This window comes from Heloderma suspectum, chromosome 1 (assembly GCF_057233095.1).
Source record: "Heloderma suspectum isolate Gila_16-S chromosome 1, 16-S_ref, whole genome shotgun sequence".
In the NCBI taxonomy this organism is placed as follows: Eukaryota; Metazoa; Chordata; class Lepidosauria; order Squamata; family Helodermatidae; genus Heloderma; species Heloderma suspectum.
The window spans coordinates 242,970,352-243,042,141 of record NC_139458.1 but is presented as its reverse complement, the minus strand read 5'-3'; the positions used below and the strand labels follow the sequence as shown (position 1 = coordinate 243,042,141).

The following is a 71,790-nucleotide window of genomic DNA, read 5'->3' as shown; positions in this document are numbered from 1 at the left end:
CTTCCTGGGCTAAAGTTCCTGACCTTTATACCCTTCCTGGCCTTTTAACCTCTAAATCATTAGGCTTTTGGCTGAAACTGACTAACACACAAACAAAATTATTCCATTTTACAATTCCATAAAATCAAATCTAATGGCAAAAGAGAGGACAGGTCCAACAGAGGACAACACTGTTGTCTCACCTCTTTATTTTCATTACCTCCACATATTGGCCCTCCACCAGCTCATTACTGCCCTAAAGTGCTGATTTAGAACATCCACAACCTCCCTAGAATTTGATGACAAGAACAGACAAAGTTGGAAGCGATCTGCATATTGATGACAGCACACTCCAAACACCCAGGAGATCTTTCCCAGTGGTTTCATGTAGATGATGACCAGCATGGGAGACAGTGTGGGATAACATAGGCCCAAAGACAAGGCATCAAGCAGAAGTCCACCTTCCAAAATGACCCTGCAGGAAGGACCAGAGGCGCTGTAAAGCAGTGTTTTCAAAAGGCATCATTGTTAGGCAGTCCAAAAGGATGCCATGGCCAATGGTATTAAAAGCTGCTAAGGCGTCCACTGCAACCAACAGGGATACATTCCTCCATCCAGTTCCTGATGTGGGTTGCCCATTAGGGTCCAAAGTGGTCTCGTTCCCAAAGCAGGCCTGAGGCTGGGTTGAAATGGGTCTAGAGATAACCCATTTCATCCAAGAAGCCTGGGCGCTGAGCTGCCAGCCCAGAGTGCTCTGAACATTCAGGGAGGGCCATGGCAGTAGAAGTGGTATAAAGCCAATATGTTACTAGAGTAGCTATTTCCTGTGTTTTATTTTGTTTGTTTTGACTTGTAAGCTGCCCACAGAATATTTGTTCATGGGCTGCCATATAAATTCTATCAATCAATCAAATCAACCCTAAAAGACAAGGTAATCCAGCCTCTGCTCTAAACTAAGACCATTCACCTACTGCCACCTTGCCTTTCTGTGATTGCATACAGATAACCTATATAATGCAGAATTCAATATGTCACAAGCAAAGAGGAAATACATAATGTTCCAATTTTGGTTGGTGCGCCAGCTACAGCCATTCCTGGACAGAAGTAGTCTCGCCACAGTGATTCATGTACTGGTAACCTCAATATTGGACTACTGCAACACACTTTACATGGGATTGCCTGTGTTACTTGCCCCCAAACCAGGGATGTCATTAGGAGGGGACCCACCTGGGCACAGGCCCCAGATCTTTTTCTTTCTTTTTTTTGCTGTGCCCCAGATCTTTTGAGCTATCCTAATTGTTTTTTGTTTTTTTTTACATTTTCCCATTGACTTGCATTGGAAAACAGAAATGGCCATAACATTTTTAGTTTGTATTTATTTATTTATTTATTTATTTATTTATTGCATTTATATCCCGCCTTTTTTCCTCTTGCAAGGAACCCAAGGCGGCTTACATTATCATCCTCCTCTCCATTTTATCCTCACAACAACAACCCTGTGAAGTAGGTTGGGCTGAGAGTGTGTGACTGGCCCAAAGTCACCCAGTGAGCTTCCATGGCCGAGTGGGGACTAGAACCCGGATCTCCCGGCTCCCAGTCCAACACTCTCGCCACTACACCACACTGGCTCTCTATGATAAATGCATGACATTTGGATAACTGGTAGCCTCCATGGAGCTGATTGTACCCAATTTCAGGCAGTTAGATCAGTTAGTTAGGCTTTTGTGCTATTCACAGGTAAAATCCGCTATTTTCAAGAAAACTGTCAAAGGGAAGAGCTATAATTTTTTTGTGCTTCCACATAAGTGCATAGAGTTTGGGGACCTGACAGCCCCCATGGAGCTGATTGAACCTGCCCAATTTCATGCAGTTAGGTCCAGTGGCTTTTGAGCTATTCACAGGTAAAATCTGCTATTTTCAAGAAAACCATCAAAGTGAAGAGCTATAACTTTTTTGTGCTTTGACATAAGTGCATAGAGTTTGGGGAGCTGACAGCCCCCATGGAGCTGACTGAACCTGCCAAATTTCAGACAGTTAGGTCTGTGGCTTTTGTCCTAGCCATGCATAAAGTTTCCTTTTCTCAAAGACTAAAACAAAAAGTAAAAACCATCAAGCCACAGAGGGGATTAGAGATCCTGATCAGACAGTGTCTAAGGTGACCATTAGGAGGTCACTATCCCTAATCTCTGGTGTAGGGTTTTTCTGAAGTGCAAAAACCACTCTCCCCCTACTTTTCTGCTCTTACATGCCCACTGTTGGGAGCTTGCCTGCAATGAAATTTTGAATAAGGAGAAGGAAGGGAAGAAAGAGCTCCATGTGAAATACTGGTATTTCACACAGCATCTGATTTTACTGCCCCAACCTAGAACCTTTGGGTTCTGCAGAAGTTTAGTAGCTTCAGTACAGCAAAGATCCAATCAGCCTCCACAAACTTCTTTCTCCCCCTCCACTTTAGTTTCTCCTAAATAGCTGTAGGATTCAAATTATTCCAAAGGAAGGGTTAGGACTATGTGGCATCATGATTGAGGAACTGCTGGGGCTTTTAAATAGGTTCTAGCTTTAAAAAAGCTAGAAAAAGCCCTCAGCCACCTCACTTCATAAAGTTAATTTAAGTACATGCAATCCTTACAAACCCTCCACAGCCTCCTAAATTCCTCTAAACTACTACCTCTTTGAAAGGAGCCACTTGGCTTAGGAAATTCTCTCTACCCCCCCCCCCCACAAATTTCCAATCACCATTCTTCTTTTCTTCTTCTATCTCCTATCTTGTTCTTTCTTTCTCTTCTTTATTCCACCCAGAGCATATTGTGGGGAATTCTTAAAGAGAATTCTCTTTGGTGGGCAAGAGAAGTTCTGAACTGTATTTTACTTTATACAAACAGACAAGAGGGTTGGTTTTTCTCCTTCTCGGTCAAGCCTTTGAGAAAAGTGGGTTCACACGGTTGCAGAGAAACAAATCTGGGGCTGTTTTGTTTGTCGGTTACCATTATCCAGCAATAGGAAGGGCTGTGGTAGAGCACATGCTTGGCATGCAGGAGGTCCCAGGTTCAATCCCCAGCATGTCTAGGTAGGGCTAGGAAGGAATCCTGCCTGAAACTCTGGAGAGCCGCTGCTGCCAGTCAGTGTCAACAGTACTGTGCTAGATGGACCCAGGGCCTGACTCAGTATAAGGCAGCTTCCTATGTTCCTCTGAACAGAAAGCTTTAATAAAAATAGGAGGTTTTGATTTGTTTTTTAAGTGGAGGGGACATAAATACTGCTAATTTATACAATCCTATATATGCCTACTCAGAAGCCCCGTTATGTTTAATGAGGCTTACTCCAAGGAAACTGTGCATAGTATTCCAGCACAAGTTACTTTTGCAGGAAGGTTTGCACCTTGATGTTCTGTGTGCTTAATCAGAAATAAGTCCTGAGTTGTGAACATGGTACTGCAAGCTTAATACAGTGCCTACCCAATTCCGTCTAATGAATTGACTACCCTTTCAGCTCAGTCCTATGCATGTTTCATCATTTGTTGGTTTGGGGTTTTTTTTTGCATGAACTCTAGCTTCAGTGGTGAGGGAAAGGCACTTAGTACAAGAGTTTCTCCATAACTTAGCCCTAGTTTTGAAAACAGACTCATTGGCTGAATCCTGGGGAAGCCTTGGCACAAATGAAGTTATGGGGAGGAAGATACCATGAGAGCTTGTGCATAACAAGGAGGAGGTAGAACAGTGTTGCACAAACCAAGACATCTGTTTTTATGAAGAGTTGCTGGAGGATGGTAGGATGAGGAGGGATGGTTGCATGGAGGGGAATAGAATTGGTAGGGGGAGAATGTAAGTGCTCAGTGGTGAAAGAAAAGCATTCTACACATGCTCAGAGGCACTCTATATTTAAGAACATAAGAAGAGCTGTGCTGCATCAGACCAAGGTCCATCTAGTCCAGCAATCTGTTCACACAGTGGCCAACCAGATGCCCACAGGAAACCCACAAGCAGGACATGAGTGTAATAGCACCTTCCCACCCATGTTCCTCTGCTGCTAATATTAGTGAAATGTAAGTAAATTCTAGTAATTCTAAATTTGCATGTCTGTATATCCTTCAGAAACTTTGCAGGTTTCTTGCCTGGGGGACACCTCTAATGACCTGTGCATTTTCATACAAATTTACCCAAAGACTATTGGGGAAGGGGTGAAGGGAAGGGAAAGCAAATCACTCCCTTCCCCCAAATTGGAGAACTCCCCTTCCACATGAACTGCTGCACCTATCCTTCTGAAACTTTGCTGGTTTCTTACTTAAGGATGACTCCAGGCTGTCTGTAATTTTCAGAACCATGGTCCACAAGGAAAATAGGGAGATAAGTATGACCTCTTTTGGGGACCTCAAAATGTCAAGGCCACCCTTGCACAAAAATCCTTGTGGCTATAATTCTGAAATTTGGCAGACATGATCTCCTCTGATGGGGCAATGAATCCTGAATTTTTTATCCAATTCTTCCAAGTAATAAAAAGATGATTGGCAGTTTCCTTTAAAAGGAAATAAAAATATAAACCCTGCACCTATTTTTCTGGCATTGGGCAGGTGTAATTCCCTTCTAGGGGGCTACTATGCCTGAAATTATCATCCAGTTCTGACCAAGAGAAAAAGTTAGAGTTTTTTTCTAATTTCCCATAGTAGTCCAAGTCCACAGGAAGCATAAAGACTCATTTTTCCAAACCTTGACTCAGGTTTGGTGCTGAGCTGAAGTGGTCCAACTACAAATTGGCCAGAACAGAAGCAGGATGTTTTCCAAAATGCTGAATCAGGGTGTGAGTTGAAGTGGGGTGGGGGGGTAGGTGCACACTTCTTATGTATGTAATCTATACACTCACGCAAGCACACACCACACTCTCTCTCACACACACATTTATATTAGACGTGTGCTTAGACTTGGATATATATGCAAATTTGAGTTATGGGCCTGTGCCCGGGATCTTTTAAAAACCTAGCAATGCCACTGCCTGAAACCACCTGTGGCTGTAAGCTACCAGGACATATTATAGGTGCTTGTGAAAACCCTACACTACTTAGGACCAGGATACCTCATGGAGCACCTTTTCCCTTATGTGCCTGCCCAGAAATTAAGATTTAGTAGGGATGTCCTCTTGACAGTGCTACATTAGCCTGAAGTATGATATGCAGCAACATGAGGGAGGGCATTTTTGATACAGGCACCCTGATAGTGGAACTCCCGCCCCACTCAGATATAGTCAATGCCACTGAATTTTTGTTGCTGCATCTTGTAAACTCTATTTATCTGGGTTACTGTTCTCCCTGTTGGTGTTTGTATGATTTTACTGTGTTTTATTGGTTTTATTCCCCACTTTGGGATTATTTTATAATGAAAACTGAGTAATAAATTTCATTAATAATAATAAATCACAGAAACCTGTCTGGCTCCCACTTCCTACCCTGATCATAAGAAAGATATGAGTGTCAAAATATTGGCTCAATACTTACTCAGTAAGATATATCTGTGCTGCTCTTTGGACCTAGTACACCAATGAGCAAAACTAGCTCCAGGTCCTGGATTCCTTAAATGAATACCAAAATACTTTAAGGAGGTTCAACAGGAGAACTCAGAGAGTTCTGAAACTGTTTCAAAAATCTCTCACTAGTTGCAGTTCAATAATTACCCAGGAGGATTTTTCAGTACCGCTTTTTATACCCAGTATAATTAAGTATAATTGAATCTTGGAGGTAATCCTGAGTATTGGGCCTCCCTAGGATTCAAGAGACTTTAAACCTGGTTTGCAAACTTTTCATTGGAGAAAGAAGGCACCACCCACCCAAGTTTCCAAGGTAAGGGTAAACTATCAAGTCTAGACATGAATATCTTAGGAGGAGACATAACACTGGGGGGAAAGTGGGACACATTCTGTTAAACTGGATAGTTTAATTATTCACTAGAGCCAATACCTAGGCCATCTCTAATATAACTGTATGAAATATGTGCGCAGCTCATTTCCAAAGGCAGACACAGTCTTTGGTCAAATGGTATTGCAAGTTTCATTGTCATCGCTACAGAAAATTGCTTACTGAAAGGAAATGGAGTGGACTGATTCTATTGCAATTCTTATCCTATTTACACTTACTATTATATTGATTTTGAAAATGGCTGGTTTTTGGAATAAGGGCTCCCAGGATCTTCCACCTGGACCCAGGCCTTTACCTCTTATTGGAAATCTCCACATAATGGATCTGAAGAGGCCCCACAGAACAATGGTCAAGGTAATGTTTTCTGTTCTTTCCATGGCAGGGCAAGGATCACAGTCTTAATTAATCTATGAGGCCGGTTGATGTCAGCTTTCCCTAACCCAAATGCAGGTAAAAGTACGCATAATAATAACAAACCTGTCACATATTGTTTCATTGATGCTTATTTAATTCTTTGCAGTTGCTATGTTTTTGTGTGGAATGGCCATTAGTAAATGCAGTGGGGGCAGAGTGGCTGAAGGAGAAGGGGCAGAATAGGCAGTGGGCTAAGCTGCTGGAAAGAGGCCCATGTATGACTGCTAATGAGGTGTGAGTTTTGTTTTTTACATTTTGATGCTTCATTTGTTTTTGTTAGTCAAGTAGTCATTCATTTTTTTATTAATTTGGAAACATCACATTTGTTTGTTCACTCATTTGTTAATCTCACATTTGTTTGTTTACTCGAGTCTGGTCCATCATTGTGCGGTATTGCGGCGGGTGTTGGGGGTGGTTCACAGCTCGGGCATTCTTGCTCAATCAAATGGCAGTCAAGTGGAGTTACCTCAAAAATCAGCTCTGGCTCTGACACCAGAGAAAGGCAAGCATCATCACCTCCAAATGGGCACAAAAAAGAAATGGGTAACAAAAAGCACGCATCATTCAGAGTATTCATTTTGGAATAAATGAAGACTGAACTGAATGGGCCCCAGTTGATTCACCTTTTCATTCATTCCTAAATGAATGACCATATTACCTGCCAGCTCCACAGCTTTCCCAATTAGCTGTAATGGTTAATCTCAGAAAATGCAAATGAATAATGGATAAATCTAGTTTGTTGCATCTTGGTTCTCAGTCTGGTGAACTTAACTCAGAGCTGAAATCACACCAATCAGGTTTATTGATAATATATTCTGTTTCTTGTAGGTCAACACCACTAGTTTAGTGAAAACATTTTGGTAGCTGTTGCAGATGCCTGAGACTGAGAAAAGTAGAGGATGCACAAAACTGATGAAAGGCAGACCAAGGAAAAAGATGGGTTGTGAGAATACCTCACTTACACCCAAGCAACATACAGAAATTGTGACTGGTGGAGAAGCATGGGAGAATTGCAGGCTATATGGGTTAAGATTGGGCACATTTTTACAGAGATCTCTGTTCTGTTTGGGAATGAAAGGAGGTGATCTGTGTGTGTTGGGAACTAGATGGTTCCATCATCATGAGCAGATCACCATCTGGTCTTACTTAGATTGGGAGTAACTTTCAACCTCTGCAGTATGGAGGACATATTAAGATGGTCCACCCTGAAGACTGATGGATCCAGGTGGCTTCCTGATGTTTATAAATGAGTTTCCAGCTTACCTGACCAGCACCCTGGTTGGCTTCTGGAATTTGGAGGTGTCCCAGACAACAGACTCAGTCACTCCTAAACATCCTTTTCTTCCTTGTGGAAAATGTCCTTCTCCTTGGTTTTATGTAGGGATGTACGAAAGCCACTTACCTTTTCGCAGCTTGGATTCGCGGTGGTGGGGAGGCGCTCCGTCCCTCCCCCCGTAATCCTCCCTGGGCTGGCTCCGCTCCACGGCAGCTCCGCGGAGCCGCCAGCCAGGACCGTCCGCAGCCAGAGTTCCGGCCACGGACGGGCTGCTGTGGACGCAAATGGTGGCTGCCGTAGCAGCCACCATTTGCATCCTGCGAAGCTGCCGTGATAGGCTACGTAAGTATTTATGTAGCCTATCATGGCAAGCCAAAAAAAACAACAACAGTGTACGCAAATGGCGGCGGCTACGGCAGCTGCCATTTGCGTTCCCTATTTTTAGCTGTTTTAGCCTATGTAAATATTTACGTAGGCTATTACAGCGAAAAAAAGGGGAACACAAATAGCGCCCACTACGCTATTTGCGTTCCCTTTTTTCGCCCTAATAGCCTACGTAAGCATTTACGTAGGCTAAAACAGCTAAAAATAGGGAATGCACATGGTGGCCGCCGTAGCTGCCGCCATTTGCGTACGCTGTTGTGTGTTTTTTGGCTTACCGTGATAGGCTACGTAAATACTTACGTAGCCTATCACGGCCTCCGCAGGGACGCAAAAGGCGTCCCTGCGTTAGCCGTGATAGGCTACGTAAGCATTTACGTAGCCTATTACGGCTATGATGAAGCGAATGGCGGCTGCAGGGCGGCCGCCATTCGCAAGTCAGCGCAGACGCCAGATGGCAGCAGGTAAGTGCTCCGTTTCGTGTGCCTTTCATGGGTTGGGGGGGGCTTCGTTCCTCCACGAATTTCGGGGGGCCGAATGCACTGGCATTCAGCCTCACCAAGATCCGTGGTGGAATTCTCTGACATCCCTAGTTTAATGAGGAGTTGAATTCAATGAACAAAACAGATCAGGAGCAGAGCACAAAGAGTGGAAGACATGGGTCAGTGTGGAGTGGATCTGGTTGAACAAATCTATATTGCTGTCCACAAGCTCTTAAAAAGAAAACAAGAAGAACATTGAAATGAAAAGTTGTATTGGTTATGTCAGGGCTTTCAAACATTCTATGCCAAGGGTCCACTTAAGAGAGCTGAAAATTGCTGAGGCCCACCTGTCACAAAATGGTGAGAGATGGAGGCAGAGTTTGGCATCAACTGCTGGCAGTTGCTGATATTCTTTTATATTGATATCTAATCCTTCTTTGAAAATTGCTAAAGTCTTTGCCACAGCTATGTCCTTGTTGCAGAGGGTTCCATAATTCAGTTTTCGTCAAGTTAAGTACAGACATTGCCTCTGCAGGTATCATTACTCAGCCTCCCCATTTTGGCAAGAATTTTCTGATCCAGAGGCTCTAAGTCTATGTTTCCAATTTGGTGCCCATGGGCACCAGTGTGCCCACAGACATCTCTCTTGGTACCCACCAGGCTCCCTGTCTCACCTGATTTTAAGTTATATCTTAAGATCATTTTCAATGTTTTTTGTAAACTGGGAGATTGCCTTGCTGCAAAGCAAACTGCTGTCCTTTATTTAAAACAACTTTTTTTGGGTTCAGAAGAGTGGTTTTGTATTTTGGAGCTTGGGCCCCCACCTCCGCCTTTTACTTAGTTTCTTGTGCTACTTGCTTTTCTATTAGTCTCACCAGTTTGCCTTCTAGGAAATGAGTGATTTGTGACTGGCCATGCCAACCATGGCAGCCATTTTATGAATGAGAAAGCCATAGGGATGGCAGAGAATTCCGCCACGGACTCCAATGAGGCTGGATTCTTTAGAATATGACCCCCTGGAGTCCGTGGAGGAACAGACCACTCAGCTCCACCACCCCGCAAAGTTCACGCTGGCCAGATCCTACCTGCCACTGGCCGGGTCCAGGTCCATCTGCTCACTCCACTGCCATCCGCTGCCGGTCTGTGGATGCAAATGGCGTCCAGCATAGTGGACGCCATTTCTGTCCCTGCTCTTTGCCGTGATAGGCTACGTAAATCTTTACATAGCCTATCATGGCAAAGAGCAGGGGCGCAAATGGCAGCCGCTACGCCATTTGCGTCCCTGCTCTTTGCCGTGATAGGCTACATAAATCTTTACATAGCCTATCACGGCAAAGAGCAGGGACACAAATGGCGTCCGCCATGCCGGACGCCATTTGCATCTGCAGACCGGCAGCAGACAGAAGTCCGGCAGCAGACGGACCTGGATGGCAGCTCTGCGGACTCGCTGCGGAGTGGAGCTGGCCAAGGAGGATTCCGGGGGGAGGAACGGATCGCCTCCCCCCCCGCGGATCCCCCAGTGGACTCGGGTGAGTGGGGTTCATACACCCCTAGCAAGTCATTCCATGGCACCCATTTTGTGAGAATGTCATGACACTCTGCCAAAGTTCCAAATGTGCCCACTGACCCAAAAAGGTTAGAGAATCCTGCTTTAAGTAGAGAAAACTGTTCATTTCATATTGTTTTTCTCCTCCTGCCATATGCGTCTCCAAGTCTTCTTACCCATCTCCTGCCATTTCTTCATGCTTAACTGAAGAACATAAGAAGAGCCATGCTGGATCAGAACAAGGGTCCATCTAGTCCAGCATTCTGTTCACATAGTGGCCAACCAGCTGTCAACCAGGAACCCACAAGCAGCAGGGCATGAGAGCAATAGCACCTGCCTACCCATGTTCCCCAGCAACTGGTGTACATAGGCATACTGCCTCTGATACTGGAAGTAGCATTTAGCCATCAGGACTAGTAGCCACCACTAGCCTTATCCGCGAAGAATCTGTCCAATCCCCATTTAAAGCCATCCAAATTGGTGGCCATCACTACATCTTGTGGAAGTGAATACCATAGTTTGACTATGCAGTGTGTGAAGAAGTACTTCCTTTTCTCTATCCTGAATCTCCCACCAATCAGCTTCATGGGATGACCCCGGTAAATATCTAGTATTTTGAGAGAGGGAGAAAAAAGTCTCCCTCTCCACACCATGCATAATTTTGTAGACTTGGATTCCTGCATCTGACTTGGATTCCTGCATTGAGCAGGGGGTTGGACTCGATGGCCTTGTAGGCTCCTTCCAACCCTACTATTCTATGATTCTATCATGTCTCCCCTTACTCACCCTTTTTCTAAGCTAAGCAAGCCCGCTGCTGTTACTTTCCCTCATAGGGGAGTTGCTCCAGCCCGTTGATCATTTTAGCTGCCCTTTTCTGCACTTTTTCCAGCTCTACAACATCCTTTTTTAGGTGTGGTGACGAGAACCGGACACAGTATTCCAAGTATGGTCACACCATAGATTTGTATAAGGGAAGTATGATTTTGGCAGTTTTATTCTCAGTTCCTTTTGTAATTATGGAACATGGAATTTGCCTCTTTCACAGCAGCTGCGCACTGGGAGCATCTGTACACCAGCCTAAAATCCTGTATTTAAACCAGGGCTTTCTGCTTTCATTTTAAATGCAGGATCACAACTGATTCCCTTTAGACATGCTTCCTTCTCCCCTCTCTCTGCGTCTTCCATCGATCTCGCTCCTCTTCTTGCGGCTTTTACTTTTTCACGGAGGGAATTCAAGTGGAACCCAAGCGGGGTAATTTGATACCCCGTTATCTCCAATCTATTTAAAAATGGAATTGTTGCTCTGTTCAGTCGTTCAGTCGTGTCCGACTCTTCATGACCCCGTGGACCATAGCACGCCAGGCCTTCCTGTCCTACGCTCTCTCCTGGAGCGTGCTCAAGTTCATATTCATTGCATCGGTGATGCTATCTAGCCAACTCATCCTCTGCCGTCCCCTTCTCCTTTTGCCTTCAACCTTTCCCCGCATCAGGGTCTTTTCCAGGGAGTTGTCTCTTCGCATTAGGTGGCCAAAATATTTGAGCTTCAGCTTCAGTATCTGTCCTTCCAATGAGCAGTCAGGGTTGATTTCCTTTAGGACTGACTGACTGGACCTCCTTGCAGTCCAGGGGACTCGTAAGAGTCTTCTCCAGCACCACAGTTCGGAAAAAAAAAATGGAATAAAGGTCATTTAATGCGGGAGACCCCCTGGAGGTTAACGACATCATCTAAGGGGCTCACAAACTTCCGTGAGTGAGCAATCTGAATAGCAGGATAAAAGCTTTGTGGGAAGAAGTCCTGGGTTGACATTTTCATCAAGCTGTCCACCACAACCCCAAGATCTCTTTCTTGGTCAGTCACCACTATCTCAGATCCCATCAGCTTAAACATGAACTTGGGATTTTTTGCCCCAATGTGCATCACTTTGCACTTGCTTATATTGAACCACATTTGCCATTTTGATGCCCATTTTTCCAGCTTGGAGAGAACCTTTTGGAGCTCCTTGGAATACCATTTTGTTTTAACCACCCTAAATAATTTGGTGGTGTCAGCAAACTTGGCCACCTCACTGCTCACTTCTAATTAGGGATGGCAGAGAATTCCGCCATGGACTCCAATGAGGCTGGATTCTTTCGAATCCAGCCCCCTGGAGTCCGTGGCGGAACAGCCTCCCTCCACCCGGCACCCTGCGGAATCCCCCCAGGACGGACCTACCTGGTGGCAGATGCGGTGGCGGATGCAGTGGCGGCTCTGGTGGCGAATGAAGCGGCGGCGGCGGCTGCAGCTAGGCTGCTGTGGCCGCAAATGGCAGCCATCGTAGCAGCCACCATTTGCATCCCTACGCTAGCCCGTGATAGGCTACGTATATATTTACGTAGCCTATCATGGCTAAAGCAGGGATGCAAATGGCATCCCCTACGCCATTTGCGTCCCTACGCTAGCCTGTGATAGGCTACATAAATATTTACATAGCCTATCATGGCTAAAGCAGGGACACAAATGGCGTAGGGGACACCATTTGCGTCCCTGCCTTAGCTGTGATAGGCTATGTAAATATTTACGTAGCCTATCACGGGCTAGCTTAGGGACGCAAATGGCATCCCCTACACAGGATGCCATTTGTGTCCACAGCAGCCCGGCAGCAGGTGGACGCCCCACTGCGGGTTGGCCCGGCTGGCAGCTCGGCAGACTGGCCATGGAACAGAGCTAGCTGGGCAAGATTCCGGGGGGGGGGGAGAACGGATCGCCTCCCCCCCGTCGAGGATTCTGGGGGGAGGAACGGATCTCCTCCCCCCACCTGTGGACCCCAGCAGAGCCAGGTAAGTGTGGTTTTGTACAGCCCTACTCCTAATTCCAGATCATTTATGAATAAGTTGAAAAGCCATGGTCCTAAGATGGACCCCGCTGTTTACATCCCTCCATTGGGAAAATTTACCATTTCTTCCTACTTTCCACTTTCTGTTCTACAACCAGTTATTGATCCATAAGAGGACCAGTCCTCTTATTCCATGACTGCTAAGTTTGCTCAGGAATCTTTGGTGAGGGCCTTTGTCAAAAGCGTTTTGGAACTTGTACCCTATCCCCAACTACCAGTATTTTTATCCCTCCCTCCTGCTGCTTTTACATTAACTTCCTTCTGTAAGAGCTTCCCTCTCTTATCCCCTTCCTCTTTATACCCAGTGCGAAACAAAAAAGACAGAATCCCCAATAACAGGTCAACACAAACATACAAGGTGCAAGGGGCCTAACAGAACAACACTCAGTCAATGAAATAAATTTATAGAAATTTGTAAACATATATGATACATAAAGCACAATTGATGGTACACATCAAATTATAAAGGAAGTGAATATTTCCAATGCACATATACCATTTACAACAATCGTATCAATGTCATAACCACCATATCAACCATAATCATAGTAGTCTCATATCAGTCTATAGAACCCCAGCGTATTCTCATTTTGACTAAACATTAGTCTTCATCAGGAACTCCTACAGGCAATTCTTTTAAATGCATAGCATATTCTGAAAACTGGTATCATATTAAAAGATGTTCACAGTGCGGCCATGGCATAGGGTGGTCAGGCAAAGAGTCACTGGGCAGTCTGAAGAACTGAGACTCGCCTGACGGTTGGCCAAAACCCACTTGGAGCAGTGAGTTATGTAATCTAACTGCTAAGTGAGGCCAGATAGGGTTAGAGGCGGGGCTATTACTTTTTATCCTTGAGAGGGTGGCCACTGGTTTGACGCCATCTCAGTCAGCTGCAGGGACTGAGGAAATTAGTGCATACTGAAGTGTCTACGTATCTGGTCTTCTGGGAACAGATGTCTTGAAACGAGGCATCCCCTCCTTGAAATTAGGAATCCCTTTGGGCATGTTGTAATGCAGAATATTTATATCTTCACAATACCTCAGTTCCCAGTGTTCCTTGGACAAAGGCATGACAAACACTTCTTATAAAGCATACTTACATTTGCAGTGTAGAATTAACTAAAGGAAATATTTATTGGTTTATTGCAAGAGGATCCTAAATATGGGTGACTTCCTTTTTTTATTATAAAGAAACAATGCACATCAGTCTTAAATTTATTCTTTAATTACAGCTTATCCCACAATAAAAAAGTCATTCATAAATCTCCATCCTACTTGAGATGTGGTAGTCCTGCGGAAAAAGTGTTACAGTTTTTTCTCCCTATATGACACATCTGAATTTTTAGCTATAAAAAAGTAAAGAAGGAAAGTGTGGAATTGCTTTTATTGCTGATGGGAAGGATCTCTACAAACTGCATATTTTAGGTTAGAAAAGCATGGTGAGTAAGTGGTGAAGGGAGACCCACATCTCAAAGATTTTTCTAGAAAAGATATAATCAACAACAAAACAACGGGGATAGTAAACAGAATAACTTTGTTGCTAAAATGGGAAATGAAGCCAGGAAATCTCTCAGTCCTTCCATATAATATTTGCTAGAACTTCTTCAGCTGAAGGCAGGGGGATTTAATGGGCTCCTGCAGTGACTATGGTGACAATGACTGCTTCACCTACTATTTGGCATATCACCTGTATTGTTGCGGTGGTGGTGGTGGTGGTTATTATTATTGTTGTTGTTGTTGTTATATTTTAGTAGTCTGGTCTCCCCCCCAAAAAAGACATGGCATTTTTAAAAGACATTTTTAGTTCAGTCCTATGTATTTTACTCAGGGGACTCAGGGCATTATATACATTGAGTCGACTCAAGGGGTGAAGTTGTTCCTGGATGGTAACTCTACATAATTTCTACCCACATAGAGTATTTCACAGTGCACTGAAATGTGCAACCATCTATCCTGTCAGCTGTCAAAAATGATAGAGTCCCAGAACAACTTTAATTGGATGTTGCCTCCAGCATTTAAAATGAATTTTGCACCTTTTTACATCTCTAAAACTAATAATATAGTTCAGGAAATGCTAAAGTAAAATCACTAGAACTTATACTGTAACAAAAAAGAATACCAACATCACGCATATGCCATAAAACTATAAGAGAACCAATAGGACTTCAGTCTTGGAATTGTGAAAGAGGATTTACATCTGATTAGACTTTGCTCATTGTAAATCAATGTACTTGATGACTAGAACTGTGTTTCTATTTTTCTTCTTGTATTCAATTCCAGTTGTCGAAACAGTATGGCTCCATCTTCAGTATCCAAATGGGATTCCAGAAGATGGTGGTGCTGACAGGGTATGAGATGGTAAAGGAGGCTCTAGTGAACCAGGCTGATGCATTTGCAGAGAGGCCCATCATCCCAATGTTTGAAGAGCTCTCAAAGGGCTTTGGTGAGGTCCTTTGTTCTGTATAGTAGTTGGTATTGCTTCCAACTCTGTAATCTTAGCCATGGAGATTCTATGCCAAAAGTTAACACGTGTGAATTGAGAAATAGATTTTCCAGTCCATAGAAGTGGGATGGATATGCCAAATCAAGACATTTTTTCTCCCTGCCAGACAACTAGTAAGACTGAGGGAGCTGGGGAAGAGAAAGATAATGATAGTAAGGGTCAGATGTCAAGAAGACTCTGAACGGGAGCAGAAGAGACCAATAGGAGACTATATATTACAAGTAGAAGCAATAACAAGCTTCAGTTTCACAGGGTATCAATATCAAAGTGGAGATGATGGAGAAGGCAGGAATAAGCAAATCAGCTAGCTGAGAGACTGGGTGACAGATGGACAACTTTTTGGGAGGCGGATGTTGAGGACCATAAATATAACGTGTCTGTGCATGGATCACACAGAGACACATTGCTTCCCCCAATCCCACCCTCAGATTCTCAGCAATAAAGACATCACCATCCACACACATTCTGTTCATTATGTTGGAAATCTCATTAACACAATCTAATATCAGGCTAACTTGAAATGTTGCCCTTTTACTTCAGGTATGATTTATTCTCATGGTGAAAACCGGAAAGTGATGCGACGATTTACACTGACCACATTACGGGACTACGGAATGGGCAGGAGTTCCATAGAGGACAAAATTGTTCAAGAGTGTAATATCCTGATAAAAACATTTGAATCTTATGAAGGTGAGTTGCCGTTTCTTTCTGGTACTCCAGAGCATATCCACAATATTAGTTGTTTAAAGGTACTAAGAATGCTTGTTCCATTTCCCAAGCCACCAGAACTACAGTTCTGGGGATTCCTGTGATTGTGAAGAGGTAACCAGACATACACTAAATGGCCCTGTGACGCTTAGACACTTCTTAGCATTTCTTCACCTGAATAACCCCAAATACACCTGCACTTAGTGTCAGATTCTCAGAGCAATGTAGTCTACACATGGGTAGGCAGACACTGGTAGTGAAGAACAAATTTAATACTGATGCTCATTCCATAATCTGTGTTTTACTAAAACGTTTTTGTTTAATTTTAATGTGTGTCGTATAGGAAAACCATTTGAAAACACCATCATTATGAATGCGGCTGTTGCCAATATTATAGTGTCCATACTACTTGGCAAGCGATATGAATATGAAGATCCCAAATATGTACGCCTACTATTGTTGTTCAATGAAAATATTCGACTTATAGGAAGCCCTTCAGTCATGGTAATCTAACAATTTTCTTTTGAAAAAATAGTTGATTGTATTACAGTCCATGTGGCTTGAGCAGGGTGGTGTGTAGTCCATGTCATTCAGGATTCACAAAATCTGATAGCTGGTGCAGAAGAACCTGTTACCTTAAGAAACATGGGGCTGGTTCAAAATGTTTAGAAAAAGCACATGGCACAATCTGTACCACTTCAGAAGACTGGGTGGGAGCAGGGGTCCTTGCATCTTCAATGCTCTCCTCTACCAAATACTCTCTGAGATAGGAATTGGGCACATACGGAAAGTACTCGTTATTGCAGTTTCATACAGCCAGCCAGATGTCTCACACAGACTGGACTGGATCTGAGAGTGGCCTTCGCCTGGTTTCAGAAATGACATATTCATTTTTGTTTCTTTGCATTTCCAAACTTTGCATAATCACTCTAAATTGCTTGAATAGGATATACATTTACTTTTAAAAGGTATTATTCCCATTGCTAGCTGTGGAAGCAAAAATTTTTGAGTCCAAGGAGATCATTCATGAATATAACTGAAAATGAAAGCCTTCCCTGCTGTGTGCACCTGCACTCTACCGGATTGTGGCCTTAGTCTGTAAGGAATGCTTACTACACATAGCTCCAATGTCATTCTTCTGGGTCATTGGTCATTCATCTGTAGAGTGATTATTCTTCTGTGGAATATGGGCAAAAATATTTTGAGAAAAGTACTTTGAGATGTCCTCCTGAGAATATCATCTAGGTACTGGATTTCTTAATATCTCTATTTCTTTATAATATTATATATTTTCAGCTATATAACATGTTTCCTGCACTTGGCTTCCTTTTTGGTGGTCCTAAGACTGTCCGTAAGAACAGAGATGAGCTATATGCTTTCATGAATGCCATCTTCATAAAACACCTCAGAGAACTGGATGAAAATGACCAGCGGAGCTTCATTGATTCATTTTTTATCCAACAGCAAGAGGTAATGGAGTCTTTGAAGTGTGCCAGGAATTACAGGTGAAATTTTTCACATCATGTTTTAAAAGTATGCGTGCATATGACTGTGTTGCCTAGGGATGTCAGAGAATTCCGCCACGGATCTCGGGGAGGTCTCGGGCAGAATGGTCTGCCACCTCCCCCGCCACCCCCCGGGACGGGACTTACCTTGGGCGGATCTTCCTGGCGGCGGCGGCTCCGGCTCTGGCAGCGGTTTGGCGGCGGCCGGTCTTCCGACCGACTGCCACTGCCGCCATTTCCAGTTAAAACAAAAACAAAAACGTGATAGGCTACGTAAAGATTTACGTAGCCTATCACAGCTAGATTTTTAAAAAACACCATGATAGGCTACGTAAATGTTTACGTAGCCTACCACGGCTGATTTTTTTTAAAAAAACGCTACGCTATTTGCGTTCCCCTTATTTTCGCCGTCTTAGTCTATGTAAATGTTTACGTAGACTAAGATGTGCCAAAATAAGGAATGCAAATGGCAGCCCCCATTGGCGCCGCCATTTGCATACGTGCGTTTTTTTTCTTTTAAATCAGCCGTGATAGGCTACGTAAACATTTACATAGCCTATCACGGCTGACAGCAGGGACGCAAACGGCGGCAGCTATGGCCACCGCCATTTGCGTCCCTGCTAGTCAGCGGCCGGATGTCTGGCCACTGGCGGAGCTGGCCGGCGGCTCCGCAGAATCCCTGCGGAGCGGAGCTGGCCGGCCAAGATTCCGGGGGGGGGAGGAACGGAGCGCCTCCCCCCCTGGCAAGGATTCCGGGGGGAGGGACGGAACGCCGCCCACCCAACCATTAGCGTAATCCCCGAAAGGTAAGTGATTTTCGTACATCCCTAGTGTTGCCCCGGCCATGGGCGTTGAACTCCTAGGTTAGAGTAGGGGTGAACGAAAGTCACTTACCTTTTCTCGCAGCTTTTTCGCGGTGGGGGGGAGTGCTTCGCTGCTCCCCCCACGAAGTTCAGGCCGGGGGGGGAGGCTTCCCGCCTTGCCCGGCCGAAATTCAGGCCGGGGGGGGAGGCTTCCCGCCTCGCCCGGCCGAAATTCAGGCCGGGGAGGAGGCTTCCCGCCTCGCCCGGCCGCGAACACAAAAGTAAAAAAAAAAAAAAGTCCCCTGATAGGCTACGTGACGATTCACGTAGCCTATCACGGCTAGATCTGGAAAGTCAGCCGTGATAGGCTACGTGAATCGTCACGTAGCCTATCACGGGTGACTTTAAAAAAAAAAAGCGCGTACGCGAATGGCGGCCCCCATAGGGAGCCGCCATTCGCGTTCCTTATTTAGTTGCTGTAGTCTACGTCAATGTTTACGTAGACTACGGCGAAAATAAGGGCAACGCAAATAGCGTTGCCCTTATTTTCGCCGTAGTCTATGTAAACATTGACGTAGACTACAGCGACCAAATAAGGAACGGGAATGGCGGCTCCCTATGGGGGCCGCCATTATCCGTACACACTTTTTTTTTTTTTTTTTAAGTCACCCGTGATAGGCTACGTGACGATTCACGTAGCCTATCACGGCTGACTTTGCAAATCTTGCCGTGATAGGCTACGTGAATCGTCACGTAGCCTATCAGGGGGAGTTTTTTTTTTTTTCTTTCATTGCAATGGCGGGGGCGGCAGCCGGTCGAAAGACCGGCTGCCGCTCCCACCCTGCTCGAACACCGGACGAACCGCCAGCTGGACCCGCCGCCGGGAGGGACATTCAGGGAAGGTAAGTCCCATCCCGGGGGGGGCGGGGGGCGGAGGATTTCTCCCCGAAACTTGTTCGGGGGGCCGAACACGTTGGCGCTCGGCCCCCCGAAGTTTCGGGGAGAAATTCTCCGCCATCCCTAGGTTAGAGGTGCCAAGATAGTGATAAATTAGATTCAAAGGTTTACTTACAAGGAGACTTTATTGGGTAACTTACAGCACACAGGTGTACCCAGTGGTTGGATCAGGCGGCTTCTCTGAACCCTGAGCCACTGGGTCCAATGGGTTTTATACCATACATATCAGCCATGAGGCAGCACAACACTAGCAAGCGCCCCCAGCGTTCATTCCCAGCATTGGCTAGATGTGTTTGGTTCTCAAGCACAGCCACCTAAGATAAACAAACTTTGCTTCCCAGGCAGATCTTGATATCGGCCTTTTGACTCATCTCAACATGCTCAGAGACCTACGAGCAAGGGAATTGCCACAATAATGAACTTAAGCAAGCATTATGGATCTCTAGTCCCCTATAACACTACAAATGACTTGGCTATGCACCTGGGGCCAGTACAATGAAATGCATGCAGCTGGCAAGAAACCTTACTTTAGAAAACAGCAACTGAACAAATGTTCAGTGATTCAGCAATCATTAACATATTACAGACCCTCCCTCTAGAGCACACATAGACATTTCGTGGCCCTCCAGATGTTTTGGCCTACAATTCCTCCATCTTTCATCACCAGCTATACTGGCAAGGAATGATGGGAGTTGTAGGCAAAAACAGAACCACAAGTTTCCTATCCCTGCTCTACAGGAACAAACATTGCTTGTGTTTCAAAAATCTGCAACTGTACCTTGATCAAGAAAATATGCAAATAACATCTATAGTGCAAATTGGCTCCACCAATCAGATTTCTTTTCTAAATGCAACACCTTTTGGCTAAAAGGTGGGGTAAAAATCTTTAAATAAATAAATAAATAGGGATCCTGTGGAAAGCATTCTGTAAATTTTTGTCTACATTTAGTTGCTAGTCGTGAGTTAAAGAAGAGGACTTTCCTAGACAATGGCTCTATACTTTTCATCCCTGTGAGTGTTGCAAAGGGTCCCTGCAGCCCTCTGCTATTTGTTTTGATGTGTGTGCATGGAATTTTCTTACTCCATTTGTTTTAACAATTTTTTCACCCTAGGAGAAGAATAACAAGACTAATGGATATTTCCATAATGAAAACCTACTAGTTCTTTTGGGTAATTTATTTTCTGCTGGCATGGAGACCACTTCAACGACTCTGCGCTGGGGCCTATTGTTAATGATGAAGTACCCTGAAATTCAGAGTAAGCCCTTTTAATTTAGTTGGCCTCCATTATTCTAATATATCTTGATTTCATGTATACATAAGTATTAGAGCAAATGAAATAAAACTTCTGAGTTATCTGAATGAGGGGGGAACAGGAAGCTTGTGTGAGTTGCACTTCCTTTTCTTGCTGAGCTGGTCCCAAGGAATTCCAGAGGGTTAAGGTGGGGCATTGTGCAAGCTATTTAAACATTTGGAGTTTGCACCATCCACACAGCCAAGTTCATTTTCTAATGTTATACCAGCCACAGTGTGTGTACCTTGGGCCCCTCACCTTCCATAATTGCCCTCAACAGAACTGGAGAGAGTACCTCTTCATGGTCCACGACTGAAGTGTCTTGGATGATGAAAGATAGTGTATTTTGACTATGTTCAGAGCTTAACTCTTTCCTCTGCCTCACACTACACATATAATTATTTCTATGTCTTGAAAATGTAAACTCAAAGGTGAATCTGTCCCTAAGTCATCTCCTCTCTAGATGGAAATGTTGGTGCATATCAGTAATGAAAAAAAGAGCTTCGTGTGGTGTAGAGTGGTAGGCGGCAGTAATGCAACCAAAACTTTCCCCACAACCTGAGTTCGATCCCAGCGGAAGCTGGTTTTCAGGTAGACGGCTCAGGTCGGCTCAGCCCTCCATCCTTCCAAGGTCGGTAAAATGAGTACCCAGCTTGCTGGGGGGAAGGTAGTTAGGACCAGGGAAGGTAATGGCAAACCACCCCACTATACAGTCTGCCAGGAAAACACCAAGGAAAAATGGCGTCCCTCTAGGAGTCAGTAATGACTCAGTGCTTGCACAAGAGGAACCTTTCCTTTTCTATCAGTAATGAAGGACAAGAACTAAAAATGGGAAATGCTTGCATGGAAGACCATGGGTATGCACTGCCCAAATCTCTACTACAAGCAGGGCCAGCCCTACCATTAGGCAGAGTGAAGCAGTCGCCTCAGGCAGCAGATACTGGGAGATGGCAGCAAGGTGCTGGGAGGATCGATCTGGGAGCCATGGGATCTGCTCTGCACCTCCTAAGTTAGCCTGCTGCCTTCAGGGACAGTGGAGGATGCCATCTTATCATCAGTGTTAAGACAGAATCATCTGCCAGTCCAGTGTCTCAAGCCACCCTGACTACAAACATAGCTGGGTTGTATCTTCTGGTGCTGTGCACAGGCCCTCCACTTCACTTTGGATGCCTATTCGGACCATCTGAAGCAGCCTCCCTTCACTTTGGACTGATTTCAACCCAAGCCACTTCAGATTCCGCTCCAAAGTGAGATTTGGATATCCAAATTATTTGATTTTGATGTTTCCCCATTGACTTGCATTGGAAAACAGAAATAGCCATAACTTTTTCAGTTTTCATGATAAATACATGAAATGTGGGGACCTGTCAGCCCCCGTGGAGCTGATTCCACCTGCCAAATTTCAGACAGTTTGGCCAGTAGGTTTTGTGCTGATTTTTTTCAACAAAAACTCTCAAAGCAAAGAGCTATAACTTTTCACTGGTTGCACAGAAGTGCATGAAATCTGGCCAACAGGCAGCCCCAATGCCAACACCCCGCAGATGCCTCATATCGGGCTTGCTTTGCCACACAGTGTAATTTTAAATTTAAATAATATATGTTAATGTGTGTAGTGCTTTGCCCACTGTATTTTGAAATGTGGACTTTTGTGTAGTGCTTGCCACACACAGTTTGCTTGACCACAACACACACACACACACACACGAGCAAAAGAAAAGCAAATGCAGAACTACCTACAAACAAAGAAAAGTGTTTTTATTTTTTATTATTTAGGGAAAATATATAGAGTTCAAAAATGGGAAGGGATAGAATGCAAGAAATGAGAAGGGGGGAGCCAAGAACAAGGAAAGGAATCTATCTATCTATCTATCTATCTATCTATCTATCTATCTATCTATCTGTGTGTGTGTGTGCATGCATGCGTGTATGCGTGCGTGTGTGTAAAAGATCTAGCAAAAAAGACAGGGAAAACTGCAAAGAAAGAATTAAATTGATAATGGGGGGGAACCAAAGAACAAGGAAACTAAACTACTTTTTAATTTTCTTAAAAAAAAAAAAAAGGAATCACGAAAGAAAGAAAGAAAGAAAGAAAGAAAGAAAGAACTAATAAGCATGGTTGAATAATTCAGAAGTGGGGGGGAGAGCCAAAGAATGAAACAAGGAAAGGAGGAAACTAAACTACTTTTTTTAAAATGTTTTTGGTTTTTAAAATAAATAATCTAGAAAAGAAAGGGTATAGTTGACTTGAAAGGGTTGAGTGGGAAAGAATAAGGACAAAGCTGCAGTACAACACGCAGACACACACCACACATATCTAGCTAACTAACTAACTAAACAGCTCTCTCTAACCACCACCACCAAACACTCTCTCTTGCAATGAAACAAACACAGGCTGATCTCTCCAATGTATACAGCATCCCCACCCCCTTTCCACCAGTGTCACTGATTGGAGACTGCTGGGTTAAGTTCAGCCCTAAACTGGCAACTAGAGTTGCCATTCTCCAAAGCTCCCTCCCTCCTCCTCCTCTCCCCTCCCCCCTCCCTCCTCCTTCTCTCCCCCCACCCTCAATCTTTTACAGTTTGATATATTTAGAGATAGGCTGTCTGGGCTTCAGAAGGCATCAAAATAGCTTTGAATCTCCGAGGCGGACCAAGGTGCTTCATTGGTGACCCGCTTCACATTGGACTGCCTCAGTGCTGGACTGATCTGCTTCAGATCTCACCGAGGCATCCCTGAAGCACCCCAATTCACTTCAGTATTCGGATTCAGCACCCAAGCAATGCACAGCCCTAGTATCTTCCCACATTCCAGACTATGATATGTTCTAATAATTCTTAGGCAAGTTAGCAACATCTCTGCTGGATCCTTACCATGCTTACAAACTGACATAACAATAGCATCTTTCCTACCTTTATAGTGTGTTGAGAGTTTGAGCTACTAGGCACTGTTCATAAAACAGTGAAGGATATTTTTGCATTCGTGCTCGGATCCAGAGCCCTCTTCGAAGCACACCTGGAGCTCCTCCTTTTCTGCAGTGGGAGTTCCATGCACAAATCCCTTTGTGAACAGATATCTATCCTCTCAAACAACAGGTGAAAGTATGGGGAGTCTAATCCCACATTCCAGCCCCAGTTTCCTGAGGAAATCTGGGGATGTGAGTTCATGGCAGTTATATTCTTCAGAGTTTGATATTTTCAGAGACTAATGCAAAATCCCAAACCTTGGAGTTTATCTTCGTAAAAGGGTTGTTTTTACCCCCTTCCCTCCAGAAAAGGTCCAGGAAGAAATTAGCAAAGTTGTAGGTTCTGCTCAGCCAAGGATGGAAGATAGAACAAAGATGCCATACACAGATGCAGTAATCCATGAAATCCAACGATTTGCTGACATTGTCCCAACAAATTTGCCGCATGCAACCACAACGGATGTTACTCTCAAAGGCTACTTCATTCCAAAGGTGATGTCAGCTTGATTTAATTGCACTGGTTGTTTTCCAGTCATAGCTCAGGTGCCTATGATAGATTGGTCTATTCCTTACAATAGGACACTTGGAGGGAGCCATCCTATGTCCCCTTGGCAGATTGCTCCATTTCCTGGCTCCAGGCTTGTAGACAGGGCTCCAGGCTTGGAGCCAGGAAACGGCGCTCCCTGCCCCCTTGTCGCTGGCATGGAGAGAACCCCTTCAGCTACTCCTCCACGCTCGCAAAATGGGGTGTGGAGATGGGGAAAGGAGGCGTTTCCGTGGGCAGGGCGGAGAATGGGGCAGCAGTCCTATGACAAACCCTATGGCGCCCTGCTCCTCCCCGAGGCCTCCCCAGATGGGCAACATCACCCACTTGCCTGCAGTGCAGAGCAGGAGGTGCCTCCTGCTCCACACAGGGTGCGCACGAGCCTTGGCGTTCAGAGGGTAGAGAGCACCGGGGGCTCTGGCGGGGGGTGCCCGAAGCGACTCACGTCTGAGGAGATGTCAGTCATTAGATTCAATCAGTGAAGCATGTCTCAATCTTATTGATCTGCTTCACATCTTAGCCTGAAAGATTTTAAAACTTCAACTTTTTTTTTGCCTGGGAAACGAAAATTTCATTTTCTCTGCATGGGAATTCCCATATCAGGACTTAGGGTGGCATTTTTACATATATTTCTAAGGACTGCACCATTGCCATGGGCTTAGTGGGCCATATTCATTTTTAAACCACTCTTTGCTTTGGCTTGGCAGGGAACTTACATCATTCCATTGCTGTCCTCTGTGCTGCATGATGAATCTCAATGGGAGAAGCCACATCAATTCTATCCGGAGCATTTTCTTGACTCTGAAGGGAAGTTTGTAAAGAGAGATGCGTTCATGCCTTTCTCTGCAGGTAACATACTGTTTGATTTGTTTTAAAATATCCATATCCCATCCTTTAGCCTGAAAACAGGCCTCCAAGGTGGCTGACAATGTGAGCATCAGTACACAACAACATGCCATAAATTTTAAAACAGACAACGGCGACTTATGAGTGTTCAGGGGGCGGGGGGATGACAATGGAAGATGTCCACTTCTCAGACCTGAGATGTTGCTCCTGCTGCTGGAGGCAGGGTTTGGGGACCCTCCAGAGCAGATTTGGGAATGTGTGGCGGGCTGCAGGGGGAATGATAGGATACGGAAGTCCTGTCACACGAACAGAAGTCCTGTTGTGCAAACAGAGTTCCATTCGCATGATGGTTAATAAACCTAGCTTCCCTGCTGTTGTTGCAGGTCGGAGAATATGTGCAGGTGAGTCCCTTGCCAAAATGGAGCTCTTCCTGTTCTTTACAAGTCTCCTGCAGAGATTCACCTTCCAGCCAGCCCCCGGAACAGCCAAAGAAGACCTGGACCTTACCCCTGCAATAGGGTTTACAGCACCTCCCATGCCCCACAACATCTGTGCTGTCCCATGTTCATAAGCCTGCTCCTGCTTTGCTTAGCTGCTGTGGGTACATATGTGAGATTTTTCTGCACACTTTTACCCAGCCAAGGATGTGTTAGTGTAGCAGTGTCTTAGTGGAATTGGCGCATGCTTTGCCACAAACCTTAAATATCCATATGTCATTATGTTAGATCTTAAAAGCTAGTATTGAGAAATAGGTCTGCTTAAAAACTGGACCTCAGTTCCTGCACCATTTGCTGCATAACCTGCCCCCCTCCACAACAAAGCTGGTTTCTAGTGTTCACATATTGTAGATGTCCTTCAGCCATGAAAAGTACCAGGTTCAGTCAAACTTCTAAGTATGTCCAAAGGAAATCCAGTGATAGACGGTTTGAGGTGGAGAACAGCAAAGTTTACCAGATAAACAACCAAGCAAATAAAACAAAAAAGATATATAATTCCCACTAGTTATTATTTTGTATACCACTCTTTCTCAAAGGGCTTTTTTGCAAGTAAGTTTCACAAAGGGAGTGATTTACAAATAAGTACGGCAATGAAATCTTCTCAGCATTTTGACTATTTCTGTAATCTGTTTAAATAGCAATAGTGGTTTAACTTGTATATTACCTAAGAAATACAAGTAAGACTGAAGGCTGTAATCTATCAAATAGTTCAGAAGACCATTCACTGGTATGGGAGAAAATACAGTGCTGTACTTTCTGACAGCTTTAAAATGGAAGTCAAATCAAATTTTGATTTAGTATTGATTTCTATTATGTTTGTAAACTATAATATTATTGATTGGAAGTTTTGATTTTTTTGTAATTGTAGGCCATCCTGAGAATTTTATTAAGGGCAATGAATAAATGCCATAAATAAATAAATAGGCTTATGACCTTTTCAGAAATGGAAGTATGTAGTGCGAATGAATTGAATTAAATAAACTACTACATAAATGGAAAAGTACATGAAAGAAACATGCATGTGCTGTTTCAAGGAAGGGATGTATAAAGCTGAACAGGTGTTAATTTAAAATAAACCTAGTGAAAATTGTTTGCATTAATTTGTGTTGGGTTCCACTCATTTGTTGAACAGACCAATGGCAATCTATATAATGGCAGTCATTAAACATATATTTTATTTTCAGCCTTTTTGCACACAAAATTGAATAGTAAGGCAAGCAGTTAAACAAATTCAGGTTGTGCTCAGCTTATATAGATATACAGCTCAAACAAGTGTTGGCACTAAATATCTGTTAGAGAGGTGCATTTGCCATTCACCTATGACCAATGCATTCAGCTACATTCTTAAGATGGTTTGGGCCCTGTTTCCACAACAATGGAAGGAGAAGGGAGGAATGGCTCACCCATATTTTTGTAGGAGCCGCTTCTGGTCCAGGCAGGGCTCCACGAGGGTGTACATTACACCAATCTAAGTGGCTTCACATAACTTACTTCCAGGTGGTGTGTGTGTGTGTGGGGGGGGTTGCAGTGAATGTCATCTGAATGGCAGGGGCTGTTGAACCAATAAGACAGGCTTCCTCACTCCTCCAGGCTCCATAAGGAAGGTATGAAGAAGTTACTTCCCCTTGTGTGCATTTGTAAGACAAGCCTCCCAACAAGTCCCAAACCTCATTGAACACAATGGGTGTTACTTCTGAGTAGACACACATATGCTTGTGCTGGGAAACAGGGGTGGGGGGAGAACACAGGGATGGGAAACCAGCCCCCTTTCTAACCAAACCGATACTGTGCAGGATCTCTATAATGAAGCTGTGAATTAGTTACTTCCTACCTAAGGCAATAAAGCAAACAATGGAGAATCAGAACCTCGAGATCGCATTAAACTGCACTTAGGGAATTGGGCCTTAAACTGTGCCATGTCAATTGAGGGGGGTCTCTATAAGTACTGATGTGGGCATTCAGAGGGCAAGCCTCATTCAGCACAATGGGAGTTACTTCTGAGAAAACACTAATGGGTTTGTGCAGGGATGGGAAATGCACAGGAAACACCCCTCGACCGGGGTCACGGTGAAAGGCACACCCCTGGGAAGGCCTAGCATACCCGAGGTCAATGAGGGGGTTGGGGCACACAGCAACTATACTGCTAAGAACCCGACTTGAGGAAAAGAATCGGACTTTAAGCAGTCTCAGGAAATCCGCTTTTTTCCCTGATAAGCTCCAGGGTGGCTGCTGGAGGGCCACAACACCAACGACCTCATCATGCAGCCAGCTGGGAGTAAATCACTGGTGGAAACACACCCCTGGTGCAAGTCTCCCTTTTCCTTATCCCTATGGATACTTCCAGTAGAGGGCAAATGTGTGTAAGGTAGTCAAATGTGCTCTGTAACCAATGCTAACAGGTATTATAATCTCACCAGGCTGTATGGGCCAGAGCAGACAGTTAACTGTTAGAATTATAGGCCTTATTCCAATTGTGGCTACAATCAAGGAGTCATATGTAACAACAAATGTAACAATTGGTAGCCTCTGATGTGGATGCATTTAATCAGTTCAACCAAAAGATGCATTTAGCCAGTTTAATTAGACTCAGATAAGTGTATGTTGAGGAGAGGGATCGATTTGTTGCCCCGCCTTTTGTTTTATTCAATAAACAAAAAAACCTACAAACAAAAGTTAAAGCTATACAGTTTTCAACCAAGCACCCCAAAGCAGGGAAACTGTGAGCTAAAGCTCACAAGCCTTACCACATCATCCCTAAGGAGGCAGAAAGTGCAAGGGAAATTCTCATTCTCCCAAAGCAGTTAAACCATGTGGACAGGATCGTGGATATGATATGCAGAGGTGACTGTGGGGTTGTAGAAATCCAATGACAAATGGCTTAGGGCCATCAACTTCTCCTTATTCTAGAGCAGCCTCCCCTGACCTGGTGCCCTCCTGCAACTCCCAGCATTGCCAGCCAGCAAGGCCCTGCTGGCTGGCAATGATCACAATTGCAGTCCAATGCATCTGGAGGGCACCAGGTTGGGGGAGGCTGTTTTTAGAATGGGGGGAGCAGAAGGTGTATCTCCAGATGTTTTGGAGTTCAGCCCAGAAGTCCCTGCCAGCATGGCCCATGACCAGGAATGCTGGGAGTTGAAGTCCAAAACTGAAGATTTCCTTTCTTGCCCACACCTGTTCTAGAGCCTCCTCTTTTCCAGAATTAGGATAGATCATATGTGATCCACCAAGGAATTCCCAAACAGATGTAGCACTTTAAATAGATTATCTTAAACCAAATGAGGAGATAACCAATGAACCTTGAATACCTAATCAAGAAAGTTCTGCAGACTCCAAAATTAGTTCTCAATACATGGCATAGGTTTTCCATTTATAGAATGGTGTTGGGGCTTAACATGGAGGATTCTTCTTTATGTGTTCAACCCTGTGTGATCAAAGGCAGAGCCAGCATTTAATACTCTCATGAGTAAAGATTATTTAAAAAATAATGATGAAAATGAATGGGTGCCAAAGGGAGAGAGAGAAGGGCTGAATCGACCCACTTTTGACCCTGGCCATGCTCACCGCTGGCCTTGGCCCCGCCCAGAAACAGCAGGTGGTCTCCAACAGATTACCCTGAAGGAATGCAGCCCTCTACCGATAAAAGGTTGCCCACTCCCTTTGTGGGGTGAAATGGTGGCCAGCAGGTTGATGGCTGCGCTGCAGACACACTTGCACTGGCAGCAAAACGACACGGAAAGTGAGGACACGAGCAAGAACGCTGATGCTACCATGGATGACACTGTCGCGGCCCGGGCCTCGAACTCAAGCATCAGAACTAGCTGAGTCCAGGCTGCTGTGCCACTTGCTGAGAAACTGGGCTGGGTTCCTGTAGACCCTGAGGCAGGACCCTTGCGGACACCTTCCCCGAGCCCTTGAGGAGGCAAGCACCTCCTGCTCCCCGCAGCGCAGGGCATGCATGAGGGGAGGGGCCACAGAAAGATGGAGAAAGGCTTGCTCAAGACCAGGGCTTTTCTACAGAACTCTCTCAACCTGTGGCCGCTCTCTCCTCAGACCAGAAGTAGTGGGTGTTGCTTTTAACTAGTTTCTGGTTCCTTTCAGGGAGCACAACCCATTCAGGCTGTATCTAGTAACCCTTTCATATTGTTACATCTCCCCATCACACCTGTAATCATGTTGTTGTCATCATAAGTGCTGTGTTGATAGTGATCATGGAAGTGTCAGAGATGAAACAGTCAAATATACCCTCTTGTGTACTTTTAAAATGTTTGCAATACCATTACTCTTTTGACAACCTATATTTCTGAATGTTACTACCAATCTGGAAGTAGTGCAAGATGCATCGAAATTGCAGTCTACACTAAACTGTTAGTCCACCTCCTCGGGGAAGTCCGGGATCTATTGTTCTGTGAGTGGATGTAGAGGTACAGATTTGCAACAAAAATATTGGTGCCCTCACCAAACCATCTACTTATGTATCTGTCTTTTTTTCAGAACATTTATATACACTATTCCACTGTATACCAGCACTTAGGACACCTGATCATTTTAAAACAAAAAATCCCCAAAGTAATAAACAAATAACCACAATACAATAAAAAGGAGGGACAGATGCAGCATATAAAACAATCTAAAAACCAGAGGTTCAGCTACTAAAGCACTTTAATCCAGCAAGTGAAATGCCTGCCAAAATAAAAAAAAGTCTTGGGTAGACAACAGAAAGAAGGAAGAGAAGGGGTCAAATAGACCTCCTCAGGTAGGGAGCTCCATCATTTAGGCATATCCACAGAGAATTCCCTCTTATGTACCTCTACTAGTTTTGCCTCAGCCACCACTCAGGTATGAAGAAGAGCTTTTCCTGAAGCTCAAGAATATGGTCCTTTAGGTATTGTGCACCCAAGCGACATATGGCTGTAAAGATAATCACCCATACTTTGAATTGTGCCTGTAAACTAACAGGTAACTAATGCAGATGTTGTAACATGGGTGCAATATGCTTCCATTAGCCATCACACGCTAATACACTTGCTGAGACATTCTTGGACTTAGTCCTAGGGTGGCCATTTGTGAAAGCTTCATAGGCCACCCAGAAACACAACTGGGTCCAGGGGGACATCTACAGTATTAATCTGATTTTGAAGCAGAGTGTAACCCCATCCAGACTTGGATGAATTTCCTGTCCTGGAATTTCTGTTTTCCTAACCAGAAGCACCTCTGTCTTATCTGAATTAATCTTTAGGTTATTAGCCCTAAGGCATTACTGCCTTCAAGCACAAAAATGAAACCTCAACAAGAGCCTTAGAATGTGATGGCCAGGAGAGATCAAGCTTGATGCCACCTGCATATTGATAATAGCACACTCAAAACCCTCAGGGGATCTCTCCCAGTGGTTTCATGTAGATGTTGAACAGCATGGGAGACAATGTGGGATAACACACTGGCCAAACGACAAGACATTAAGCAGAGGTCAACCAGCACCTCCTTCTGGAAATGACTCCAGGAAGGACAAAAGCCACTGTGAAATAGAACTTCCAAAACCCATTGTGGTTGGGCAGTCCAAAATGATATCATGGCCAATGGTATTAAAAGCTGCTAAGAGGTCCACCTGAACCAACAAGGATGCACTCTTCAGTCTACTTCATGGTATAGGTTGTCCATTACAGAGACCAAAGCCGTCCTAGGCCTGAGGCTGGGTTGAAATGGGTCTAGAGATCATCCATTCCATTCAAGAAGCCCTGATGCTGAGCTACCACCACAGTGTGATCCCAACAATATCAGGGGGAAACCATGACAGTAAAACTGGTATAAAATTAATATGTTACTAGAATAGGTATTTCCTACATTTTATTTTGTTGTCTTGATCTGAAAACCACCTATAGAATATTTGTTGATGGGCAGCCATATAAATTTAATCTATCAATCCTAAAAAAACAAGAAAATCCAGCCTCACTTCTATGGAAGGACCATTCTCACAGCAGCCCCTTACCTCCTGCCACCACGTGCAGAATAACCTCTGTAATCCAAACTGCAAAGTGCCACAAGCAAAGCAGAAATACACCACAGAAACCTCAAAGAAGTGGGCTAAGCTACACCACACAGGAAGTGACAGATTTATGCCCCCCGCTTCCTACACTGATCATTAGAAAGCTATGAGGATCAAATACTGGTTCAATACTAACTTGAGAAGATACATCTGTGCTGCTCTTTGGAGCTAATATGCTAATTTACTAAATTATTCACCAAGTCCTGGGCCGGATCTACATGACAACAGAAGGAGAAGCTCATTGGGGCATTATCCGGATTTTCATGAAATCAGCTTTGGTCCATCAAAGCAAGAAAAGCAGAGTACACAGCGCCCAAAAAATGCTTTTCCAGTCACACGGGGCTTGAAACTTCAGGTTTGGGTGGGTGGAGTCTAGGAGGAGAGCTGAATGTCATCAACCCGGAAAGTGCCGCTCAGCGAATGAGAGAGGCTTGTTTCCCACCCCTAGCTCCCCCAACTCTTATGAATCAGAGAGCAAGTAATACCAATTCTGTAAGTAGCCTGCCTTGCCCATTCATCAAACTGCTATACCTCCCCGTCAGAACGGCAATTTACCTCAATGGGACTAGCTAGCCTGCCTTGCTCCGGCATAAAACCGCCACAGTGCTATTCCTCCCTGTCAGAACGGCGATTCACTTCAGTGGGATTAACTAGCCTGCCCTCCTGTAGGAGGAGGGGGGATGGCAGCTTCCTCTTCCCCTTCCCCTGCCCCATTTATAGGTGAGAAACAGCAGAGAGTGGAGCTGCTCTCTTTGCTCCCGGACCCCACCATCCCCGCTGCCTCTCGCTTGCTTGCTCCCTTCCTGGCTCGCAGATTGCTCCAGAAAGGCAGGCTGCTTGCTGTGGATGGGCAAAGAGGCTACAGCGGGAAGTGGGAAAGGAAGCCTCCAAAAGCCCCTACTGCGAATGGGGGAAAAGGGGGAAGGGCAGGCCCACTCCTTGACCACGTCATTGCCAGGTCACAGCCACATCACAGAGGCATGCCCAGGATTTAATGCGGGGGGGGGGTGATGGGGCACACAGCAGCAGGATCGCTTGGGAGCCCCTTTGACTTTAAAAAACTGGAGTAAATAAGTTTCTGAAAATGCAGCTTTTCAGGACAGAAGCGGCTGGATGGCTGCGGTTTGGAGATGATGTCACGTGATGTGAACAACCTCGAAGTTCTCCCACTCCACACTAAATCAACCATGAAGATTCCTTACATAAATAGCTAAGCATTGTTAGGGGGCTTAACAGGAGAAGAATGCAGCAAGTTTTGATACATTTCCAAAACTCTCTTGCTAGTCGCAGTTCAATAATTACCAAGGAAGATTTCACAAAACTGCTTTTTATATCCAGTATAATTAATTAAATCCTGCAGCTGAGTACTAGACCTCTCTAGGATTCAATTGTTTAAAACCAGTTCGCAAAGTTTTCATTTGACGAAGACGGCCAGCCAATGGTGAGGGATGATGTGAGAGACAATCCGACAACATCAGGCGGGCCTCACATTCCCCATCTCTGTCTTAAATGAACAGAACTTTCAAAAATCTCTCTGTACTCACAGTTCAATAATTACCCAGGAGGATTTAGCAATGCTGGCCTTTATACACAGTAGTAGGAACTTGCAGCTAATCCTGAGTGTTGAATAGCCCGTGCATTGAGGCTTCAGACCTGTTTTGCAAAGTTTTCAATACAGGAAGAAGGCACCACCCACACAAGCATCCAGGTGAAGGGTAAACTCTCAGATGTAAACCTAACAAATGTAGCTGGGGAAGAGAAAGAAAACTGAGGGGAAACCCTCCATTAAACTAGGTAGATCATTAATGATTCACTGAGGCGATACCTAGGCAATGTCTAATGCAACTGTATGAAACATTTGTGCAGATCATCGGAACTGGCAGACACTGTCCTTGATCAAATGGTATTCCGAACTTCGCTGTAATCATTACAGAAAACTGCTTACTGAAAGGAAATGGATTGGATTGATCTCATTTCAATATTGTTCCTATTTACCCTTACGATTATGTTCACTTTGAAAATGGGCAGTTTCTGGAATAAGAGCTCCCAGGATCTTCCACCAGGACCCAGGCCTTTACCACTTATTGGAAATCTCCTCATAATGGATCTGAAGAGGCCCCACAGAACAATGGTCAAGGTAATGCTTTCTGTTCTTGCCTTGGCAGGACAAGGATCACTGTATTAATTTGATCTTCAGGGCCCCTTGATGCCACGTTGCCCTAACCCAAATGCAGGTAGCAATGTGAAAAATAGCAAACCTATGTCACATACCGTTTCATTGATGCTTATTTAATCCATTGCAATTGCTAGGTTTCTGTGTGGAATTTGTAATTCAGTGGGGAGAGGGCCTGGATGGCTGGAGGATAAGGGACAGAACAGGCAGTGGGCAGAGATAGGGGGGACAAAGGGAAGAACTGCTGAAAAGAAATCATATGTGTCAGGGATGTGCAAGTTTTTTTTCATCTTGTTACTCCATTTGCTTTTATGATCTAGAGCCATTTCTGTCTGGCTTTAGGTGTGGACATGGCACTGAAAGAACCTTATTCAGTCTGGTTCATGACTTCATTATATTTCCATAAAGAAATATAATAAATAAATAAATTACCCACGATGCAGCGCTGGTTGCTGTGTCATCTGAACCCAGCGTATTGCATGGCAGGGGTAGCTCCTTACCCACACCACAACCCGTGGCTTGTTCTGGGATTGTGGCATTGGTAAGAACCCACCCCCGCCGTGCTCCACACTGGATTTGGACAACATGGAGGCCCATGCTGCATTGTAGGTGATTATGTAAATTGTGGTCACATGCACAGCATGCGCAGGTTAGGGGTAAGAAGCCATGATGGCTTTTTTTGCCCCCGCAATCATCCAAACAGAGCCACTGTAATACAGTGGTTCCCCTACTACCTACCAGGGCCCAATCTACATGGCCTATTTAGTGCAGAGCAAGAGCACATCAGGGTTGTTCATGACAGATGACGTTGTCACAAATCCGCAGCAACCCCACAGCTTCCCTCTGGAAACTGTGCATTTTTGCAAAGTTGTTTAATGTGTTGTTTTCCTTTAACGAGGTTCCTGCGGGATTCCACTGCAGTGTACCCCATCCCCCCGCACTAAATCCTGGGTTTGCCTATGGGTGTTTCTGCGACCTGGTAGTGATGGTCAAGGGGTGGGGCTGCCCCTTCTCCCCTTTCATTCCCTCTTTTCCCTCATTCACAGTAGGTGTCAGGGTGGAAACTGAGCCGATAGAACCCCAGAGCAGTTCTGATTCTGAGGAGGATCAGCAATCCGTGGGAGAGGAGCCAGCTCATCCCTCACAGGCACAGCAGCTGAAAGAGATTCCTCCTGCAGGCATTCCTGAGATAGATAGTGACCCGGGCAGTGAGAGAGTGCAGGAGGGGGGCTTGCTAGATGCTCGACGCAGACGCAGGGAGCAACGAGTGATGGAGGGCGCGGAAAGGAGGCGTAGCACCCGTTTGGCGCGCAAGCAACGGCCGCATCCCGTGGACCCAAGGGAAAGAAGGAGGATCTCTCCCTAGCCCATAAGTTCAGGGTCTTCAAGTGATTCTCCTTCAAACAGGGACCAACTGCGTACCCAATGCATAGGCTACTCCGCTGTTCATTGCTTAGTCGCTGGTGATTAGCATCTGAAAGAGTCATTAAGTTGTAAAAGGATTAAAGCCTTAAAAAAGAATCCTTTCGTCTGTGTCTTGAGTTGGCTATTGGAGTGTACTGAAAGAGGCCGCTAGGGCGCTCCTGACAGTAGGACACTTTTGGATACAGCCTTCCTTTCTGTACTACTCACAGTAGTTCTATTTTAACCATTCACAATATCGCAGTAGTGCTGTTTTCCTATACACAATATCACAGTAGCGCTGTTTTAACCACTCACAATATCGCAGTAGTGCTGTTTTCCCATTCACAGTATCGCAGTAGCCTGCTTTACCCATTCATAATCTGTAGCCATACTGTTTTAACCATTCACAATATCACAGTAGCGCTCTTCTAACCTTTCAGAATATCCCAATGGTAGATGAGAGGGGAGAGGTGTAGGGTAAACTACAGGGGCTTAATTCAGCACTTCCATTAAACTTCCCTGAGCAGGGGAGCATGAACAGAGGTGGGGAACAAGCCTCTCTCATTGGCTGAGCAGCACCTACATGGTTGATGATGTTCAGTTCTATTCACTGGACACCGCTCACCCAGCTCTGAAGTATGGCAGTCTCAAGTGTCATGTGACCCATGAAAGCGGGGGTTTAGGTATTGTATATCCCACTTTTTCATGAAAATCCCGATACAACTACAAAACGCTTCAGAAATCGTTGCCCTGAGGCTGCTACCAGAGAGTAGCTTGGGGAGATTTCTGCTTACTTCCATAGCAGTTATGCATCTTGTCATAGCACTGACAAGATGGAACTTTTTTTTTAATGGATTATGATTATGATTATTTTGCTATTACAGGGGGAACTCCCAGTAGATATCTAAAGATAAACACACCATAGGAACCTAGAATGTAAGATCTATGAGCCAGGGCAAATTGGATGTGGTTATTGGGGAGATGTCGAGATTAAATATAGACATTTTGGGTGTCAGTGAACTGAAATGGACTGGAATGGGCCACTTCACATCAGATGACCACCAGATCTACTACTGTGGACAAGAGGACCACAGAAGAAATGGAGTAGCCTTCATAATTAATAAAGTGGCTAACACAGTGCTTGCATACAATCAAAAAAATGATAGAATGATCTCAATTCGAATTCAGGGTAAGCCATTTAACATCACAGTGATCCAAATATACACCCCAACCACAGATGCTGAAGAAGCAGAAGTAGATCAGTTCTATGAGGATCTGCAGCACCTACTGGACAATACGCCAAAAAGAGATGTTATTTTCATTACAGGAGACTGGAATGCTAAGGTGGGTACTCAAACGACACCTGGAATTACAGGCAAGCATGGTCTGGGAGAACAAATTGAAGCGGGACATAGGCTGATAGAATTTTGTCAAGACAACTCACTGTGCATAACAAACATTCTCTTCCAACAACCCAAAAGATGACTTTATACATGGACTTCACCAGATGGTCAACACTGAAATCAGATTGACTACATCCTTTGTAGCCAAAGGTGGCAGGCATCTATACAGTCGGTAAAAACAAGACCTGGAGCTGACTGTAGTTCAGATGATCAGATCACGAACTTCTTATTGCACAATTGAGAATCAGACTAAAGAGAATAGGGAAGACCCACAGATCAATTAGATATGAGCTCACTAATATTCCTAATGAATATGCAGTGGAGGAACATCTGTATAAGAAGAATAATAATATTGGGGATAGATTTGATGGTGTGGTCAGTGAGTTGCAGCCAGACATCCTGAAGAGTGAGGTTGAACGGGCCTTAAGAAGCATTGCTAGTAACAAGGCAGCAGGAGACGATGGTATCCCAGCTGAACTGTTTAAAATCTTGCAAGATGATGCTGTCAAGGTGATGCATGCCATATGCCAGCAAATTTGGAAAACACAAGAATGGCCACCAGATTGGAAAAAAAGCAACTTATATACTGGTATATACTTACATACCAAAAAAGGGAAGCACCAAAGAATGTTCCAACTATCGAACAGTGGCACTTATTTCACATGCCAGTAAGGTAATGCTCAAGATCTTGCAAGGTAGACTCCAGCAGTTCATGGAACGAGAACTGCCAGATGTACAAGCTGGGTTTACAAAAGGCAGAGGAACTAGAGACCAAATTGCCAATATCCGCTGGATAATGGAGAAAGCCAGGGAGTTTCAGAAAAACAACTATTTCTGTTTTATTGACTATTCTAAAGCCTTTGTGTGGATCATAACAAATTGTGGCAAGTTCTTGGTGGTATGGGGATACCAAATCATCTTGTCTGCCTCCTGAGGAATCTGTATAACAACCAAGTAGCAACGTTAGGAACAGACCATGGAATAACGGACTGGTTTAAGATTCGGAAAGGAGTATGGCAGGGTTGTATACTCTCACCCTCCCTATTCAACTTGTATGCAGAACACATCATGTGACATGCTGGGCTTGATGAAGCCAAGGCTGGAGTTAAAATTGCTGGAAGAAACATTAACAATCTCAGATATGCAGATGATACCACTTTGATGGCTGAAAGCAAGGAGGAGCTGAGGAACCTTATGACAAAGGTAAAAGAAGAAAGTACAAAAGCTGGGTTGCAGTTAAACCTCAAAAAACCCAAGATTATGGCAACCAGCTTGATTGATCACTGGCAAATAGAGAGAGAAAACATGGAGGCAGTGACAGACTCTGTCTTTCTAGGCGCAAAGATTACTGAAGGCGCTGACTGCAGCCAGGAAATCAGAAGACGTTTACTTCTTGGGAGGAGAGCAATGACAAATCTTGATAAAATAGTGAAGAGCAGAGACATCACACTGACAACAAAGGTCCGCATAGTTAAAGCAATCGTATTCCCCGTAGTAACCTGTGGCTGCGAGAGCTGGACCATAAGGAAGGCTGAGCGAAGGAAGATAGATGCTTTTGAACTGTGGTGTTGGAGGAAATTCTGAGAGTGACTTGGACTGCAAGAAGATCAGACCAGTCCATACTCCAGGAAATACAGCCAGACTGCTCACTTGAGGGAATGATCTTAAAGGCAAAACTGAAGTACTTTGGCCACATAATGAGAAGACAGGATACCCTGGAGAAGGTGCTGATGCTAGGGAAAGTGGAAGGCAAAAGGAAGAGGGGCCGACCAAGGGCAAGATGGATGGATGATATTCTGGAGGTGACGGACTCGACCTTGGGGGAGCTGGGGGTGTTGATGGCCGACAGGAAGCTCTGGCGTGGGCTGGTCCATGAAGTCATGAAGAGTTGGAAGCAACTGAACAAATAAACAACAACAACAAAGAAGAGTTATAAATTTAATCAAACTCATACCAGTTAAATTGCCCCTAACAGTAAATATGGTTGTATTGAATCCTGTAATTTATCATTCCAATATGAAATAAAGAGACTCCATTTTTCCATCAAAAAGTTATTTGCTGATCATCCCTCTCTGACTCTGACCATATTAGTTTATTTCATAATTGAGGCCATATCCCAAAGCCTCATGCACCATTAATCAATTGTTGGAGGATTAACTCTCTTCCACCTATAGCTTACTGTCATCCTTGAACAGGTCTGTTATTGCAACTGGGAACTGAAATTGTTTTTAGCTATTTAATTGTTTTAAATTTTGTATCTTAAAAAAGGTTAGATCATGCTTTATTTTAATATTGTATTATGATGTTTATAATATTGTAGTTTTTGTGTTTATTTTTATGAATTGTTGTGAACCACCCAGAGAGCTTCAGCTATTGGGCGGTATAGACATGAAATAACAACATCATCATCAACAACAACAACAACAACGGCCACTATCAGTAACTGAGTTATCATTTCCACATAATCAATTGGACCTATATTTTTAACATATCCAAATAAAAATACCAATGGGTCCAAAGAGAGCTCAACCCCTACAATTTTCATGATTGCATCTTTTACCATCTTCCAGAAAATTACTATTTGGGGGCAGGACCAAAAAACACAGCCTATATTTCCTCCACTGGAGCCACCTCTCCAACACTTCTTCTCTACCTGCCTATTAAGCCTGAATTGTGTTAAGTACCATCTAAAGAGTAATTTATAAAAGTTCTCTTTAAAATTCATGCAAAGTGTATTCTTTGTGTTATGTTCCCCAATCCAGTCCCAAACATCTTGAGTAATTTGCCTTTTAAGATCCCATCTTGTCTTCTATTCAATTTAACATCTATATGAATCTGCTGCTTTGCTCCAATTCCATCTGGGAAACTGGAGCACAGTTACACAAATATGTGTAACTCCCAGCTCTATGCTGTGCAAGTGCTGGACTGTGCAAGTGACTGGAGGCTGTGGTGGGCTGGATAAGGGCCAATAAACTGAAGTTAAATCCTAATAAGATGGAGGCTCTGTGGTTAGGTGCTTTCTCGATCTGGGAATTAGGTAGACAGCCTGTCCTGAATAGTGCTTCTCCTGATGGAGCAGGTATGTAGTCTGGCAGTACTCCTCAATTCAAGCTTCAGTTGTCACTGGAGACCCAGATGGTGTTAGTGGCGAGGACTGCTTACAGCCAGGTATGGCTGGTTCACCAGCTGTAGCCATTCTTGGACCAGGATAACCTGGGAGCAGTAGTCCATGCTCTGATACATTCTCACTGTCTGCTATGTTCATGGGAAAACTTGCCCAAACAAGAAGGGTGGACAAACATAGCTTCTGTCCCCTCCTCATTTTCACAGGAAGGACAGATATATTTAAACCAGCCTACTTCTCATGGCTCCTTTCACATAGCATTCAGATGTGCAACCAACTACCCCAAAGGCAGCCCAAAGAGGTAAGAGTCCCAGAACAACTTTAATTTGATCTTCCTCTCCTGACTGAAGGCACCTGACAATACAACATTCTACACCTTTAAAACTGATAATACAGTTCAATAACACTAACATTACTAGAACCTAACACCATAATAAAAAATGCCTGCATCAGAATTGTGCCATAAAACAATGAGAGATCCAAGAGTATTTCAGTCTTGGAACTGTGAGAGGGGATTTACATCTGGCTCTGGCTCAGAATAAAGAGATCTACTTGATGACCATAACTATATCACTTTTTCTTCTATTGCATTTCAGTTGTCAAAGCAGTATGGCCCCGTCTTCAGCATCCAAATGGGACCCCAGAAAATGGTGGTGCTGGCAGGGTATGAGACGGTGAAGGAGGCTCTGGTGAACCAGGCTGATGCATTTGCAGAGAGGCCCATCATCCCAATGTTTGAAGAGGCCACAAAGGGTTTTGGTGAGGTTCTTCATTCTGTATAGTAGCTGGTATTGGTTGCAAATGTGTAACTATAACCATGGAGAGTTTGTGCAAAAAGCTAACAAAGGTGATAAGTAAAATACTTTTTCCAGTCCATAGAACTGGGGTGGCTAAGGCAAATCAAGAAGAACCCCCCCCCCTCAACTTTACTACTTCCTTATCAGTAGACTGAGGGAGCTGGAAAAGAGAAAGATGGGATCATGATAGTAGGAGTAGATCTGAAGAGGACCCTGAAGATTTCTGCTTACCTTTTTAAGTGTAGGTGGTGGCTGAGGAATCATAGAATCATAGAATAGTAGGGTTAGAAGGGGCCTATAAGACCATTGAGTCCAACCCCCTGCTCAATCCAGGAATCCAAAAACACTCATTTTTGGAAACACATTTTGGGACAGATTTTCCCTTTAATGCAGCTTCATACTGTGGCCAAACACATTCTTGCCAGCCCTTGTGAGGTGCAACCCATCCCTTGCCAACAGTCCATCTTCCAGGAAATATAGCCCACAGTCCCAGAATCCAAAACTCTCGCATCGGCACCACCTTCGTAGCCAGTCATCCAGAGTATTTTTCTTTCCCTTTCTATCCCTCTTCTAACTACTGGAAGGATGGATGAGAAAATTATCTGGGCCCCAAAGTTCTGGAGTTTCCTTCCCAAAGCTTCAAAGTCTGATGTGATTTCTTCATAGCTCTGCTTGGCGGTATCGTTTGTTCCCACATGGATGAGATGAACGGGATACTTGTCAGTGGGCTTTATGAGTGCAGGCAACCCTTCAGTCATGTCTCTAATCCGTCCTCCCAGGAGACAGCATACCTGGCGAGTCCATGGGTCTTTGCGACATACTTGGGTTTCGATCCCACGCAGCAAGGAGTCTCCCACTACTAGTACTCTTCTCTTCTTGTAGCTGTAGGCCTTGGTTTCATCGCCTCTGCTTGACTGACCTTCAGCCTCTTGCTCGCTCTCATGCCGGTTCCCCTGTAATTCTTCCTCTGCAGGCTGTCCTCCAGTCTCATCCTCAAGTACCTGGAAACAGTTCCCTAATTCCACTGCCTCCACTGGTGTCGAGTGTCTTCTAGTTCTTCTGCACCTAACTGTCACCCTTTTCCAAGGAGTATCCTCTATTTCATTTTCCTCCACCTCAACAGTTTCTTCTTCAGCCTCAGCTTGCTGTTGCTCTTCTAGCTTCTGTTCTTCACTTTGCTGCTGTAGTTCCACCGTTCTGTCCAAGAACTCTTCGTGTTCTCTTATTCCCCAGAGGGTCGACACTCGCCGCTCCAGTCCTCTTACTTTTTCTTCCATCAGCATGATCAACTTGCACTTGTTGCAGGTGTAGGCCATGCTGTTATCAGGCAAGAAAACAAACATTGCACACACCTTGCAGGTCACCACCACTGGAGAATCTTGTCCTTCCATAGTCTCTTTTCCCTTTTTGTGTCTAGCTTCCTGGTTGTTCTAGAGTAACAACTAGAGTTCTGTGGCTGGGTGTCAGGGTGGACACTGAGCCCATAGAATCCCAGAGTAGTTCTGATTCTGAGGAACAGCAGTCGCTCCTGGGAGAGGAGCGCGCTCCTCTTTCCCAGGGCCCACAGCTGACGGAGATTCCTCCCACCAGCATTCCTAGATTAGATAGCAGTCCAGGTAGTGACCAAGCGCGGGAAGTAGACTTGGTGGACGCGCGACGCCGACGCAGAGAGCAGCACCAAATGGAGGGCGCAGAAAGGAGGCATAGTGCCCGGTTGGCACGCAAACAACAGCTGCGCCCAGAGGATCCAAGGGAAAAGGGGAGGGACTCTCCCTAGTCCTTAAGTTCAGGGGTCTGCCAGTAATTCCCTTTCAAATGGGGACCAACTGTTCCAACTTAGGGCATAGGTACTCTGCTGCTCAGATCTAGTTGCAAACGGTAGAGTTGTAAAGCTGTAAAAGAAGAATAAAGCTTTGAAAGGAATCCCTTTGTCTGTGTCTGGACTTGGCTACTGGATTAGACTGAGAGAGGCCTCCAAGGAGCCCTTGACACTGGGCCTCTACTCACTGCAGGCTAAAAACAGAGTCCCACTAGTATGGAAGTGTGTGTAACAAGACAATACATTAAAAAAAAATCTTAGGGGCCTCGCCCTTGACCTCCCCTGCCGAACTCCCCTGGCCAACTCCTGTTTGCTCTCCCTGGTCGCTCATTCTGGTCGCTCGCTCTCTGGGAGCTTGCTTGCTTCTGTAGTCCCTAGACCAGCTGGACTAGTTTCCTCTGCTCTGCTCTGCTCAGCAGGGAGGCAGGAAACAGAGTCTTCTGTCTTTCTTTTCTTTTACTTTAAAAACACCCCCGGCACCCCCAGGACTCTATAGAGAAGCTTCTCCAGCATGGTAGCTCTCACTGAAGTCCCATGAGACCCACATGACCTCTCTTTGTCCTATCGCATTCAGGAAGCGCTCCTGGGTTTGAGAAGCTTTTCTGCAAAGAGTAAACGGGGCTTTTAGTGCTTTAGAAAAGCTCTGTTCTTCCTTACAACAATACAGAGCAAGCAAGTTGAGTTTTGTTAGAGCTCCAAAAGTCCCATTTGTTCTTGTTTGCCTGGGACTCTTTGCAAAGAAGGTCTTTTCAAAGAAGGCAAAGAAGCTTCTGCAAGCTGGGCGTTCTTTCCAAATGCCTATTGGAGAGGGCATGGTCATGTGGTCTCATAGGAGTTCAAGAAGTGCTGCCAGGCTGGAAAAGGCTGCCTGTAAAGAGTCTCATCCTAGGGGCATTTTTCAAGTAAAAACACAAAAAGAAAAGAAAATTCTTCAGGCCATATCAGCATCCTGAGTTTCACCCCCTCCCATTTTGTAACCAGGTGAGAGGCCTGACAAAACTGAATTCTTGGGTGTCTGGCTTCCTGCAGCTGAGCTTGGTTCCACAGCATCCCACTGACTCAGAATTGGGGTCACAGACTATAGGTCCCTCCTGACTGGGGCGAGACCTGACAACAACAATGAGATTCAGTTTCACAGGAGTATCAACACTGAAGTGATGGAGAAAGGCAGGAATAAGCAAATCAGCTAGTTGAGGGACTGGGTGATAGATGAGTCAATGACATTTTTGCAAGGTGAATGTTGAGGACTATAAATGCAATGTCTTCAGGCATGGATCACAGAGACACATTGCTTCTTCCAGCACCATCCCTTCCAAACATATTCTGTTCGTCATAATGTAAATGTTGTTAATGCAAGTCTAACCATCAAGCTAACCTGACCCCTTCTCCCCCTTAGGTATTGTTTTTGCTCATGGCGAGAACTGGAAAGTGATGCGACGGTTTACACTAACCACATTACGGGACTATGGAATGGGCAAGAGGTCCATAGAGGACAAAATTGTGGAAGAGTGCAGTGTCTTGATAAAGAAATTTGAATCATATGAAGGTGGGTTGGCGTTTCGTTCTGGTGCTCCAGAGAATATTTACAATACAGTCATTTAAAAGGTTCTGAGAGCACTGTGTTACATTTCCCAAACTCCTAGAACTACAGTTCCCAGGATTCAATGTGGAGACGTAATGAGTCTATGTATGTAGTGTGCAAATACACACCAAGAGATCCTCTGAGGCTTAAACACTTCTTAGCATTTCTTCATCTTAATAACCCCCAATACACCAGCAGTTACCAACTGTTCGTAAGATAAATTTAGTCTACACGTGGAAAGAAAGACACTGTGAAGAGCAAATTTTATACTGACGCCCATTTCATAACTGTATTTTACCTAAATATTTTTGTTTAATTGTAATATTTGTTGTATAGGAAAGCCATTTGAGAACACCATCATTCTGAATGCAGCTGCTGCCAATATTATAGTGTCCATACTGCTTGGAAAGCGATATGAATATGAAGATCCCAAATTTCTAAGACTGCTCAAGTTAATCAGTGAAAATATCCGGATTACAGGAAGTCTCTCAGTCAGGGTATTCCAAGTATTTTTCATTTAAAAATGTGTATTTACAGCTGATGTAGTGTGGGTAGGGTGGTGTGTAGTCCATGTCATGCAGGATTCACTGGAAAACACAAACATTGATTCAAAATGTTTAGAAAAAGCTGTTGGAGCAGTCTTCCCATAACTGCATCACTTCAGAAGACTGGGTGGGGGCAGTTGTTTTTTTTGTTTTTGCATATTTAGTACTGTCCTCTGTCCAATACACTTGGAAATGGGCAGTTGCCACATCTGGGAAGTACCTGTGACCGCAGTTTCACATGTCCAATCTAACACAGACCGGGCTGGTGTGGATCTGAGAATGGCCTTCAGCTGGTTTCACAAATGCCACTTATATGTTTCTTACTTTCTTTGCATTTCCAAAATCAGTACAATCAAACTAAGGGTGCAATTCTATGGTCACTAGTCAGCAGCTAGACGGCCATAGGACAGGTCGGTTCCTTGAGAACCAACCTCCACTCCCTCCCACGCTGCCTCGTAGGCAGCGCGGATTGGCCCTGTGCTCGTAAGATCCCCTCCACACTGCTCCTGCCCTGCATTGGATAGGGGGTCACCTCTGAGTCAGAGGCGGCTGTCTATCCTGATAGGATTGCGCCCTCCATAGCTTTACTGACTAGAACAGCCACTCAGTTTTTAATTTTTTTTTTTTCCTCATTGCTACTTGTGGAACCAAAACAGTGCGAGTCCAAGGTCATTCACCACTACAGCTGAAAATGAAAGCCCTCCCCTCCATCAGTGTACCTGTACCCTACTGGACTGTGGCCCTAATCTTTAAAGAATATTTACCACACGTAGCCCCAACTTTATTCTTATGTCATTGGTTATTCATTTGTATTATGTAATTGTTTCTCTGTGAAACATGAGCAAACATATTTTGAGATGTCCACATGAGACTATCATCTAGGTGCTGGGCTCTTTTAATATCTCTTTTTCTTTGTCATATTATATCCTTCCAGCTGTATAACATGTTTCCTGCACTTGGCTTCCTTTTTGGTGGCCGTAAGACTATCCTCAAGAACAGAGATGAGCTACATGCTTTCATAACTGCCACCTTCATAAAACACCTCAGAGAGCTGGATGAAAATGACCAGCGGAGCTTCATTGATTCATTTCTTGTCCGACAGCGACAGGTAACGGAGTCTTTGAAGTATGCCAGGAGTTGCAGGAGAAATTTTTTCACATTGTGTTTTAACAATACGCATTCATATGAAATTCATGTAGTGGGCAAGAAACTTTGAGAAAAGAGCCACATAACAAACGTGCAATGTTATCTACATATTCCTGCACTGGGCAGGGGGTTGGACTCAGTGGACTTGTAGGCCCCTTCCAACCCTACTGTTCTATGATTCTATGATTCAACAATCATTTATATATTACAGAACATGCCTCTACAGGGGAAAATGTTGCATGTATGTCAAAAATTTGAAAGAAATTACCATGATCAAGAAAATATACAAATACCACCTCTGTGCAAACATTGTTCACTTAGCTTCACCATTCCTATTTCATTTCTAAACAAAATTCCTTTGTCGTAAAAATTCTTTAAATAAAGAAATATTAATCTGTAGAGAGTTTGGTGTGTCATGTAAATATTTTCCTGTGTATAACTGGTACTCCTGACTTCAAATAGAGGATTTTCCAAGCCAATTTTCTTAGCCACTTCTTTCCAGCCCTATGAATATTGTGAATATTCCAGCACTGAATTTCCCACTGCATTTGTTTTAACCAGTTCTTTCTGTTTACACCCTAGGAGAAGAACAGCAAGACTAACGGATATTTCCATAATGATAATCTTAAAGTTGTTGTGGCTACCTTATTTGGTGCTGGCACAGAGACCACTTCGACCACTCTGCGCTGGGGCCTATTGCTCATGATGAAGTACCCTGAAATTCAGAGTGAGCCCTTTTCATTTTGTTGGCTTCCATTACTCTAGTATATCTTCATTTCAGGTATCCATAACTATTAGAACAACAGAAATAACTGTAAGAAAATATAGGGCAGCATTCAGGGGTGACTTTCCCTCCAGGAAATTCCTGACTTGTGTGGCGGATAACTTCTTCCTACAGAAAGCAGAGGAAGGAACTAGTGGATCGGCTATCCTTGACTTGATCCTCACCAACAGAGATGTCTTAGTGGATGAAGTAGCAGTTACAGGAACTCTGGGGGAAAGCGACCATGTTATACTTGAGTTCTCTTGGTTCTAAGGGAAGCAAAAGCCAAATGTAGCCAAACGCATACCCTGGATTTTAGGAAATCCGATTTTAATAAACTCAGAACAATGATAAGTAAGGTCCCATGGCAAGCGACTCTAACGAGAAAAGGAATCCAAGATGGGTTGGAGTTTTTAAAAAAGGAAATGCTAAAGGCACAATTACAAACAATTCCAACAAGAAAAAAAGGTGGAAGACAACAGAAGAAGCCAATGTGGCTTCACAACAAGCTTAGAGATGACCTGAAAACAAAAAAGGACACATATAGGAAGTGGAAGGAAGGGCAAGCGACAAAGGAAGAGTACAGGAAAGTAGCACAGAATTGTAGGGATGGCGTCAGGAAGGCTAAAGCTGAGAATGAGGTGAGGTTAGCGAGGGATGCTAAAAGCAATAAAAATGCTTTCTTCAGCTACATGCATAGCAAAAGGCAGAGGAAAGAAATGGTGGTTCAGCTATTAAATAAGGATGGCAAAATGATAACAGATGACAAAGAAAAGGCAGAAGTGCTCAATTCCTACTTTGACTCAGTCTTCTCCCAAAAGAGGGTCTATGACCCCCCTGGCAAAGGCAAAGTACAGGCTGAAGGGGCAGGATTGCAGCTTGAGATCGATAGGTCAAGGAACACCTCATTACTTTGAATGAGTTCAAATCTCCAGGGCCAGATGAACTGCATCCTAGAGTAATAAAGGAAATGGCAGAAGAACTCTCAGAACCACTGTCTATTATCATTGAGAAATCATGGAGGACGGGTGAAGTGCCAGATGACTGGAGGAGAGCTAATGTTGTCGCTATCTTCAAAAAGGGCAAAAACCTGTAGAACCTGGGGACTACAGACCAGTCAGTCTGACATCAATCCCTGGGAAAATTCTGGAGCAGATGATAAAGCAATCCATCTGGAAGCACCTTGAAAACAATGCAGTGATTACTCAAAGCCAACATGGATGTGTCAAGAACAAATCCTGCCAGACTAATCTGATCTCATTTTTGGATCAGGTATCCTCCCTTTGTAGACTGTGGGAATGCTGTGGACATAATATACCTCAACTTCAGCAAAGCTTTCGATAAAGTGCCCCATGATATCCTGATGAGCAAACTAGCTCAAAGTGGGCTAGATGAAACAACGATCCGGTGGATCCACAGTTGGCTACAGAATCAGACTCAAAGAGTGCTTAACAATGGGACCTTCTCAAACTGGGGAGAGGTAACGAGCGGGGTACCGCAGGGCTCAGTCCTGGGCCCAGTGCTCTTCAACATTCTTATTAATGACTTGGAGGAGGAGGTGCAGGGAATGCTGATCAAATTTGCAGATGACACAAAATTGAGCATGATAGCTAATATTTTGGAAGACAGAAACAAAATTCAAAGTGATCTTGATAGACTGGAGCGCTGGGCAGAAAACAACAGAATGACATTTAATAGGGATAAGTGCCTAGGAAAAAGAAACCAAAGGCACAGTTACAAGATGGGGGATACATGGCTCAAAAATACTACAAGCGAGAAGAATCTTGGAATTGTTATAGATAACAAGCTGAATATGAGCCAACAATGTGATGTGGCTGCAAAAAAGGCAAATGCTCTTTTGGGCTGCCTTAATAGAAGCATAGCTTCCAAATCCCGGGAAGTACTAGTTCCCCTCTACTCAGCACTGGTTAGGACTCATCTGGGTACTGTGTCCAGTTCTGGGCACCACACTTTTAGAAGGATGCAGATAAACTGGAGAGGGTTCAGAGGAGGGCAACAAAGATGATCAGGGGACTGGCAACAAAGCCCTATGAGGAGAGACTGAAAGAACTGGGCATGTTTAGCCTTGAGAAGAGAAGACTGAGGGGAGATAGGATAGTGCTCTTCAAGTACTTGAAAGGCTGTCACAGAGAGGAAGGCCAGAATCTCTTCTCGGTCATCCCAGAGTGCAGGACATGGAATAATGGGCTCAAGTGACAGGGAGCTAGATTCCAGCTGAACATCAGGAAAAACCTCCTGACTGTTACAGCAATACGACAATGGAACCAATTCCCTAGGGAGGCGGTGGGCTCTCCCACACTGGAGGCATTCAAGATGAGGCTGGACAGCCATCTGTTAGGGATGCTCTGACTTGGATTCCTGCATTGAGCAGGGGGTTGGACCCCTACTATTCTATGATTCTGTGATTGTATGAGTCTATGAATGAGGGTGGACAGGAACCTCTTGCCCAGCTAGTGCCAAGGAATTCATGGGAGTTGCAGTGGGGAGTTGTGCAAGCTGCTTATACATCTGGAGTTTGCATACACACCCAGCTAAGCCTGTTTTCTAATGTTGCGTGAGCCACAGTGTGTGTACTTTCCCCCTCCCTTTCCATGATTGCTCTCAGCAGAACAGAAGAGTACCCCTGCATGGCTAAAGACTGAAGAGAATTGGCTGATGAAGTATTGCATATTCTGACCATGTTCAGAGCTTGACTCTTTCCTCTGCCTCACACTACACATATAATTATTTGTATGCCTTGACAATGCAAACTCAAAGATGAGCCTGTCCTTAAGTCATCTGTCTTGATGGAAATGTTGATGCATATCAGTAAAGAAGGACTTGATGGAAATGTTGATGCATATCAGTAAAGAAGGACTAGTGGCAAGAACGGGAAATGCTAGCCGGGAAGGCCATGGCTATGCACCACCCACATCTCCACTACAAGCAGAGCTGGGTTACGTCTTCCCACATTTCAGTATGCAATTTGTAGCCAGAAACCCCTAGGTTTCCAAGTTTGCAATGCCTTCTGCAAAAAAAGAAAAAGTGTTTGATAATGTGCGTACATTTAAAAAATGCAAACACTTCCATAATGAAGTTAGTCAGTACGAGCATGAATTAAAAATGTGTATATTAAAATGCGCTAAAAGGTGTACATCACTCTGCGCTTTATGAAAAACACACACAAATTTCTATACAATTAAAAATAAATAAATCACAACCTCATACAGAAACGGGACAGAATGATCTTGACATCAAAAAACTCAGGCAATCTCAGCAAGTTTGAGACTGACAGATCCACCCATCCCTAGCTTCAGAGTATAATATTTTCAGAGACGAATGCAAAACCTGAAATCAGGGAGTTTATCTAAGTAAAAAAGATTGTTTTGTTTTCCCAGATAAGATCAAAGGAGAAATTGCAAATGTTGTTGGGTCTGCTCAGCCAAGGATTGAACACAGAACAAAGATGCCATACACAGATGCAGTAATCCATGAAATTCAACGATTTGCTGATATTGTCCCAACAAATGTACCGCACGCAACCACAACGGATGTTACTCTTAAAGGCTACTTCATTCCAAAGGTGATTTGCATTGTTCACTTTCCACTCATAGTTAAACTGCCTGTGAAAAATCTCTCTATTATGTTATGACCCTTTGAGCAACTTACTTTTTAGACGATGTCAGTCATCCAATCCAGGCAGTTAAGCATGTCTAAATTCTATTGATTTCCTTTATACCTTTGCCTTAAAGATGCACAAACATCAACACTTCTCTGTCTGAGAAACTCAAATCTCGTCTCCCCTGTATGGGAATTCTCATATCAGTATTTTCAGTAGCATTTTAAATTTTGATTTTAAGGACTACACCATTGCCATATATTTAGTGGGTCATATACATTTTAACTCACTCTTTCCTTTGACTCTGCAGGGAACTCACATCATTCCATTGCTGTCCTCTGTGCTGCATGATGAATCTCAATGGGAGAAGCCACATCAATTCTATCCGGAGCATTTTCTTGACTCTGAAGGGAAGTTTGTAAAGAGAGATGCATTCATGCCTTTCTCTGCAGGTAACAAATTGTGTGTTTTAAAATATTCATATCCCATCCTTTGGCCTGAAAACGGGCCTCCAAGGTGGCTGACAATGTGAGCATCAGTACACAACAACATGCCATAACATTTTAAAACAGACAACGGCGACTTATGAGTGTTCAGGGGGCGGGGGGATGACAATGGAAGATGTCCACTTCTCAGACCTGAGATGTTGCTCCTGCTGCTGGAGGCGTGGCTGTTTCAATAGTCAAACTATTTGACATCTTCTACATATATTTTCATGTATCTAGTGTGGGATTTTATTAATAGGCCATCCTAAGAATATTTACTTGGTATGAAACCCATGATTTCTCATTTTTCTAAAAACGGTAAACTATTTGGAGCAATGTGTCATGAAAAAGCAGTATAAAGTGTTCTTAAGATGCAAATAGACTCAGTTTCCCTGCTATCTCTATTTTGTTGCAGGTCGGAGAATATGTGCAGGCGAGACCCTTGCCAAAATGGAGCTCTTCCTGTTCTTTACGAGTCTCCTGCAGAAATTCACCTTCCAGCCATCCCCCGGAACAGCCAAAGAAGATCTCGACCTTACCCCTGCAATTGGGGCTCCATTAAGTCCCATGCCCTACAACATGTGTGCTCTGCCGCATTCATACGACACAAGCTCCTGCAAAGCTTAGCCTCCGCATGTGCATCTGTGAGCTTTTTCTGCACACTCTTGCCCATCAAGGATGCTTCAGTATAGTAACCTCTTGGTGGACTTGGCCCCTGCATTGTCACAAACATTAGGTGTCCCATATGCCATTCTGTTAGGTTCTATAAAACTAGTATAGGAACATAGGTACATTGTTGTTGTTGTTCAGTCGTTAAGTTGTGTCCGACTCTTCGTGACCCCATGGACCATAGCACGCCAGGCCTTCCACATAGGTACATAGCTGACCTTAAAAAGTGGACCTCAATTCTTGTGCCATTCACTGCATTAAAAAAAAATAAATAAGAGGGTTTGACTTTCAGAAAACAGCAAGTGTGTCAGGAGCGCCCTAGCAGCCTCTTTCAGTAGACTCCAATAGCCAACTCAAGACACAGATGAAAGGATTCTTTTCAAGGCTTTAATCCTTTTACAACTTAATGACTCTTTCAGATGCTAATCACCAGCGACTAAGCAATTAACAACAACAACAAGCCTATGCTCTGGGTAGGCAGTTGGTCCTGTTTGAAGGAGAATCACTTGAAGACCCTGAACTTATGGGCTAGGGAGAGATCCTCCCTCTTTCCCTTGGGTCCATGGGATGCGGCCATTGCTTGTGCGCCAAACGGGCGCTACGCCTCCTTTCCGCGCCCTCCATCGCTCATCGCTCCCTGCGTCTGCGTTGAGCGTCTAACAACCCCCCTCCCACACTCTGTCACTGCCCAGGTCACTATCTATCTCAGGAATGCCGGCAGGAGGAATCTCTGCCAGCTGCTGTGCCTGTGAGGGATCAGCCATGGATTGCTGATCCTCCTCAGAATCAGAACTGCTCTGGAGTTCTATCGGCTCAGTTTCCACCCTGACAAAGTGGCAGAAAACACCTTGGCATATTTTTAGGTTATGGACAGGTTATGATTCCACACAGAATTTCAAAATGTTTATGCTGCTGAATTATACAAGCCCTACATCCATCAAAGGGCCCCTTTGTTTCCTTTTCCTACTGTTTTGATTCTAGCAACACAGCAGAGGGTTGGATATGTTTTAGCTAGCTTCAGTGCACTTACCTCTGCTGGGTTGTTACCAAAATAAACACGGAACATGCCATAACCTGCATGTGGCAATGACAACCTGCTAACTGGGTTTCTCCTGAATGGTAAACCTCATGATGATTGGCAACTCTCAGACTCCACACAGAAGATTGTTGGATACAAAAATGTACAAAAATGATAATGTATGATCAGCTTTTCTCCATTTAGGTCCAAACCCTGTGCTAGACATCTACCTGGGACTCTGGGTTGAAGACTGATATCTGGTAGTGTTAACAATTTTTGTGAACTGTCCAGACAGCTTCAGCTATTGGACAGTATCAAAATAAATAAATAAATAAATAAATAAATAACTCTTCAAAAACCTTGCGAATACTACTTTATTTACATAGATGGTGGTGGTGGTGGTGAGAAAACTCTCTCTGGACTGGACTACATGTACCCCAGACTGCAGGTGGGAGAAATCACAAAGGACTAGAAGAAACAACAATAGAAAACTAGATGTCAGTGACAGGTTTTATCTCAGTCTTCTGCCATGTGCAGAAACTACTTTTCTGGGATGGTGTAAAAGCCAGAACATAACGGAAGAGGCCCTTTATTAAAAACAAAATACAAAAAAAAAAAAAATCCAGAAACTATGGCATGTGTTAGACACACTTAGGAACAACATTTTAGGGCTGAGCCCCTTTCAATATTATATTATTAACCCCATAACACCCAGAAACTATCTGGAACAGAATGGAATGGCTCAGAACGCTGCCTTCCAAGTGAGCCAAGCCAACCAAATGTGCCAGTCACACATGACTGAATGGGGGGATGCAAAACATCCACAAACACCATGTTTGGATATGTGTTCCAGGCAATAGTCTATATTCTGGGGGGAAAGGCCCAGAAGAACAACTTCCAAGTGAGCCAAATCAACCAAATTCACCAGTCACTCATAACTGGATGGGACTGATGCAATGAGCCACAAATCTTCCACAAAAACAACAATCCAATAACCAGACTTGCAAACCAGTTTTTTTTTTTTTTAACCTTTGGGGGGGATTTGCAAAAATGCTCACTTGCAACAAGTGCACATTAGCGCTAATGCGCATTGCACAATTGTACACGTGCGTGTGAACTAATTCGCATTTGTAAGAGAGCAATCCTATGGTCACTCGACACTGTCTAGATGGCCATAGGATTTTTTGGTTTTTGGAAACCAAGGTCGTTCAACCTTGGTTCCCCAAAACTGCGCTCCCCGCCCCATCCCCTGCCCCCTTGTGCCGCTACTGTCTCTGAGCTCATAAACGGAGTGAGGTGAGGGCAAAAAGGGGTCGGTGCCGGGGGGGGGGAAGAGACTGTGGAAACTGCTTTAGACAACTTCCTATCGGGCCTCTAGGCTCCTTCCCTCCCCCTCCTTGAAAACACGCCTCTAGCCACAATGCAAGGCTGCTGGAGCACAAAGGATAGGATCCCCTCCATGCTCTGTCTGCCCTGCATAGGATAAGCGTCAGCCTCTGAGTTCAGAGGCTGACGTCTATCTCAGTAGGATTGTGCCCTAAGTGAATAAAAGTCTCGTACAAAAAAATCTGATTCCATCAATGAGTAGACAACAGAACAAAAGGTGCCTGACAGTCCACAAACCACAGACGGAATGGATTTAACAAAATCCATACATCCCTATCCACGCTTCCAGTTTACATTAACCAAAAGGCATCCAGTTGCAATGTAAATTGCAGGCATAGGGGAAAGGGTTAAAGCCCCTATGCACCATTCTAGGGTCCTGATCCATATGAGGTCCCATGAGCTTACTTCTGAGTAAAAAAGAAAGAAAACCTAGCTCCATCTTTACAGTAACATGAAGTCTGACCCTCAGATAATTTGGGACAGGTGGGGATGGCATGCACAGATGGGGGGAGCAGAAGGATCAGGGCCTCACACCACCTTTCTGAAAGCAGAAATGCAGTACAAGGGCCCTGATCCTGGTACTTAACTTTCTGTGTGGGTGGGAAAGGACATGCAAGGATCGTGTTTCACACGATATTCCCATGTTATACTGAACATGCATTTACACTCTGTGTATGCCAACTTCATTTCATTTCATGCACCCACACTTCTCCGTGGTCAGCAAAGATGCCCTACGTTGTCCTGGTCCTATATTGCTAGAGGGGGGCTCCCTCTCACTGTTTAACCCATCCTGCCAGCTACTGATGTAAGCAACAAGCAGGGATGGGTCAACTCATTGGACGATTCTTCTAATAATACCGTAAGGCTCAGATGCTTCATAAGGCAATACAAGACCAGGACAATGTGGGGCATCTTTGCTGCTCCCAGGCACTCCATCTTCCCCATCTGGATATGGGCCTGGAAGACCTAGGAGAAATGTGGATGCATGGAAGGTAAGTTGTAAGCAAGAATAATCTGTGACATTGCACAACACCGTCATTGATCATGGGGCACATCAGTTAAGGCATCAGCCTTAGCTTCCAGTTTCCTGGCTTTGTGGAGCCTGAGCCAACATGAGATAGCCTGAACTCTGGTCTTAAACTGGCAAGTTTGTTTTTTTTTTTAAATCAATGAATACAATTTAGGCTGGTTAAAACAGACACATTTAATTTGATGATGTCAAATGTTCCTTGGTTGGGTTAAAAGTTAAAGGCACACTGCAGTAATTTTTGAGGCTGTTTTGATTCTGTTATATTATAGTAATATATATTAAAGGTTACTTTTAATTCTGATATTGAGTGGTAGTGTTTGTTTATGGCTTATTGCATCACTCCCATCTCGTCATGTGTGACTGGTGAGTTTGGTTGATTTGTCTCACTTGGACCTTCCTATTCTGGGCCATTTTACAAAATACGGGCTGTTGCCTGAAACAGGTACTGGAACATGGTTTTGCAGACGTTTTGTAGCTTATGACATCACTCCCAATAAATAAATAAGTAAATAAATAATTGTGGTAAGGGGCTTACAGTGCTGGCAGGAGTGGAAATATGTGATGCAAATTAACTAAATGGAATAAGCTGCTAAATAAATTCAATTATCAACAGGTCTGCTGCTTTAAGACCTGAGTTAAGGCTGTCTCATGTTGGCTCGGCTCCACAGAACCAATGTGTCCAGTGATCTGTAATGATGTTATGCAATGTCACAAATTGTGCTTGCTTACAAATTACCTTCCACGTACCCACACTTTTCCTTGGTCTTTCAGTCCCAAAACAGATGGGGAGGATGGAGTATCCAGAGGTGTAATACTACTGGAAATTTTGAAGCCAATTCCCCCAAGGATCAAAATGGAAATTTGGAGGGAAATTGAAAAATAAGCAATACTTATTTTTTAGTGCTCTTTACAGATCTAAAGTCACGTTGTTACTTTACAACAGCCTTCCCTAGCCTAGTGCCCTGCAGGTATTTTTGACTTCAGCTATCATCATCCCCATGCAGCATGGCCAATGGTCAGGAATGCTGGGCATTGTAGCCCAAAACCTCTGGAGGGCACCAGGCTGGGGAAGTGCTGTGAGGGATTGTGCTTGGGTCAAAACTCTGCTATGCTTGTTGCTCCACCTAAAGACAATTACAGGGTTCCAGGTGGGACCAGGATGCCACGTAGAATCAGTGAGCCGAAGCCATAGAGCAGGGGTAGGTAAATAGTGGCCTTCCAGATGTTTTCACCTACAACTTCCATCAGCATAGTTCCCCACCCCTACAATAGAGGATGAGTTATAAAGGCTGTGAGAGAGATAGGCAGGAATGGGAAGAGGAGGAGAAAAGGGAAGAAGTCCTGTTTGTGAAGATGGACAAGCAGCCAGGCAAACATGGTTTGTTCGAGGATTGCTGGAGATAGCAAGAGCAAGGGCCCATCTAACTGGGAGGTTTTCTCCAATGCTGCTGTAGCATAAAGTTCTTAGGGACACATTTCATCATGACCACTCTGCAGCCACCCTGGAGTTTACCTGTGGGGAAGCTGCATTTTTGCAGAGTACTTTTACTCCATCATTTTTCTTTAATTCAGCTCCCCTGAAGTTCAGCTGCTGTTGGCCATCCCTCCGCTTTAAATTTGGTATGAACAGGGCTATCTTAGAGATGTATCTTTCACCTGGCTGTGCCCTCCGTAATCTAGGTAACTAAAGCAACTCAACTGCCTTTCCAGCACATCAAAGGCCTAGAGCAGTCTTTCGAGCCTTCAGAATCGCCCTGCACTTCCATTTCGCCAGTGGGATTAATTCGCCTCTGTGATAATTCACCTCTCTGATGTTTACGTTACTTTGCTTCTGTGATGTTGTGTGAAGTCGCTTCTCTGATGTCTCGTAACTTTGCTTCTCTGTGATGCTTGCAGTAAGGGCTTAAGGGCGTAAGCCCATATGTGAATAAGAGCTTTATCTCTGTAGAGATCTAGCAAGGTCTCAGGAATGTTGCTGAGAAGCCTGTCATTGTGAGCAGGGAGAACTGCCCAGGAAAGGAGAAAGGGGGGTTGGAAGCTATAACGTCATGACAGTTTGCTGGAATGGGGTGAAATTTTTTTGGTGGGTGCCCTCATAGAGAGCCTTCAGGTACTGCACTGGAGAATCAGGGATTTGGGGTTCTTCAGGCAAAAGTGTGCACATTTGGGAAAGGGGGGGAGAACTCTGTGGCAGTTTGCTGGAATGGGGTGAAATTGGGGCGGTGCTCTCATAGGGAGCCTTGAAATGCTGTACTGTATAATTGGGTTGTTTCTCACTATCAGAATTGTGAATTAGTTACTCTCCATTCATAATAATGTAGTAGCAGGGGGAGCCTGGACAGGGGCGGGAAAAAAGCCTCTCTCAATGGTTGAGCAGCTCATGCCAGGTTGATGATGTTCAGTTCTACTCCCCCAAACCAACCAGGAAGTATGGTCCTTTCAAGTGCTGTGTGACCCATGAAAACTGGATTTCAAAGGTGCAGTACACTCAGTTTTTCTTGTTTCGTGTGTCCCTGATGGACCAAAGCCGATTCCATGAAAATCTGGATAATACTCCAATGTGCTTCTCATTCCATTGTCGCAAAGATCCCCCGCAAGACTTAATAAAAACCTTCAGCCTCTGTGATGAACTGGGTCTCCATAGTCCAAGGCCAGGACCAGGAGGTATTAGGCTCTCAAGGAATGCAGAGAAGCTAAATTAGCTCTGTGAGATATTATCCAGGGGTGAGGAGTGTTATCACAGGTGCATTCTGTGATACGCACTTTACCAAACCAGAAAATCTCAGTTGATCAGGCTGAAAGTTCCTGGGACCTTATAGAGGCGGAGTTAAGAAACACACCAAGTGTAAAAAGAGGTTAAGATTTTATTGAAAGACGTATTCCCTGTGAACTTCCGTTTCCAAAAAGACAGTAGGTATTCCAGTGGCTACACACAGCCCTAAGTATATGGCTATGCAGCTCCACAAGTATTTGGCTTTGTAGCCCCAAGAGATAGCTATACAGCCTCAAGAGATGGCTATCTGAAAGATTGCCTCCTCCCATATGTGCCTGCCCTGACCCTAAGATCAGGTAGTGGGCTGTCCCACACTGGAGGCATTCAAGATGAAGCTGGACAGCCATCTGTCAGGGATGCTCTGACTTGGATTCCTGCACTGAGCAGGGGGTTGGACTCGATGGCCTTATAGGCCCCTTCCAACCCCACTATTCTATGATTCTATGATCCCCAGTGGTCCTTCTCTGGGAGCTCCTGCCAAAGGAAGTGAGGCAGGTGGCTACCAGGAGGAGGGCCTTTTCTGCTGTGGCCCCCCACTGTGGAATGAGCTCCCTAGAGAGGTTCAGCTGGCACCTATGCTGTACTCCTTCTGGTGCCAGGTGAAGACCTATTTATTCTCCCAGTATTTTAGCATTTCAGCTTCCTAATCTTTTAGCACTGGTGTTTTAAAACTGTATTTTAAATCTCTGCATTGTTGTTAGGTTTTATTCTGGTTGTACTGTTATATTGTGGTTTTAAGCTTTCATATTGTTCATACTGCACTCTGTGGTTTTAGTTTTTGTGAACCACCCAGAAACCTTCGGCTATTAGGCAGTATAGAAATAAACAAACAAACAGCCCCCAAACCTAAAGCAAGTAATGAAATGTAATAGACACTATTCCCTGTATCTACCCATTCATACTTACACACATGTAGCTAATGCTGGCCAAGCAATTAGCGTAATGTGAAATTGTCTGATCCAAAGTCCTACTGTCATGTTCTCCCTGCCCCGCAGTCTCTAGAATTGTGGGGATTCTTATACTCCAATTTCCCCCGAGTGGTGGGGGAATAGTTATTTAAGGGACTTTTAGTTGCTTTAATTCATCACAACAACTTCCTGATAGTTGTTTCTACTTCTCACATTCTGCTACAGCCATCCAGTGCCTCATTTGATACTTCTCAAGGATTTCCCAGGCTGCCATAAAACTCTCTTTCAACACTGCAACTTCTTCTGCCCTGATGTTAATGCTCCCCCTTTGTTCGTAGAGTTAAAACCTTGATTGGAGTCTTCATGCATTCCACCCCCACCCCCCACCCCTATCCGCAGCCTTCCCTGCAAGCGAAAACTATGCACTCCCATTCACACTTCCCCTTACAGGAGATTACAAGAGCAACAGAAACACTGAGTGACCAAACATGCGATTGTTTACAAAGTACTTCTGCATTTTCGGGGTGCATACAGCTGTCACACTGAGAGATCAGGCTTGTTTTCTGTTGTAATTCATAATGCTTTGATGCAGGCAATGGAGATCATCGGAAGTTTACAAAGATGTCTTTCAGGGTTAACAAGGTTAAATATACTGCCAAAAAAGCTCTATTGATTAAGTTATTATATGGAAGTTTAATATATGGGCGAAGGATAGAAAATTAGTAATGGGATTATCATTCATTGATAGTATAAAATGGTAGATGGAAAAGAGAGAATTAAAAAGATGACTAAAATCACATCATAATTCATCTATGACAAATGTATTCGCCTACATTCCCAAAGTGTTGAGATGAAAGTCCACTTTTCCTTATCTCTAAGAGGACTTCTAATAGAGGGCAAATGTGTTGAAGGAAGTCAAACATGCAGTCGATATCCAATGCTAACAGGCATTATAATCTCACCAAGCTTTACGGCTCAGGGCAGATGTTTACCTGGCCCAGGGCAGCCAGTTTGGTGTAGTGGCCAAAGTGCTGGACTGGGACTCAGGGGCCTGGGGGTTCTAGTCCCCACTTGGCCATGAAGCTCCCTGGGTGACTTTGGGCCAGTCACTGACTCTGAGCCTCACCTACCTCACAGGGGTGTTGTGTGGATAAAATGAAAAGGAGGAGGACCATGTAAGCCGCCTTGGGTGCCTTGTGAGGGAAAAAGGGGGGGATATAAATGTAATAATAAATAAATACATTTAACTGTTAAAATCATAGGCCTCATTCCAGTTGTTACCATCAAGGAGTCATGTGTAACAACTGGTAGCCCCTGTTGTAAATGCATTTAACCAGTTCAGCTGGACTCAGATAAGTGTATGCTGGAGAGAGGGGTATATTATGCTGCCCTACTTTTTATTTATACTAGTAAAAGGCCTATCAATTATGATGTATATATACTTAGGTGTGTATGTGTAGGTATGACATGTATGTTGTGAGGAGTTGAGGTGCCATAGTATGTTTCACCATGTTTCAAAATGGCCGTTGTGATTTAGAGGACTTATCTCTCACCTCAAAATGGCATATTCTATTTTGAAGATTTAAAATAGAATCATTCATTCATTCATTTAATTCTATTTATGAGTTGCCCTATAGCCGAAGCTCTCAGAGCGACATACATAATGAAAGCAAAAACAGTGAAACAGTGATAAAAACAATAACACATTAAGGGCGTAATGCTATGCATGTTTCACAGAAAAAAAGACAATTTCCAATCACCATTCTTCTTTTCTTCTTCTTCTCTCCTTTATCCTGGTCTTTTTTTCTCTTCATTATTCCAACCAGAGCAAATCTTGGGGAATTCTCAAGAGGAGAGGGTAGTGGTTAAGAGACGTTCTGAGCTGTAGTTGACTTCATACAAACTTATAAGAGAATTCGTTCTCCTCCTCCTCCTCCTCACCCAACATTTTGAGAAACGTAGGTTCACATGGCTGCAGAGGAAGGAATCTGGGGCTATTTTGTTTGTCAGTTGCCATTCTCCAGCAATGGAATGTCATGCTTTAATAAAAACAGGAGTTACATGCTGCTCACATATACAATCCTATGTATGTCTACACAGAAGTAAGTCCCATTATGTTCAACGTGGCTTACTCCCAGGAAAGTGTACATAGGATTGCAGCCCAAGTTTCTTTTGCAGGGGGGCATATAGCCTGATCCTCTGCATGTTTACTCAGAAAAGAAGAAATTTTCTTACCATTAATTTTTGTTCTCAGAGCTCCACGGAGGGCATCCCTTCACTTTGGGATGGCACCTCCTCTGGACCATGTAGACAGAGTTGATTTGTCGCTTCTTCAGGGGAGGAGCCACCCTGCCCTCCCAGACCAGACTGGTAGAGCAGAGGAAAACCCCTCAACCCAACTAGTAAAGGAAGAAAAAGTAAACCTATGCCAACGGCATAGAAATATGGACACGATCAGCTTGGAAACAAGTTTTAAAAAACGAACCAACAAACAAACAGTGGCAAACATTCTGGGCAGCAATGGGAAACGACCCAGGAATCCCTGCCTACCTCCGCACATGTGTGGCAGGGCAGAAGCTGTAACCACTCGAAACCCTCCCTCCTTAACCGAATAATATGCTGGGCCCCTAGCAGGGCAGGCAGAATACCCTCTGTGGAGCTCTGAGGACCAACATTCATGGCAAGACAATGTCTGTTTCCTCCAGAGCTCCACGGAGGGCATCTCTTCACTTTGGGATGTAACAAAGCAGTATATCAACAGGGTGGAGAAGGGACCAGCGTGCAATGCGCCAGCACCTTTTGCAGCACTTTGCGCCCAAAAGCAGCATCTGCCAAAGAAGCAGTGTCAATTTTGTAATGCTTAACAAACCTATGAACGGATGCCCACATGGCTGCCTTACATATGTCCAGGATGGGAAAATCACCCTTAAAAGTGGCAGGTGCTAATGCCCCCCACAGGGAATGAGCACTGATCCCCCCAGGTGGGCCCTTCCCTAAAGTCTGATAGGCCAGCACAATGCATTCTTTCTACCATCTAGAAATGGAAGACTTCAACACCTCAGCCCCCAATGTCTTCGAGTCAAAGGAAACGAACGAAGAGCCAGAAACCCTATGTGCAGCAGTCCTATCTAAACAGAACCTCAATGCCCTTCACACATCTAATTTATGCCACTTCTGTTCCTTTGTATGTACTGGCTTAGGACAGAATGCTGGAAGATAAATTTCCTGGGATCTATGGAAAACAGAATTAACTTTAGGGATGAAGGAAGGCTTGATACCAAGTACCACCTTATCATCATGAAAAATACACAACTGTGGATCAGCCAAGAGGGCTCCTAACTCCGAAACTCTCCTTGACGAAGTTATAGCCACCAAAAGGCTGTTTTAGGAGTGAGCAGCTTAAAAGGACACCTGGCCGTGGGTTCGAATGCACTACCCATCAGTGCTGTAAGAACCCAGTTCAGGTTCCAGGTGGGAAAGCAATGTACAACTGGGGAATTAAGAAGAGCCACTCCTTTTAAGATGTGGGTGAGATGAAATGGCAGGACTCCCTTCGCATCCCAGCGCACTGCTAAGCACAGCCACTTCCCTCTTGGTTGTACTTGTACTCAGACCCTTATCAAGCTGTGCCTGGAGAAAACTCGGCACCTCTTGTACCCCTCCAGGGGCTGGAGACCAACCATTCTTCTGACACCAAACCAAAAAAGCCCTCCAAGTGGTGCGATAGACTCTACTAGTGGAACTGCAGCTGGAAGACAGAACAGTCTTAAGAACAGGCTCCTGATACCCCAAATCCAGCAGCCACTGGCTTTCAGCCTCCAGGGTGTTAGTTGGAAGAAGTCTAGATGTGGGTGCAGCACAGGACCCCAGAGAAGCAGATTCTTCCTGCTGGGCAGTTGCCACAGATCCCGGATCAATATGTTTATCAGTTCTGGAAACCATGGATGCCTGGGCCAATATGGAGCCACCAGGATGACTTCCGCTGAAGTTCTTCAAATTTTGCATATCACCTTGGGAAGAAGTGCTGTTGGTGGAAAGGTGTACAGTAGCCTTTCTGGCCATGGTTCCACAAGAGCACCTGTGCCTGCTGCTGCTGCGTGACATGGGAACCTTGAGGAGAAGGTGGGAACCTGTGCATTGTGTGGAGAGAGAGAGAGAGAGGGAGAGATTGAGAGAGAGAGAGAGAGAGAGAGAGAGAGAGAGAGAGAAGGGCTGAATCGACCCACTTTTGACCCTGGCCATGCTCACCGCTGGCCTCGGCCCCACCCACAAGCAGCACGTGGTCTCCGACAGATTACCCCGAGGGAATGCAGCTGTCCATCCACATTGTGGGGTGAAATGGTGGCCAGCAGGTTGATGGCTGCGCTGCAGACACACTTGCACTGGCAGCAAAACAACACGGAAAGTGAGGACACGAGCAAGAACACTGATGTGGATGACACTGTGGATGACACTGTCATGGCCCGGGCCAGCTGAGCCCAGGCTGCTGTGCCACTTGCTGAGAAACTGGGCTGGGTTCTTGATACTGAACCTGTAGACCCTGAGGCAGGACCCTTGCGGACACCTTCCCCGAGCCCTTGAGGAGGCAAGAACCACCTGCTCCCAGCAGCACAGGGTGTGCATGAGGGGAAGGGCCACAGAAAGACGGAGAAAGGCTTGCTCAAGACCAGGGCTTTTCTACAGAACTCTCTCAACCTGTGGCCCCTCTCTCCTCAGATCAGAAGTAGTGGGTGTTGCTCCCCAGTGCCGGACGTGCATGAGGGGAGGGGCCACAGAAAGACGGAGAAATGGTTGCCATCACATTCATCTGGCAGGGAGGAGGAGCTGGATATGTATGACTAGATATGTGGGGATGGGGTATATGAAAAAGAATGTGGGGTGGCCCTGCCCACTTTTTGCTTCAGCCCCATTCACTGCAGCCCTGCAGACCCTGGAAGTCTGGCCACAAGGGTACGCAGCCCTCAGGCTAAAAAAGGCTCCCCACCCACGCTTTATTGGGGGCAATGGACTCAACCTATCCTTATCATCCTATTTATTTATTTATTTATTTAGTATCATGTCTCTCCCCAAATAATGACACCCAAGGCATCAATCCTAGCATCTATTCCATCAGTTCTGATGCTGCATAGAGTCTGAGGAAACCTAGGATGGGCAATGGGCTTTGTCACATACACACATGAAAACCATACCTCCTAAAGGGCCAAGCTTGTGTGAGTAACAGCAGTGAAAGCAGTGCACCAATGTGGGTGGCCGGACACCACCTGCAGAAGCAAGACAACCCACTGCTTGCATTCCCAGGACAGGAATGGGTTGAGGGTTTGCCATGCCTGCACATGGCTGGGACGTAGAGGTGGCTGGTGGGGCAGCCACCCTACACCCAACTCACTCTTTACTGGCTTCCTCTCCACTACAGACAAAATATTATTATTATTATTATTACTATTATTAAATTTATTAATCGCCCATCTGGCTGGTCACCCAGCCACTCTGGGCGATGTACAGCATACAACTTTCATTGCCACCATGAGTGCTGTGTTAATAGTGTTCATGGCCAAAGGCAAAGTGGTGAGTGGGCTGGAGTAAGCCCAGGGGACTGTCCTTTCCATTCTGAGTCACCGTGTGCTCACCATGTGCTCCTGAGAGCACCAATTGAATTGAAGGGGTGTGGCCTGAGTACTCCCAGCAGCTGTGTGGGCAGGGAGTTTCAGTCTGTTTCCCACCTCCCAGCTGAGCAGAGCAGAGCAGTCGAAGCTGCTCCAGCTGGTCTAGGAGCTACGCAAGCAAGAAAGCTCCCAGAGAGCGAGCAATCAGAATGAGCGACCAGGGTGCGCAAACAGGAGTTTAGCAGGGGAGGTCAAGGGAGAGGCCCCTAACATTATTTTTTAATTCTTTTTCTTGTAACACACACTTCCATACCAGAGGACTCTGTTTTTAACCTCCAGTGAATAGAGGACAAAGCACAGGCTATCCCAGTACAATCAGAAAGCTAGAAACATAAAGGGAATAGAGACTATGGAAGGAAAAGACTCTCCAGTGGTGGTGACCTGCAAGGTGTATGCAAAACTTATTTTCTTGCCTGAGATTAACATGGCCTACACCTGCAACAAGTGCAAGTTGATTACATTGCTGGAAGACAAAGTAAGAGGACTGGAGCAGCGACTGTCAACCCCCCAGGGAATAAGAGAACACAGAGAGTCCTTGGACAGAATGGTGGAACTGCAGCAGCAAAGTGAAGAACAGAAGCCAGAACAGCAACAGCAAGCTGAAGCAGAAGAAGAAAATGCTGAGGTGGGGAAAAATGAAGCAGAGGATACTCCTTGGAAAAGGGTGACAGGAGCAGAAGAACTAGAAGCCACTCTGCACCAGTGGAGGCAGTGGAGCTAGGGAACTGTTTCCAGGTACTGGAGGATGAGACTGGAGGACAGCCTGCAGAGGAAGAATTACAAGGGAACCTGCATGAGAGCAAGCAAGAGGCTGAAGGTCAGCCAAGCAGAGGCGATGAAACCAAGGCCTATAACAAGAAGAGAAGAATAGTAGTTGTGGGAGACTCCTTGCTGCGTGGGATCTAAACTAAGGATGTACGAAACCACTTACCTGTTTCGTAAGTGGCATCCGCAGTGCGGGGGGAGGCGCTCCATCCCTCCCCCCCCCCCGGAATCCTCCCTGGCTGGCTCCGCTCTGCGGTGACTCCGCAGAGCCGCCAGCCGGGTGCATCTGCAGCTGGACATCCAACTGCAGCAGGTCTGCGGACGCAAATGGTGGCCGGCATAGCAGCCGCCATTTGCGTCCCTTCGCTGAGCCATGATAGGCTACATAAATATTTACGTAGCCTATCACAGCAAAGAGTGGGAACACAAATGGCATCCACTGGAGCCGCAGCCGCAGCAAAGTAGGCTCTGTTTCGCAGGGCTTTCGCAAGGTGGTGGGGCAAGTTGCTCCGTTCTGCCACGGATTCTGGGGGGCCGAATTCACTGGAATTCAGCCTCCCTGAGATCCGTGGCAGAATTCTCTGACATCCCTAATCGTAACCCAAGTATGTGGCGAAGACCCATTGACTCACCAGGTATGCTGTCTCCCAGGAGGACAGATTAGATATATGACTGAAGGGTTGCCTAGAATCATAAAGCCCACTGACAGGTATCCCTTTCTTCTCATCCATGTGGGAACAAATGATACCGCCAAGTGGAGCTACGAAGAAATCACGTCAGGCTTTGAAGCTTTGGGAAGGAAACTCAAGAACTTTGGGGCCCAGATAGTTTTCTCATCCATCCTTCCAGTAGTTAGAAGAAGGATAGAAAGGGAAGGGAAAATACTCCAGGTGAATGACTGGTTACAAAGGTGGTGCCGACGCGAGTGATTTGGATTCTGGGACCATGAGTTATACTTCCTGGAAGATGGACTGTTGGCAAGGGATGGGTTGCACCTCACAAAGGCTGGGAAGAATGTGTTTGGCCACAGCATGAAGAACTCAGGAGGGCTTTAAACTGAATCCTATGGCGGAGGGAGACATAAAGTTGGGGGTAAGAATGGATGAAGGTTCATGCACCGCAACAGAGAGAACAGCTGTAATATTGCCCAATAATATTCTTCAGAAACATGTAGGAAGAAAGCCAGACTATAAACCACATGGTCTTCAATGTCTATACACTAATGCCCAGAGTCTTGTAAACAAACGGAACGAACTTGAACTCTTAATACAGGAGGGAAATTATGACTTGATGGGTGTAACTGAGACTTGGTGGGATGACTCCCATGACTGGAATACAGCAATTGAAGGATATAACTTGTTCAAAAAGAACAGGAGGAACAAAAAGGAAGGTGGGGTTGCACTATATGTTAAAAATACATATCTCTGCACAGAAATACAGGATGATGAGCTTGGTAGCCCCATTGAGAGCATCTGGGTTAAAATAAATGGAGCAAAGAATAAAAGAAACATGGTGGTCAGCGTCTACTACCGCCCACCCAATCAAGGAGAAGACAAGGATGAAACTTTTGAAAAGAAAATAGCCAATGTTTCAAGGAAGCATGATGTAGTAGTAATGGGGGACTTCAATTTCCCTGATATTTGTTGGGAGACAAATTCTGCAAAACATGGCCCCTCCAGGAAATTCCTGACTTGTGTTGCTGATAACTTCCTCCTACAGAAAGCAGAAGAAGGAACTAGAGGATTGGCTATCCTTGACTTGATCCTTACCAACAGAGATGACTTAGTGGATAAAGTAGCAGTTACGGGAACTCTGGGGGAAAGTGACCATGTTATACTTGGGTTCTTGGCTCCAAAGGAAGCAAAAGCTGAGTATAGCCAAACATGCACCCTGGATTTTAGGAAAGCCAATTCTAATAAACTCAGAACAATGATAAGTAAGGTCCCATGGCAGGCGACTCTAATGAGAAAAGGAGTCCAAGATGGGTGGGAGTTTATAAAAAAGGAAATTGTCAAGGAACAATTACAAATAATTCCAACAAGAAAAAAGGTGGAAGACAACATAAGAAGCCAATGTGGCTTCACAACAAGCTTAGAGATGACCTGAAAACAGAAAAAAACACATATAGGAAGCGGAAGGAAGGCCAACCTACAAACGAAGAGTACAGGCAGGTAGCACAGAATTGCAGGGATGGTGTCAGGAAGGCTAAAGCTGAGAACAAGCTGAGGTTAGCGAGGGATGCTAAAAGCAACAAAAAGGCTTTCTTCAGATACATGCATAGTAAAGGACAGAGGAAAGAAATGGTGGTTCAACTTTCAATGAGGATGGCAAAATGATAACAGATGACAAAGAAAAGGCAGAAGTGCTCAATTCCTACTTTGGCTCAGTCTTCTCCTGAAAGAGGGTCTATGACGCCCTGGCAAAAGCTGAAGGGGCAGGATTGCAGCTTGAGATCGATAGGCATATGGTCAAGGAACACCTGATGACTGGAGTTCATTAGGGCCAGATGAACTGCATCCTAGAGTAATAAAGGAAATGGCAGAAGAATTCTCAGAACCGCTGTCTATTCTCTTTGAGAAATCATGGAGGACGGGGGAAGTGCCAGATGACTGGAGGAGGGCTAATGTTGTCCCTATCTTCAAAAAGGGTTAAAAGGAGGAACCTGGGAACTACAGACCAGTCAGTCTGACATCAATCCCTGGGAAAATTCTGGAGCAGATGATAAAGCAATCCATCTGGAAGCACCTTGAAAACAATGCAGTGATTACTCAAAGCCAACGTGGATTTGACAAGAACAAATCCTGCCAGACTAATCTGATCTCTTTTTTGGATCAGGTAACCTCCCTTGTGGACTGTGGGAATGCTGTGGACATAATATACCTCGATCTCAGCAAAGCTTTCGACAAAGTGCCCCATGATATCCTGATGAGCAGACTAGCTCAAAGTGGGCTAGATGAAACAACGATCCGGTGGATCCACAGTTGGCTACAGAATCGGACTCAAAGAGTGCTTATCAATGGGACTGTCTCAAACTGGGGAGAGGTAACGAGTGTGGTACCACAGGGCTCAGTCCTGGGCCCAGTGCTCTTCAACATTTTTATTAATGACTTGGAGGAGGAGGTGCAGGGAATGCTGATAAAATTTGCAGATGACACAAAGGTGGGTGGGATAGCTAATACCCTGGAAGACAGAAACAAAATTCAAAATGATCTTGATAGGCTGGAGCGCTGGGCAGAAAACAACAGAATGACATTTAATAGGGATAAATGCCAAGTTCTGCACCCAGGAAAAAGAAACCAAATGCACAGTTACAAGATGGGGGTACTTGGCTCAACAATACTACAGGCGAGAAGGATCCTGGAATTGTTATAGATCACAAGCTGAATATGAGCCAACAAATGTGATGTGGCTGCAAAAAAGGCAAATGCTATTTTGGGCTGCATTAATCAAAGTATAGCTTCCAAATCATGTGAAATACCAGTTCCCCTCTACTCAGCAGTGGTTAGGCCTCATCTGGAGTACTGTGTCCAGTTCTGTGTACAACACTTTAAGAAGGATGCAGATAAACTGGAGAGGGTTCAGAGGAGGGCAACAAAGATGATTAGGGGACTGGAAACAAAGCCCTATGAGGGGACACTGAAAGAACTGGGCATGTTTAGCCTTGAGAAGAGAAGACTGAGGGGAGATATGATAGCGCTCTTCAAGTACATGAAAGGTTGTCACAGAGAGGAAGGCCAGGATATCTTTTTGATCATCCCAGAATGCAGGACATGGAATAATGGGCTCAAGTTACAGGAAGCCAGATTCTGGCTGAACATCAAGAAAACCTCCCTGACTGTTAGATCAATATGACAATGGAACCAATTCCCTAGGGAGGTGGTGGGCTCTCCCACACTGGAGGCATTCAAGATGAGGCTGGACAGCCATCTGTCAGGGTGCTTTGACTTGGATTCCTGCATTGACCAGGGGGTTGGACTCGATGGTCTTGTAGGCCCCTTCCAACCATACTATTCTATGATTCTATGGACATGTCAGAGATAAAGCATACAAATATATAATTTTGTGTACTTTTAAAATTGTCATGGCTCTTTTGATAATTCTAGCAACTACTATATTCCTGAATGGGATCACCAGTTTGCAAGTGGTAAGTGATAAATCTGTATTACCCATCTTTCAGGTCCATGGTCTGTAGTTCTGTGAGTTTAGGTAGGAGTAGGGATTTCTCACAGAAATATTGGCACACTGGCCTGTCTGTCTATCTATTTTATTTCATTTCAGAACCCACCCCTTCCACTGCATATCAAGGTTTAGGAAAGCTGACAACAGTTTTTAAACATCCAAAATCAATACAAGAATAACAGCAACAAAATGAAAATCAGAAATATTTACAGCCGATAAAACATAAAAACAAGGGGGTTAGACACTAAACATTTCAACCCAGCAGGTAAAAAAAAGTGTTGTCTAGCCTGCGAAAAGCAGGGAGAGAACAGGCCAAACAGATCTCTCAAGGTTAAGCGATCTATAGTTTAGGCATCGCCACCATTGTTTGTTTATTTCTTTGAGTGAGTGAGTGAGTGAGTGAGCAATCCTATGGGTTGCACCCTGGGTACTTATAAGCCCCTGAATTCAGAGGCTTACAAGTATCCTATGCAGAGAGGAAGGCACCTTGCGCCTCCCATGCTGCATTTTAGCTGGACGGGTGATTTCGCCTGTCTAGCAGAGACTTCGGGTGAGGGAAGGAGGCTGGGGCGCTGCCAGGAATGCCTCCTTTCCCCCGTCTCCGTGCTGCGTTTACCGAGTGCAGAGAGGCAACTGGGGTGGTTCTCCCCATGCTGGTTATGAGGAGGAGGGGCTGGGGAGTGTGGTTTCCGAGCTCGGAGCTCAGAGCGCTGTCTTCGAGCGTGGAGCCAGGAAACCGAAAAATCCTATGTCCCCCAGATGCTGTCTGTGGGACACAGAATTGCTCCCTGAGTGATTTATACCTTGTTTTTCCATGAAAGAAATAGCAGTCAAAGCTGCTAACAATAAAAAGAAGCAAAATTAAGATAAAATTTAGTTAAAACAATAATAAAACAACTACACTGAAAACACAATAAAAAACACAAGAGCAACGAAAGAATGAAAACAGCACCCAGCCCAAGGGACCAGCTTTCATAGCAAAAGTCTGCTTGAATAAAAACGTCTCTGCCTGTGGGCAGAAGGAGATGAAGCATACAAAAATGTATGGCAGAAGGATTTTTCTGCCCAAAAATTTTCTGCCCAAAAATGTGGGCATAAGGAGATGAAGCATACTTGGCAGGGAGTATCAGAGCCTGGGAGCAACCACTGAGAAGGCTCTCTCACATGTTTCCACCAAATATGCCTCTGATGGCAGTGGGACTGAAAGAAGTGCTACCTGGGAGGACTGTAAACTTAGGCAGACTTGCATGGGAAGATGCAGCCTTTCAGATAGCCTGGTCTAGGTCAGGATGGTCAGAATCAAATCAAAGTAGCGCTGTGCTGAAATTGTGAGGTTTAAGGTTGGGGAAATCCTTATCCACCTACTGTACTTATTACTTATGCCACACATGGAGGGAAGTCACTTTGTTCCTCAGCTATATGCCTATCTAAGTTCCTGCTTGCTGTGCCCAGTCTAATCATGGGGCACTTAATCTAGTGTTGCTTGAGTAGGTGGCATTGCTAAATCTGGACCTGGGCATGTGACCAACATGGAAAACATGGAAAAATTTAATGTTCATGCCAACATGGAAAAATTGCTAGTTACCCTGATACTCAGCAGGGTATCCATGTAAATGAATACCTTGATTTACTTCATGCTAGGCTGAATTTCTTTAAATGACTGTGCCATAATCTGCCAAATACTGGGGGTGGAATGTCTGTACATGTTCTGCGCTGAGCAGCTTGCCAACAATTTGGTGTTGTGCCAGAGAGACGGATGGCAATTGCTGTTGGTGTAGTCTTCACCCTGCTGCCAAACAAATTCCCTGCCTGAGGTGGTCTCAGATGCATTGTTGGAGACCCCCAGGGCAATTGCTTTTGGGGGTTTTCAGCATGCAACCTGAATCTGCCTTCAGTGGTCCAGCTCAGGACTTCATGGCCTCCACTGCAACCATGGGTCTGTTTCAATGTGTCATCAGTTCAAAACACGGGGTGAGACATGATAGAGGGTTGGTCTCCATGAGAGAGGGGTGGTCTGATGGTGGTGGGGTTAAAATAGCCCTGTTGTCATGATCAGACTATTTCTTGGTGAAGTTTGGTTTTATGGCATCAATTCCTCTTTGCACGGATGGAAGACCTATTAAAATGGTCCACCCCTGGAGACTTCTGGATTTTGAAATATATCTGAATGCTCTGGGGGAGTTTCCAGTTGCTAGAGCTGATGATCTTGATGAGGCCTTGGTCTCACTATGGAATGGAGAGGTGAGGCAGGCCATCAACACAATCACCCTCTTCAACATTGTAACGTCCACCGACACAACCTTCTGGAAATGACCATCCAGGAAGGACAACTGCCACTGTAAACCCTCAAAAACCCATCCTACTGAGGCAGTCCAGAAGGATACTATGACCAATGGTATTAAAAGCTACTAAGTGGTCCAGCAGAACCAACAGGGATATACCCTTCTTTCCAGTTAATGGTATGGGTTGTCCATCAGATTGGCCAAAGCTGTCTCAGTCCCCAAAACAGGCCTGAAGCTGAGCTGAAATCCATTTCATCCAAGAAGCCAAGAACCTGAGCTGCCACCATCAGCTATCCTTGAGGATTACTATGTGAGTAAAAATGGTCTAAAATCAGTATGTCAGTAGAATAGGTGTGTCTTAAGTTTTATTTTGTTTGTCTTGACCTGTAAGCTACCCAGATAATATTTGTGGATGGATGGCCACATAAATCAAATCAATCCTAAAAAATGAAGTTCAGTCTCTGCTCTGAAGTAGGGCCATTCACCTACCAAGATCTTACCATCCTGCCACCACATACAAATCAATCTACATATTCCAGACTGCAATGGGCCACAAGCAAAGAGGAAATATGTCACAGAACGAGCTCAAAGAAGGCCAAGCTACACCATGCAGTTGAAGGCATACTTGGAAGAAACTGATTACCTAGACCCATTTCAGTCAGGCTTCAGGCTTGGGCATGGGATAGAAACGGCCTTGGTCACCTCGGTAGATGATATGAGGAGGGCTCTGGATAGGGGTGAATG

General features: G+C 44.7%; 2 protein-coding genes and 1 long non-coding RNA gene across 3 annotated transcripts; 2 read left to right on the top strand and 1 right to left on the bottom strand.

The window, feature by feature from the left end:
- Positions 1-13,242: 13,242 nt before the first annotated feature.
- On the bottom strand, positions 13,243-33,203 carry LOC146358877 (uncharacterized). The gene is made up of 3 exons (XR_014786115.1): positions 33,058-33,203; positions 24,847-24,931; positions 13,243-15,485 (listed from the first exon to the last, which is right to left on the bottom strand). It is a non-coding gene; the product is annotated as an uncharacterized LOC146358877 (long non-coding RNA).
- LOC146358878 (cytochrome P450 2K4-like) lies at positions 15,141-26,571 on the top strand. The gene is made up of 8 exons (XM_084822548.1): positions 15,141-15,297; positions 15,898-16,047; positions 16,409-16,569; positions 17,362-17,535; positions 20,443-20,587; positions 23,894-24,078; positions 24,838-24,979; positions 25,360-26,571. The coding sequence occupies exons 1-8, from the start codon at positions 15,171-15,173 to the stop codon at positions 25,545-25,547; spliced, it is 1,272 nt and encodes a 423-aa protein (XP_084678674.1). The 5' UTR covers positions 15,141-15,170; the 3' UTR covers positions 25,548-26,571.
- Positions 33,204-33,207: 4 nt separating the features above from the next.
- LOC146358876 (cytochrome P450 2K1-like) lies at positions 33,208-52,422 on the top strand. The gene is made up of 9 exons (XM_084822504.1): positions 33,208-33,650; positions 40,214-40,376; positions 43,630-43,779; positions 44,152-44,312; positions 45,295-45,468; positions 46,089-46,233; positions 49,668-49,852; positions 50,199-50,340; positions 50,789-52,422. The coding sequence occupies exons 1-9, from the start codon at positions 33,468-33,470 to the stop codon at positions 50,998-51,000; spliced, it is 1,515 nt and encodes a 504-aa protein (XP_084678630.1). The 5' UTR covers positions 33,208-33,467; the 3' UTR covers positions 51,001-52,422.
- The last annotated feature ends 19,368 nt before the right edge of the window (positions 52,423-71,790 follow it).

What these genes read in the sequence shown, in the direction of transcription:
- LOC146358878 (XM_084822548.1), top strand. Translation starts at nt 15,171, where the DNA reads ATGGGATTCCAGAAGATGGTGGTGCTGACAGGGTATGAGATGGTAAAG. An exon ending in AGAGCTCTCAAAGGGCTTTG is followed by an intron (nt 15,298 to 15,897) that starts GTGAGGTCCTTT and finishes CTTTTACTTCAG; the next exon opens with GTATGATTTATTCTCATGGT. An exon ending in AACATTTGAATCTTATGAAG is followed by an intron (nt 16,048 to 16,408) that starts GTGAGTTGCCGT and finishes TGTGTCGTATAG; the next exon opens with GAAAACCATTTGAAAACACC.
- LOC146358876 (XM_084822504.1), top strand. Translation starts at nt 33,468, where the DNA reads ATGGATTGGATTGATCTCATTTCAATATTGTTCCTATTTACCCTTACG. An exon ending in CAGGAAGTCTCTCAGTCAGG is followed by an intron (nt 44,313 to 45,294) that starts GTATTCCAAGTA and finishes ATATCCTTCCAG; the next exon opens with CTGTATAACATGTTTCCTGC. An exon ending in ATTCATGCCTTTCTCTGCAG is followed by an intron (nt 50,341 to 50,788) that starts GTAACAAATTGT and finishes ATTTTGTTGCAG; the next exon opens with GTCGGAGAATATGTGCAGGC.